This window comes from Odocoileus virginianus, chromosome 4 (genome assembly GCF_023699985.2).
Source record: "Odocoileus virginianus isolate 20LAN1187 ecotype Illinois chromosome 4, Ovbor_1.2, whole genome shotgun sequence".
In the NCBI taxonomy this organism is placed as follows: domain Eukaryota; kingdom Metazoa; phylum Chordata; class Mammalia; order Artiodactyla; family Cervidae; genus Odocoileus; species Odocoileus virginianus.
In genome coordinates, this window is record NC_069677.1 from 38,260,034 (window position 1) to 38,332,122 (window position 72,089).

A 72,089-nucleotide genomic window follows, 5' to 3' on the forward strand; every position below is an offset into this window, starting at 1 on the left:
AGGTGTCCGTGGGACTTAAGCCCAGAGTGGGAATCAAGGGTGGTGCAGAACTTTTAGAATCACATTTGGAAACAAAAATATAAATGTAATCTCCTGAGGGAGAGTATATAATGAGTAAGGATCAAAGAAGGAATTTTGGAAGCCCCAACATTGGAGAGACAACTGGAGGAGTGGCCAGAAGAAGAGATGAACCAAGCAAAAGCCACATCCTGGATGCTGAGAGAAGAGGAAAGTTTAAGAAGCAGGAAGGTAGAGGACTGGTGGCAGATGGTTATGAATGACCCAGACATAAAGTGCAATGACTGCTTAAAAGAAGTTATTTGACTTAGCAGTTGGGAGAGGTTGTTCTTATTCAAATAGCTTACTATGTTGGGAACTCTACCTATCACTAAAAAAGCTGATAAGGGTAAACAGTTCTCCTCCTTGATCCCTAGGTGAGAGGCTAGACCCCTGACTCAAGGTCAGCCAGAAGGATGCTCTCACCCAGGACCTTGACCCTTAAAAGAGTACTGCAAAGAGCTGGGGCAGCCAGGTCAGTCAAGGAGAGGTGTGATAGGAGGATTCAATGACATGGAGATCTGAGTAGCCCGATCTGGTGGCAGGGTTCTAGGATGCCAGATATTTCTTGGTTCCTTCCTGTTTTCTAAATGTACTTTTCCAGTTTTCTCCTTAATCTTGGGTACTATTCAGTATCCTTCCCTGTAAACCCCATTTCTCCTTCCTCAAGCCAGCGTTGGTTCAGTTCTTTACAACCAAGACCTCCGAGACATATAGAGTTCTCAGTAGTAGCAATTTTGGAAAAGTGTTGGGTAAAGAGACCAACTGCCAGTGGGTTAAACTTCAGTGGAGAATAAAACTCTTAAAAAGGACAAGGAGTGAAGGGAAGAATAAAGGTACTTAGGAGGGAAAAGTGGACAGAAGTTGTTGGAAAAGGGAGGGACTTCCCTGGTGGTCAAGTGGTTGAGAATCTGCTTGCCAGTGCAGGGGATGTGGGTTTGATACCCGGGAAGATCCCACATGCCTCAGGGCAACTAAATCCATATGCCACAACTACTGAAGGCTGAGTGCTCTAGAGCCCATGGTCCCCAACAAGAGAGGCCACCACAATGAGAAGGCTGTGCACCGTAATGAAGGGTAGCCCCAGCTTGCCATGCACAGCAACAGACACCTAGCACAGCAAAAATACATAAGAAAGTAGGAAAGAAAGGAAGAAAAGGGAGGTCTGAGTCCATTTGTAGGCTAAAGGGCAGAAGCCAGTGGGGAAAAGCCACTGGAATAAATTCCTTCCTTTTCTTGACATCTAAGGTCTCCTGCAAAATGATTTCTATCTGGCTTTCAAGGAAATTTCCAACAAGGCCTTACTGTATATTATCAGTTCAGTTCAGTTCGGTAGCTCAGTCATGTCCAACTCTGCAACCTGATGGACTGCAGCATGCCAGGCTTTCCTGTCCATCACCAACACCTAGAGCTTGCTCAAACTCATGTCCATTGAGTTGGTGATGCTATCCAATCATCTCATCCTCTGTCGTCCCCTTCTCCTCCTGCCTTCAACCTTCCCCAGCAACAGGGTCTTTTCCAATGAGTCAGTTCTTCACATCAGGTGGCCAAGTATTGGAGTTTCAACTTCAGCATCAGTCCTTCCAATGAATATTCAGGACTCATTTCCTTTTGGATGGACTGGTTGGATCTCCTTGCAGTCCAAGGGACTCTCAAGAGTCTTCTCCAATACCACAGTTCAAAAGCATCAATTCTTTGGTGCTCAGCTTTCTTTATAGTCCACCTCTCACATCCACACATGACCATTGGAAAAACCATAGCTTTGACTAGATGGACCTTTGTTGGCAAAGTAATGTCTCTGCTTTTTAATATGCTGTCTAGGTTGGTCATCGCTTTTCTTCCAAGGAGCAAGTGTCTTTTAATTTCATGGCTGCAGTCACCATTTGCAGTGATTTTGGAGCCCAAAAACATAAAGTCTGTCACTGCTTCCATTGTTTCCCCATCTACTTGCCATGAAGTGATGGGACCGGATGCCATGATCTTAGTTTTCTGAATGTTGAGTTTTAAGCCAACTTTTTCACTCTCCTCTTTCACTTTCATCAAGAGGCTCTTTAGTTCTTTGCTTTCTGCCATAAGGGTGCTGTCATCTGCATATCTGAGGTTATTTATATTTCTCCTGGCAATCTTGATTCCAGCTTCTGATTCATTCAGCCTTGCATTTCACATGATGTACTCTGCATATAAGTTAAATAAGCAGGGTAACAATATACAGCCTTGGCGTACTCCTTTCCCAATTTGGAACCGTCTGTTGTTCCATGTCTGGTTCTAACTGTTGCTTCTTGACCTGCATACAGATTTCTCAGAAGGCAGGTCAGGTGGTCTGGTATTCCCATCTCTTGAAGAACTTTTCATAGTTTGTTGTGATCCACACAGTCAAAGACTTTAGTGTAGTCAATAATGCAGATGTTTTTCTGGAACTCTCTTGCTTTTTTGGTGATCTAACAGATGTTGGCAATTTGATCTCTGGTTCCTCCAGCTTTTCTAAAACCAGCTTGAACATCTGGAAGTTCACAGTTTATGTACTGTTGAAGCCTAGCTGGGAGGATTTTGAGCATTACTTTGCCAGCGTGTGAGATGAGTGCAATTGTGCAGTAGTTGGAACATTCTTTGGCATTGCCTTTCTTAGGGATTGGAATGGAAACTGACCTTTTCTAGTCCTGTGGCCACTGCTGAGTTTTCCAAATTTGCTGGCATATTGAGTGCAGCACTTTAACAGCATTATCTTTTAGGAATGAAATAGCTCAGCTGGAATTCCATCACCTCCACTAGCTTTGTTTATAGTGATGCTTCCTAAGGCCCACTTGACTTCACACTTCAGGATGTCTGGCTCTAGGTGAGTGATCACACCATTGTGATTATCTGGGTCGAGAAGATCATTTTCATATAGTTCCGTGTATTCTTGCCACCTCTTCTTAGTATCTTCTTCTTCTGTTAGGTCCATTCCATCTCTTCCTTTATTGTGTTCATCTTTGCATGAAATGTTCCCTTGGTATATCTAATTTTCTTGAAGAGATCTGTAGTCTTTCCCATTCTATTGTTTTCCTCTATTTCTTTGCACTGATCACTGAAGAAGGCTTTCTTATCTCTCCTTGCTATTCTTTGGAACTCTGCATTTAAATGGGTATATCTTTCCTTTTCTCCTTTGCCTTTTGCTTCTCTTCTTTTCTCAGATATTCGTAAGGCCTCCTCAGACAACCATTTTGCCTTTTAGTATAGTATAGAGAACTATATTCAGTATACTCTAATAAACCATAATGGAAAAGAATATTAAAAAAAAAAAGAATGTATATATATGTGTGTGTGTATAACTGAATCATTTTGCTGTAGAACAGTAATTAATACAACACTGTAAACCAATTATACTTTAAAAAAATTCTTAATATTCCCTAAGATTAAGTCAATTGAGTCATTTACTATTCTGCACAAAGTATCTCTTATCTGTCTTTGTTTTTACTCAACATGTAACCTAATGATCCCACTGGACCCCAAGACTTATGCAGTCTTTTTCTATTCCCTGAGTATGATTTCCTCTGACTGCAAAACTCCAACCTACTTTGTATTCTCTTATCACTTCTAATCAGATTGAGCCCTTGAACAATGGTTGTTTTTGTCCTCATCTCATTGCTCCTTCTTGGGAATGTGATTCCTGCAGCACTCACACAGCACAGTGATTCACACATTGGAGGTGCTCAGTAAGTACTAGTTGAATTTACAAGAAAGGCAACAGAAGGCTTCTTAAGAGGGATTGAGGTTTAGCGGTCAGAGAGTCTCAGGGAATTCTGTCCACCATGGTGGATGCTGGTGCGTCCGTTCATCCAGCATTAGGTCAGCGAGCCAAGGCAATGGTGCAGCACTCGGAGTCCTAGTCTGAGGGAAACCTCCACCTGTCTGTGTGGTTCTCTCTCCCATCCAGGATATGATTAATCATCTGTGCAAAGACAGTGAAGGAACTGTTGCTACACACAATATGGATTCCCTCAATATTGAAAAGTTCAGCATAAAAGAGTACGTAAGCTAGTCCCATTTTACAGGACGTTGCAAACAGGCAGAAGTGAGCATGGTGGGGAGGGAGGAGTCAGGCGGCTGGGTGGGCACTGGAGGCTTCTGGGTGCTGTTCTACTTCTAGGTCTGGCTGATGTCACATGGGTGTGTTCACTTTGTGACAATTCACCAAGCCACACACTCATGATGTGTATATTTTTCTTTAGGTGTATCACACTTTATTCCAAAATTTTATTTAAAAATATTTCCTGTGTGTGTGCTCATTTAATTATCCAACGAAGCTGTTCTAGCAACAGAACATTAAAAGGCAACAGGAAGTCTGTCACACACATTAAAGCAAACCCCCTTCTCTAAATGTACTGTTCTTGGCTGCCTTGCTCTGCAGGAGGATCTTATGTTGCTGCAGGAGAGACTGAATTTTATAATACACATCTGCTTGAAAAAAATTTCCATGATTACATGCTATAACAAGAAAAATAAAATCAGCCAACAGGAAGGAAATGGAATTGTTCTCAGCAGCAAAGAACAATGTCCTGGGTTGCTTCCTCTTTGTAGTGTAGCACAGAGTAAACAAAATGAGCATCCTGATGGATTTTATTTTAGGCAGCTTTAACTTTGACTATAATAAGCATGAGATAATTAAGAAATAAGTAGAATGTTTATTTGACATTGTCTCAGATGTTAAGGCTCTGTACTGGAAGTCTCTCTCACAGAGGATCAGGGAGTTATTCTTTTGATCCTTTCTTTTCTATTTCAACAGTTAGTGGTTATTTTTCACTTGGATTTGTAAATTCCTAGAGGGAAATATTCTCAATTTTGGAAAGCATCTGTTGAAAGTAAAAAGGCAATGAGTGATTGCAGTGGTAAAACCCTTGCTTGTTGCATGAGGGCTACCCCATTCATCTTCCTTTTTTGCCTCCCCAGTCTCTCTTTCATGATCTAAGTAAGCCCCACAGCATCAGCGTTTTGCCTCTATGGCACACAGGGTGCAACTTTGCAGTTGCCTAAATGGCAACCCACTCCAGTATTCTTGCCTGGAGAATTCCATGGACAGAGAGAGGAGCCTGGTGAGCTACAGTGTATGGGGTCGCAAGAAGTTAGACAAGACTGAATGACTAACACTTTCACTTATCTTCCCCCACAAGGCTGGAAACTTCCAGGTGGCAGAGATCATGCTCCTAGGGTAGAAGATGGATCTTCTGCACTGTTTGCTCTTGTATGGGCAGAGGCTGGTGGCTTGCTACTTAACCTGGGCTGTGAGCTGCTAGGAGGCAGGGAGCAGGTTCCTCGTGTTGTATTTCCCTTGTTTGGTACATTGTAGGGGCTCAGTAAGTGTTGACTGAACAAAGCAAAAAAGGAAGTTGGATCAGTTCTCCCAGTTTCAAGGTTCTGCAGTTGCCTGACCTCCTGAGTGCTGCAGAAAACTGTAATTGCTTCGTGGAAAGCATTCTATGGTCTATATTGGAAGTGTAAATGGCATTCCTTCTGTCCCTACTGGTCACCACATCCCTGTGTATAGTCTGGAATAAAGAATGTGAGTTGGGAAAATTCCCTGGTGGCCCAGTGGTTAGGACTCAGTGCATACTGCTGTGGCCTGGGTTCAACCCCTGGTCGGGGAACTAAGATTTCACAAGCCAAGCAACAAGGTCAGGGAAAGAAAGAAAAAGAATGTGAGTAGGCAATGGGGCTGAAAGCTCACGCTTCAGTTCAGTTGCTCAGTCATGTCCAACTCTTTGAGACCCCATGGACTGCAGTATGCCAGGCTTCCCTGTCCATCACCAACTCCCAGAGCTTGCTCAAACTCATCCATCAAGTCAGTGATACCATCTAACCATCTCATCCTCTGTCGTCCCCTTCTCTTCCTGCCTTCAATCTTTCCCAGCATCAGGGTCTTTTCCAATGAGTTGGCTGTTCACATCAGATGGCCAAAGTACTGGAGCTTTAGCTTCAGCATCACACATTCCAATGACTATTCAGGGTTGATTTAAGATTGACTAGTTCGATCTCCTTGCTTTCCAAGAGACTCAAGTCTTCTCCAGCATCAGTTTGAAAGCATCAGTTCTTCGGTGCTCTGCCTTCTTTATTGTCCAGCTCTCACATCCATACATGACTACTGGAAAGACATAGCCTTGACTATATGGATCTTTGTTGGCAAAGTGATGTCTTTGCTTTTTAACACATTGTCTAGGTTTGTCATAGCTTTCCTGAAAAGAATCAATCGTCTCCTAATTTCATGGCTGTAGTCACCATCTGAAGTGATTTTAGAGCCCAAGAAGAGGAAATCCGCCACTGCTTCCACCTTTCCCCTTCAATTTGCCATGAAGGGATGGAAATGGATGCCATGATCTTTTTAATACTGAGTTTTAAGCCAGCTTTTTCACTTTCTGTCTTCACCCTCATCAAGAGGTTCTTTAGTTCCTCTTTGCTTTTTGCCATTAGAGTGGTATCATCTGCATATCTGAGGTAGCTGATATTTCTCCTGGTAGTCTTGATTCCAGCTTGTAACTCATCCAGCCCAGCATTTCATATAATGTGCTCTGCATGTAAGTTAATTAAACAGGGTGACAATAAAAAGCCTTGCCGTACTCCTTCCTCAATCTGGAATCAGTCTGTTGTTCTAACTATTGCTTCTTGACCCACATACAGGTTTCTCAGGAGAGAGGTAAGATTGTCTGGTATTCCCATCTGTTTGAGAGTTTTCCACAGTTTATGATCCACATTGTCAAAGGCTTTAGTGTAGTCACTGAAACAGAGGTAGATGTTTTTCTGGAATTCCCTTGCTTTCTCTGTGATCCAGCAAATGTTGGCAAGCTGATCTCTGGTTCCTCTGCCTTTTCTAAATCCAGCTTGAACATCTGGAAGGTCTCAGTTCACATACTACTGAAGTCTAGATTGAAAGATTTTGAGCATAACCTTATCAGCATGGAAGATGAGTGCAACTGTCCGGTGGTTTGAACATTCTTTAGTACTGCCCTTCTTGGGAACTGGTGTGAGGATTGGCCTTTTCCAGTTCTGTGGCTACTGCTGGGTTTTCCAAATTTGCTGACATATTGAGTGCAGTACTTTAACCTTTTAGGATTTTAAATTAGGATTTTAAATATCTCTGCTGGAATTCCATCCTCTCCACTAGCTTTACCACTCCGTGCTCCCCTCCAACACTATTTAATAAGCCACTTTGGTTGGCGACTACGGGAATCACTAGACATCTTCAAAGTCTTTGCATATGCCATTTTTAAGAAATACAATTTGCAATCTGACTTTTGCAAAGAGATTAAGCTGGGGGCAGGCTGGAAGGTAAGACAGAAGCAAATGCATAGGAATTTGAGAAGTGGAGAACCCTGAGATTTCTTTTATTAAACAGTGAGAATAAAGTTATTAAGAATTAGAGTTTCAATCTTGTAAACCTTGTAGAGTACATGCAACTAGAGAGCAGGGATGAAAAAGGGCTCTGTCTTGTGTAGCATCTAATTGCTCTTTCCAGTTGTGAAGTCAGACAGATATTCAGTTTCTACATACTCACTGCTCTTTTCCTCAGTTTCAGATTAATTTGTTAGTAAAACTTTTTCTTTGCAGTACAAAGTGCTATAATTGTGAGAGGTGAAAATTTGGTTATATTAATCACTAAATCTTTCTCTTCCAATCCCCTCTTGTGTCGATCATCAAACACACTGTAATGTGAAATCTTTGTAACATGCATTTGATACATACTAAGTCTCAAGTTAACATTAAGTTCACATTTTGAAACTTGAAGTTGGTAAACAGAAATACAATTTAAAATCATAAGCTGGTTAATTTTTCCTCTGGAAAAAATATTAAGTCTGTAGTTTCACACAAGTTCTTTTTCCAGATCAGCAATTTTTGCATACTTTAAGTGCAAGGTTCTTGAATTCATTTAATACATTTTCCCACCTCAGTGAACACAGCTATACTCCTAAGAGTTTGGAAATATAAATATATGTTTTAACAATAGTTGTTTCTGGAGGGTAGATTTGGGGGTTTTCTTTTTGCTTTTATGTATTTTCTGACTTTTCTGTACTAAGACAATAATTTCTAATTATTTTAAAGCAAGAGGGAAGTTGTGGTTAGAACATGTAAATTTAAGAACTCTTAAGAAATATTCATATGGTCACTCCAATAGCCACATCTTCTATCTAGACTTGCTTGTCATCAGTCCATTTCCATGTGGTTAGTATAGCCTAAGATGCAAATGTGACTGTGACACTTTCCTTTGAATCAATTCCCTCCAAAGGTACTTCAGTATCACTGTTCATACTTACTATCCTGCATCAGTCAGTCATGTTTCAGTTCCAAGTGACAGAAGCCTCACAAAATAGCTTAAGCAAAAATGAGAAATTTGCTTGCTCATGAAAAATCCAGGGTGAGCTTTAGACAAGGCTAGATCTAGGAGTTCCATGATGGCATTATGTCTTTTCTTCCTTGGTTCTGCTGCTTTCATGTTGGTTTTATTTCTAGGCAGGCACAGTCCACCTGGAGGAAACAGTCATTGGCATCTCCAGGTACACTTCGTCCTTAGAACTCTATTATAGACGATGAAGAGAGGACTTGGTCTGCATTGGGTCATGTGCTCTTCCATGGGGTCAGTCACCCTAGAATGGAATGAGGAGGCTACAGAAGGAGGAGTGGTCCCCAAAGGAAGAGATTCCAAGCAAACCATCATTCCTCCAGGGGCGCATAGTTGAGCAGCTTCTTGGTTAGGTCCACTTGGGCCAGTGCTGCAGCAGTGCTTCTGGGCCAGCATCCAGGGTATCCTTTGGGTGTACTCAGCCTGCAGCAGCCCCAGGCAGGCCTCCCACTTGTTGCCAACAATCTTGCTACAGGTGAAGCAGTGCACAGATATTATCATGGCAGCAGCATGCCAGCTGGCTGGTCCTCCAGGCTGTCCCAACTTGGAACTTGCTAAGTATGTGTTACTGAAGTAGATGTGAGCTTGAATTACATTAACTACTAAATTATGCTAAATTAAGTATCACTGACCTTTGAATATAATGTTATAGTTCTACTTGATATTGGTGTTATCTGATTATCTAGGTAAAGGGTTTTTAACCTGGAGTCCACAGAACTCTAAGGGGATTTGTCTGAATTTGGGAGATATGTGAACTTGCTTAGGAAAAAAAAAATTTTTTTTCACTAGGCTATAACTGAAATTTAGTATTCCCTTTGATTATAGATGCATATAATCCTGAGATGTTTTAGGCAGTAATGCGACTTTGTCGTTAATAGGATTCAGGTCTTTTCATATCACATTGTAGTTGCAGAGATCTCAATATATTGTTCATGCTGCCTCAATGTCATAGCAGTTATCAAGCTCTCTACTACATCTGATTATTAAATGAACACATACATTACTCTATCACACATATATTTTGATAATTTACACCTCAACATAACTGGTTTTATCTGTAATGCTATGCATTTTACTTCTGCACTTAAAAACAACATTCTGAGACAGGATCCACAGCACAAAAATGTTGAAGTGATCTAGCATTCATTGGAAACAAGATGAGACCAAAGTGTGATGATCTGACTCCAGAAAACCTCTAAGGCGGAGCTGAAATAAGAGATTATGAGCCTTTTCAGTTTAGTTCAGTTCAGTTGCTCAGTCATATCCGACTCTGCGACCCCATGAACCACAGCACGCCAGGCCTCCCTGTCCATCACCATCTCCCGGGGTTTACCCAAACTCAAGTCCATTGAGTCGGCGATGCCATCCAACTGTCTCATCCTCTGTCGTCCCCTTTTCCTCCTGCCCTCAATCTTTCCCAGCATCAGGGTCTTTTCAAATGAGTCAGCTCTCCACATCAGGTGGCCAAAGTACTGGAGTTTCAGCTTCACCATCAGTCCTTCCAACAAACACCCAGGACTGATCTCTTTTAGGATGGACTGGTTGGATCTCTTTGCAGTCCAAGGGACTCTCAAGAGTCTTCTCCAACACCACAGTTCAAAAGCATCAATTCTTCTGTACTCAGCTTTCTTTATATCCCAACTCTCTCATCCATACATGACTACTGGAAAAACCATAGCCTTGACTAGATGGACCTTTGTTGACAAAGTAATGTCTCTGCTTTTTAATATACTGTCTAGTTTGGTCATAACTTTCCTGTTATGACCAGGAGTAAACATATTTTAATTTCATGGCTGCAATCACCATCTGCAGTGATTTTGGAGCCCCCAAAAATAAACTCAGCCACTGTTTCCTCATCTACTTGCCATGAAGTGATGGGACTGATGCCACGCTCTTAGTCTTCTGAATGTTGAGCTTTAAACCAACTTTTTCACTTCTCTTTCACTTTCATCAAGAGGCCCTTTAGTTCTTCTTCACTTTCTGCCATAAGGGTGGTGTCATTTGCATATCTGAGGTTATTGATATTTCTCCCGGCAATCTTGATTCCAGCTTCTGCTTCATCCAGCCCAGTGCTTCTCATGATGTACTCTGCATATAAGTTAAATAAGCAGGGTGACAATATATGGCTGTGACGTACTCCTTTTCCTATTTGGAACCAGTCTGCTGTTCCATGTCCAGTTCTAACTGTTGCTTTCTGACCTGCATACAGGTTTCCCAAGAGGTAGGTCAGGTGGTCTGGCATCCCCATCTCTTTCAGAATTTTTGACAGTTTATCGTGATCCACACAGTCAAAGGCTTTGGCATAGTCAATAAAGCAGAAATAGATGTTTTTCTGGAACTCTCTTGCTTTTTCGATGATCCAGCAGATGTTGGCAATTTGATCTCTGGTTCTTCTGCCTTTTCTGAAACCAGCTTGAACATCTGGAAGTTCACAGTTCACGTTTGAAGCCTGGCTTGGAGAATTTTGAGCATTACTTTGCTCACCTGTGAGATGACTGCAATTGTGTGGTAGTTTGAGCATTCTTTGGCGTTGCCTTTCTTTGGGATTGGAATGAAAACTGACCTTTTCCAGTCCTGTGGCCACTGCTGAGTTTCCCAAATTTGCTGACATATTGAGTGCAGCACTTTCACAGCATCATCTTTTAGGATTTGAAATAGATCAACTGGAATTCCATCACCTACACTAGCTTTGTTTATACTGATGCTTCCTAAGGCCTACTTGACTTCACATTCCAGAATGTCTGGCTTTACGTATTTGGATCTACTAAAAAACACATTAACTAAATGCCACAGACATTGGCTTAAGAGCTTGCTAAAGACAAATTCACTTCTTTGTGTGGTTATCTGCATAGGTATTCACTAGAACAGGATTTCAGTTATCCAAACTGTTAGGGCATGCTCTGTAAGGTTGTGAGATACTTTCTAACAATGTTTGTTGATAAGGACCTATGAGAGGTGAACTCCTCAGAACTGTTCTCTAGGAACTTCTCTTTGGTTTACTGATCTTGGTTCCCAACAGGAAGCAGATAGTTCTTAAATGATGACACTTGAGGAGATACTAACCAAGGTGTGGGGTGTAGGGGACTTCACAAGAGGAAACACAATAGCTTCAACAACTCCTGGCTAGTAGCAGATCTGGCATCACCCCTTGGCCAGAAGGGAAGAGAACAAGGAGTGGCAAATCTAAATAAATAAGCAAAGTTTAGAGGAAGTGGTTACCTTTGAGTATTGAGGTAGCTCATTGTGGGAGAGCCAAGACCATCCCTGACCATCCTCATATCTCAAGCCATGACATTCCTTAGCCAATCCTACCCAGAAGCCAGGAGGCGAAGGGGCCCACTATTGTGGCCCACTCATCAGCCTTTTGGGGACAGAGAGCAGAGTGGAACTGGAAGAGGTAGAGATATCCAGCACACTTGGCAAATTTCTACCACAGCAATTTCCAAACTAGTTGATGGTCTAAGAGGGCAGAAATTAAAAAAAAAAAAAAAACCCACAGCTACCACTAAAATTCCCGCAAGTTAACTGTTCGGTATTACTGAATGAATGGACGAAGAACTTAAATATTACTGAAACATAGAGTAAAAGGAAACTGCAGTTAGGAACTACGTATTTACTTTCAGTCAGAACGGATACTTAAAATGTTATGGAAATATTGGAGCATGGATCAGCAATAAATTCTACTCTGTAGATCAGACAGATATGTCACAGTTTTATAATGCAGTTAAGTACAGTTCATCCTCCTTATTTGTGGATTCTTATTTGTAAATTTGCCTGTGGTTTAAAACTTTCATGGTGCTTTCACAGTCATGCACAGAGTGGTGAAAAATTTGACCTTGTCCAATGCATATGCTCCCAGTTGAGGGTGACAAGATGACATGCTGTGTTCTTGGTTCAGTTCATATATTTCAAACAAGCATCCTTTGCTCTATTTAGCACACTGTTTTTTGCATTTTTGTTTTCAGATTTTTTAATTGGTGGTTTTACTGTTTAAAACGGCCCCTGAAATAGCCCCCAAATGAAGTGCTGAAATGCTGTGTAGTGTCTAAGTACGAGACGGCAGTCGTAGACCTTACGGAGGAAGTGCATGTATTAGATAAACTTGGCTTGGGCATGAAGTTATGGTGCTGTTGACCCCTGAATTCAACATTAGTTAACAAAGCAGAAAGACACCTGAAACAAGTTCACATGTTGATTAGTTGGTAAACACGTGGCCAGGGACTCACAGAATAACCCCAATATTCCCCCTAGGAGCAACGGTTCCGTAGTTGCTAATTCTGTGTTGGTGGGTACCTTTATGGGCTTCCCAGGTGGTGCTAGTGGTAAAGAACCTGCCTGCCAATGCAGGATGATGTAAGAGATGTGGGTTTGATCCCTGAGTCAGAAAGATCCCCTAGAGAAGGACACGGCAACCCACTCTAGTACTCACGGTTGCAAAGAATTGGACATGACTGAAGCGACTGAGCAAGCATGCAACACCGTGATTTTACAGAACCTAATTACCATGAATGATGATGATACGTGCTGTTTTCTAGTCCCTAATAAAGATTCAAAATAGAAAATTCAATTTACAAAAGACACCGAAGATTTTTCTATATTAGCAACTAATTGGCATTCAAAACGCAAAACCAGGAAGGGGGAAAACATTAAAACCTGCACATAATTTTAATATGGTATATTAAAATTTATTACTTTTTGATAGTATTAAGCTAAATCCAAATTATTTCAATTAAAGTTGTCTAGAAGGCCATATAGCTTGAAAATTAAAGAAATCAGTGGGAGGGAAAAGCAAAAACAATCTACTTAATACATTGACTTTACAATCACAAATGCATTATTATCTGGACTCAGTTGGTTAATTCAATCCTGCTTATTAGTTAGGCCAATTTATACCCACTACACAAGAAACCCTACATTATCCAAAGGCGTTATGCTTCTATTTACAGTAGCATAGCAAATCTGAAGTCTTTTTTTAAAAAAAAATCACCATTCCATTGACTAATGTAACCAATTTCCCATGCTCTGGCATAAGAATATTTGATGTTAGTCAACAAAGACAGCCATCTATTATTCTTGAGAAATATAACAGTGGCAGTCTTTTGATTTTTTGTTTAAAGTAAATAACTTTGAATAGTAGAAGAGCTGAAATTTCTAACTTGCTTCCTAGCCACAGTAAGAATGACATTTTCCCCCAGGGACCTTCAAATATTTAAAAAATTTGGACTAACATTCTCTAAGAATCCATACATATCAATAAGAAGCTGACTTTCTTGCCAGGCTTCAAATGCCCTAAAGATGAGACATAGTACATACATTATGAAGAGCTTATGGATGAACGTTGAGTGCCTGGGCATTGTTACAACAGTAAAGGTTAAATCACTTTTATTTCTGAAAGACACTTTTGGTACCATTATCATATCCCAAAATAGGTATTAATGCTACTGATGATTAAGAAGCTCAGAAGTTATAATTATGCCTCCCTTATTGTGGAAATAAAGTAGGAGAGCTCTGAAATGTGAGGGAAAAACACCCAGGCACTTAAATCAATGAATATTTGCTAGGAGGAAACTTAAACTGATTGCAGCCTTCAGAGAGCTGTATTAACACCAAATAGCCACATTTCTGTCCACTATAAGGAATACTATAAAGAAGCAAACAAGCCATGTTTAACAAAATGTGTTAGCATAAAGTGTAGTTTTTCACACTTAGAAAAATTTAAATCTTTAGTCTAACACTTAGATGGGCAACAGCCTAAAGAAAAATGAAGAACTATACACACCAGCTATTTCAACTACAAAATGCTCTGTGACTGAAGGAAAATAATTCAATATTCACTATCATTTTGTAAGAGTATAACTTCAAGGAATGATTATGCTCATAAGTAAACACACGATATTCCTAAAGATTTGCAACTAAGGTTTGCAAGACATGAAATCAGACTGCAAAACTAGTTGAAAGCAATTAGAGTCCAATAGCTCTCTTATGTTTTCTTTTATGCTCTTTATTTTAAATTGATATTTTAGAACAGTAAATTATCTTTCATAGCAGTTCTCCTGGTCTGATAATATAGTACCCCATTTTTGAATGTAGAGACTTAAGATAAATCAAAATGAACATTAAGGCGTACAAACAGCTACTTTTAAGTCTGCTCTTATTTAATAAAGATCGTTTCAACTCATATTCAAATACATGGAATGTTGGCACAAAACTGAAGCTGCTGTAGAAAGATCACAGATGCTCTGTGGGTTATTGAAACTTCCATCTCTCTAAAAACATACCCTTAAATGGTCTTAATTGTACAAATTTAAGTGTTGAGAAAATGTCTAAATAATAAGTAACAATTAAAATAAAATGTTTATTTGTAAATTATGTACAGAATACATTTTACTTTACGACAAGGAAATGGGAAGAACCATCACCTTCCAGCCAATTCTGCTTGCTCCCTCTGTTGGAGATGACCATCTTACTCTGAATCAGGTGTACAAATCAGTTTGGATTTCCTAAGTTGGAAAAGGAGAATTTGTAGCTAAACTAAAAGTGTTGCTGCATTATTACTAGTTGGCTTGTTCCACAAAATGTTTTTGAACCCTGCTAAGTTAGAATCTTAGAAGTTTTCTGGTATAATTTAATAATCAACAAAAGCTAAACTAATAAGAACAATAAGTTTAAGCATTTCACCTCAAAGAAACTGTGAAATGGCTACAAAACTATGCTTAATCTGAAATATTGGTGTTTATTTTTATCCCTTTTATTCTGATTAGCCTAACAGTAAAAAGCCATACAACTATCAAAAATGCCATTAATCTAAATGTCACTGTGGAAAGTGCATCTTTGATAATTGTCAAAATAAATGAGACCTATTTACTGTAAAATTATCAAATAGATAAAATTTATAAATGGCTTTAGACTGTACCAATAATAGTATTATATGAAATGAAGGACTGAATATAACTGCTTAGATGTCAAATCCATTTCAGTAAATGGATTTAAACAATGCTACAAATGTCATGTGTACATTATGATGATCAGCCAACATAGAAAATCCAACCTCTTGCACATATTTAGTCCCCAAATTAGTCAGATTATGATTTTTCATGTGAAGATTTAGTTGTTTCTCCATCATTGTCTTCCTCCTCCTCCTCTTCACAATCCCCATCTGTTTGCTGTTCCAGTTCCTCTTTTGTGATCATTTCAAAATCATTCCCATTTCCACTACTGTGTTGGGATCGGTCATCTTCCCTCCTGTCACTGTCTGTGTCTGAATGCCGCTCTCCACCTGAGCCTTCTGTTCCATGATTTCCTGGTCCTACTTTCCCCTCCTCATCTTCCTTTTTCTCACTGTCTGACTTTTCCTCACTGTCGGACTTCTGTTGCTTTTTGGTTTCAGATTTCTCATCTTTCTTTAAGTCTGCTTTTGGTCCTTTGTATTCATGTGTGTACAGAGGTCTGAAGGAGTCAATGAAGCCCACGTCAGCAGTCAGATTTGGCAAGAACCAAAAGTGGTGCCTTCCTCCAGTTATGAGCCAAATGATGAGAAACAGAATGCAACGAGCTGTGGGAGAAAAATTTCTCTAATTGAATAATTCAAGCATTGACTCAGACAGCAGGGAATATTTGTTAATGAAAAAGAGGGAAAACATTCAGTCTTCCTATTTGCATATTACATGCACCTTAAATATAAACAGTTAAATCTTAGTTTAGCAGCTATCAAGAGTATTCTGGGCACACAGCATTCTGCTCTGAACTTGAGGGCACAATGCTACAATGCCATTCAAAAAAGTGTTTTTATGTTTTTTTAATCTGGGCACTGTTCCTTGGATATACTTATAATTTATGTACTTTGCTATGTTACAGTTCAATAAGCACAGCTGCCAGTTGGACCCTGAAGTATGCGTGAAATCATTGTAGAAGAAAAAAGGAAATAAAAGCAAGTAAGAGATGAATGATATCTTAAGAAGCCTTAGAAAGGAGAAAGCAGGGCTGCACTATGACTTCCCTAGATACTTTTGCTTTTGTAAGGCAATTCCGCCATTAAAAAATATAAAAAATTATGCTTTTTACAGCCATTCTGGTATAAACATAAATATAACCCTGCACAGGTTCACTATTAACAGAAGTGTATATATTGTTACTTTTGATTTTAGAAGAAATGAAAATGAAATTATTTCCACGGGTCCCTAAATGTATCATGAGTTCAAGGCACGTGCTAACCCTACCTAAAGGATAAGTCTTCTAAGTAAAAATACTTTTGAACAGTAAGAGAACATTTTCCTAAGCACAATTTCTTTTTATTTAAGGACAACATTTTCCCAATATTAAGTAACATACAATGCAAATGAAATCCAGATTGGTTTAACAAATAGGTTTGAAGTTACTCTTTTAGAGCACTATGATAACTATGGGCTTCCCTGGTGGCTCAAATGGTAAATAATCTGCTTGCAATGCAGGAGACATGGTTTGATCCCTGGGTCGGGAAGATTTCCTGGAGAAGGGAATTGCTACCCACTAAAGTATTCTTGCCTGGAGAATTCCATGGACAGAGGAGCCTGGAAGGCTACAGTCCATGGGATCAACAATGGTTAGATAATGGAAGAAATAGAGAATTTTAAAGTTTATAGTATTGAACTATGATAAACCTCAGTATTTCATATAGCTTTCTTTTAATTTATCAAATATATAGAGCTGAGTGATTTGTCTGGATTTTACTTTTGTAAGGGTCATGATTATGTGAATGTTATGAGCTAATTAATTATGACAGGTTTCTTGGGTTTCATTTTAGTTTTTGTTTTCTTTACAGATAATCCTATCACTGTTTTCTAATAAGGTCTGAGAAAAGCTCATCTATGTTTCTTCCATTATTTAGCTTCAGACAGGTAAAATAGTTATAGCTGCCTTGACTTTTATGAAGCAGTAACTTCTGTTTTCACACAAGAACATAAATATTCTGAAAGGCTGTATACACACCAGTTATCTTTTGTGTGTACAAACAGGAAAGGCAAATATGCCTGAAATTATGAAATAAATCAGTGAATAAACCCCACTGATAAAAAGAAATAATGAACATCTCTTAAGGAGGCTGCATATTTTTTCTCCAAATAGAATTATGATGTTACAATAGGTTCTGAAGGGTTATAAAACAGTTCATAATATGAAATCTTGCCTGAAATCCAAGAAAAAGCAACATTAAAGTGGCAAATAAAATCGTATCCCTTTGGGTGTAGCAGAATTCTTTTTTTTTCAATAGTTTTTCTCTATATGGCAGTATATTATTAGGGGCAAAAAGAGAAGAATCATGAGGAAAAACTACTGATATAAGTACTGTCGTACCATTTCTATGGCCTGGTGTGCTGCAGTCCATGGGGTCGCAAAGATATTGGACACGACTGAGTGATTAAACTGACTGAACTGAATCACTTCTGTACTAAAAGTGACATATTCAGAAAATTGCCAAAGGCCTTATTTTAAACGGCAATACTAAATATACATGTTCAAAACAACACCAAATTTAGTTTGACCAATAAATAATACTTCATGAGATAATATAATAAAATCTCCAATTTATAAGTAGGATACAGATCAAACCATTTAAAAGTATATTTGGAATTGTCTAAGAGAAACAACATTTTCCAAGAGAAGTAACAAAAATGTAGGATTTATTTTCTGATTTGATTGACAAGGCTGTTTAACATACATTGCTACTTAAACTCCCAGTATATTTAAAATGAAAAATTATAGAAAGAATTACTAAAGAAACAATACTTTAAAGAGCCAAACAAGATAATAACCATAAATTATTGTGATTATCAGTTTAAAGATAAGCAAGTGGGTTAACTCTATTCACTGGAAATTAACCTTTGCTGAAAAATTTCAAAAAGCTTTTAAATTTTCAGGGATCTGGGAATCAGAAGACATCAACTTGACTAGTGTATCTAATGGCAGATAAAATTTTATTGCTTCTCATTCTTGGTGCAGGTAGTATATTACCACTAGTTACCTGCTTCATGCTCTTAGACATTTATTTTTTGGCCTGCAAATGTGCTGTTACATGCAGAAGCTTCAGGGGCTATATTTAAGGTGAATAGGCTAGAGGAAGGAAAAACTGTAAGGTGGATGTATTCATAAGGTTTCACACAGAGTCAGAAATTCCCCCTATAAATGGAGGCCAATAAACATGATGAATCGAATAAAAATACTTGATGAATCCCTGGGTCCATGGATGGTAGCACCAAATCAGGACCCCTCGATGTCCAGGGTGGAGGGAAATTGCTTAAGGCTATTGGTTACGGCTAGAGCAGTAATGCTTTATAAACATAATAGCTTTATAAACATAATAATCTACTATATTACATATCATAGAATCTCAGAATAACACACATCTCATTCAGACAATCCTGGTCAAATTCTGTCCTCTAAAAACAGATATTAAATCAGTATTCCAGTTGTTTAAAAAATTTTTATAAAGAAGTACTCCTATATGTTCTGGTAGAAAAGCTGATTTATTATTTGAAGAAAATAATCAGAACTTAGTTACTATATAGCAACATAAGCTCTCAATGAGTCAAAGAATTAAATATGATAGGAAAAAAAATCAGTAAACAGCTTAAAAAAGCAGAAAAACACTGCTATTTCCCAAATGAAAAACTAAATTAGACCAGTTCATCCTATACAGGAAAAAATCTTCAAAGACTAGAATTTTAAGCAAAATAATACTTGTTTTTTCCCTCATATTAAATAACATGGTCATTGTAAAAAATGCAGACAAGTGTAAATAAGAATCCTAAAATCACTCATAACTACCACCACCATTTATTTATATTTAGGTATATATTTAGGTGTATTTCCTTTTAGTCAAATCCTTCTTGGCATTGAGTATTTTCATTTCAAAAAAAATCTTCCTAATTATATAAGCCAAAAAGACTTCATTTTCTTAATTATTTGACACCTAGTGATAAGCAATTTTCATATATTTATTAATCATTTGTTTTTAATTTCCTCTTTTGAATTTAATTGGATTATTTTTATAATGCTTTATTTTTAGCTATGAAAGCCCCAATCATTCAGAAAAGTAAAATAACATTATTTGTATTTTATTTTTTTTTTAATTTGTATTTTCTTATTGATTTTCAAAAAGGATTTTAAAACTTGTTAATGCATCAAGAACTTATTTTGGTCCATGGTACAAACTGATTTTTCCTAAAAATGGCAAATCAATTGTTTATAATCATTTACTATATAAAATGCAAATGTTTAATATAAGTTTCATTTAAGTAAAAAAAAGTTTACTGAAAGTATTATGTTTATTAAATGACAAATCACTGTAAAAATATTAAAGTCCTTATGGCAGCCAAATTTTAAGCATATCTATTTGCAGACTCTTGTTTAGTTGCTAAGTTGTGTCTGACTATTTTTACAAGCCCAGGGACTATATAGCCTGCCAGGCTGTCCATGGGATTTTCCAGGCAGGGATTTCCTGGAGTGAGTTGCTGTTTTCTTCTCCTGGGGATCTTCCCGACCCAGGGATAGAACCTGCGTCTCCTGCATTGGCACCAGGGAAGCCCATTTGCAGATTAAGACATATTAAAGCCTTTCGTCACAACAGAGTAAATCTAATTAAACACATATACTGCTTGAAGCCTGAGTCAATTTTAGGATATGACCAAAAAAGTAGGCCCATATACTTCTTAATTCACCTATGTTAATTTTGCTATTTAGTTTTAATAAAGCTACAGATTACAGTCCAAACTGCTCAACAGCTACCTCTTACTGAGGTCAGTCTTGCTAGTAACAATACTTACCAACAGCAAGGAGAAGAATGCTGGCTACAAAACAGCCTGCACCCACACTGAGGTAATAAACACCTACTCTCATTTCTGCTGGCCAAAGAGGGAAGAGGGTGGCTGCTATCACTGCAATCACTGGAACAAGAAATGAAAAGTTACACATAGAAACCTTAGGTTAAAATTTTAAATGGCTCAGTTGCCAAGACAGTGAATATGCATACCCCTAGGGGAAGAATAAAACATAAACTTACTGAAACATATAAAATGCTCACTTATCAATCACTGCATAGTTCAACCTAACATTTTAACTACTATTCTCATATTAGGTCAAGATTTCTCTAGTATAAATTATATATAATTAGAAAAGTGCTGTCTAAAAACGCGAAATTGTTAGCTCCTTAAATGATCAACTGCTGCTGTTTTCAACTTCATTTTTAACTATAAGATATCCGTCTACCAAAAAGGGATGCTTAAAGAAACAACCAACCAACGAAACTAACCAAAAATGATTACAAAGATCTTTCCCTGGAGATTGGTTCTGGGGTGAAACACTGACATCTACTGAATGAAAAGCTCACCAGATGATTCTGATACAGATAATGTTTGGTGATAGGGAAACCGTATACAAGCATCTCCAGTTTTTTTCCCCTAAGTACAATAGGACCACATGGAATAACCAAAAGAATGACTGGAATTTAGGTGTTTAGAGCAAGAGAAACCAGGATTCAAATTCTAGCTATTTCATTTACAAGCTAAGGGTTGGATTTATTATTTTGAATGGGATCCTATGATAACATATTGATCACATTTGTTCAACTGCTATTTTTTTCTACTTGTTAAATCATTCTCTACCCCTACCCCCAACCAAATTCACAGGAATAACACACACCTATGGTAATAAATAAAACAATACAGTAAAAAACAATTAAAAATAAACCAAAAAGTATAATGTGAAGTCTTTACCCAATTCTTGGTCCACTCCCCAGAGGTTAACTACTATTGTTTCTTATTTGTATGCCCAGAAACTGCCTGTATACAATTAAAACTAGTCACACAGATTTCCCCACCCCTCCAAAAACGAGTTTACAATAGTCTCTTTCAGAATTTTCATTTAATATATTCTAGATATCTTTCTGCAAGTACACCCTATCTAATTCTTTCAAAGCTGCATGATATTCTGGCATGTATTTGTACTATAATTTATTCACCATCCTCCTATTGAGGGACTTGATTGTTTCTAGCCTTATCCTATTATTGACAAGAGTGCAACAATTACCAATGCCCATGTGTGCAATTGATTAAGGTACAGGATAAATTCCTTGAAGTTTAACTATTAGGTCACACAGTAAGGCATTTAAAACTTGAAAGATACTTGCTAATTATCCTTCTAACTACAGTCTGAAGGATTTGGATTAGAATTAAATGTCAATGCATATTTCTGAACAGACACTTTATGCAACTGTATTACTATGAACAGCCATGGGATAAATTCCTAGAAACAGAACACTTGGGTCAGTGTGTATACATTTAAAATTTGAAAGATATAATCAAACTTCCCTCCATAAAAAATAAAAACAGTGAACATACCAACAGCTACTGGAGCATAGTAGTGGTTTTTCTTAAGTGTTGGACCTTCATTAATAATAGGTACTATTCCACTTTATAGTCCTCTTGATAACTGCTATTGTTTTCATTTGTATTTAACATGAGGGTGATAAAGTATTACTCACAATTATTGGTCACTGTATTTCTTTATCTGTGAGCTACCTTAACCATTTTTCTAGCAGGCTGTTAATTTCTTAAAGATCTTTGCTTTAAAGTAATGCAAATATTTTCCTCAGTTTATCATTTATATTCTGGCTTTATTTAAAATGTACTTTTAAAAAATAGCTATTTTATGTTAAACATTTTCTGACTTCTGTATTGTTTACTTTCCTTTCTAAATTTTAGAGAGTGTACTTACCAAGAATTAATCCCATGACAAATGTTTTAAAGTGAACTGGGTCATAGATCCACACAAATACCTAGAAGAATCAAGAAACTCCAGTGCTTAAAGTTCTAAGATCACATCAGATCAACAATTAGTTCCCACCTATTAACACATAAGAACTACTTAAAAATTAAACAAATTTCAAAGACTTTTTCTTTGGTAGCAGTGGTTTCCTGGGTATATATTCAGTTAGAAAATTATTTTTAAAACTATAAATCAAATGCAGTTAAGTACACTTCCATGTACTTGCATGTTTTTAACAATTTACTCCTGGGTGCAGACCATTACTTAACCATTACTTATTCAACTTAAAGACAAGCAATTGTACAGCCTTCTGTCCCTATGGTAATGATGTATATAGGCATGAGCAGAGTAGACTCAATCAAAGAGCACAGTTAAGACAGATTGCAGTCAGGCCCTATGACAGATCCATCAGCTCTCAATCCCACCCTGTTCTCTCCAACTGATGAGACACAAAGGACCATTATTAAAGATTATGCTCAGTGAACATAAAAGATTCTATGACTCTCTGCAATATTATTGCCAGCTCCCCACAGAGGATCTGCAGCCCCAAAGCTGGGAACCACTGCTTTAAAGCTTACTTTATACAACAGAAATTTCATTTAGAATAGTTAAATTCTGTTCATCAACCATAAAACTCTTAGTTTTATTCTCTTGGTTTTTATAAATAACAGCACTCTTCCATTTCCTGGTTCTATTTTGACCAAAGCTCTTTGCTACTGTCTTTTTGATCTAGTTCCAACAATCCTCTTTTTTAACTCTGCATGTTTATTCCGGAAATCAGATCTACAGATATCACTTCTGCCACTTAGCACTCTAAAGAAACAAATTTTAAAAGACATTTCCCATCTTTAAAAGTGTGATTCCTTCAGCTCCATTCTTTCTCAAGACTGCTTTGGCTATTCAGGGTCTTTTGTGTTTCCCTGTGAATTGTGAAATTTTTTCTTCTAGTTCTGTGAAAAATGCCATGTTAATTTGATAGGGATAGCATTGAATCTGTAGACTGCATCTGGTAGTAGAGTCACACAATATTGATTCTTCCTACCCAGGTACATGGAATATCTCTTCATATATTTATGTCATCTTTGATTTCTTTCAACAGTGTCTTATAATTTTCTGTATATATTTCTTTTGTTTCCCTTAGGTAGGTTTATTCCTGGATATTTTATTCCTTTTGTTGCAATGGTGAATGGGATTGATTCCTTAATTTCTCTTTCTGATTTTTCATTGTTAGCATATAGGAATGCAAGTGATTTTTGTGTATTGTTTTTGTATCCTGCAACTTTGCTAAATTCACTGATTAGCTCTAGTAATTTTCGAATAGCCAAAGCAGTCTTGAGAAAGAAGAATGGAGCTGGAAGAATCCACTTTCCTGACTTCAGACTATACTACAAAGCTATAGTCATCAAGACAGTATGGCACTGGCACAAAAACAGAAATATAGATGAATGGAACAAGACAGAAAGCCCAGAAATAAACCCATGTACCTGTGGGTACCTTATTTTGACAAAGGAGGCAAGGATACACAATGGGGCAAAGACAGCCTCTTCAATAAGTGGTGCTGGGAAAACTGGACAGCTACATGTAAAAGAATGAAATTAGAACACTTCCTAACACCATACACAAAGATAAACTCAAAATGGATTAAAGACCTAAGTGTAAGACCAGAAACATAAAACTCTTAAGAGGAAAACACAGGCAGAACACTCGATGACACAAATCAAAGCAAGATCCTCTATGACCCACCTCCTAGAATAATGGAAATAAAAACAAAAGTAAACAAGTAGGACCTGATTAAACTTAAAAGCTTTCGCAAAGCAAAGGAAACTATAAGCAAGGTGAAAAGACAACCCTCAGAATGGGAGAAAATAACAGCAAATGAAACAACTGACAAAGGATTAATCTCCAAAACATACAAGCAGCTTATACAACTCAATATCAGAAAAACAAACAACCCAATCAAAAAGTGGGAAGAAGAGCTAGACATTTCTCCAAAGAAGACAAACAGATGGCTAACACATGCTCAATATTGCTCATTATTAGAGAAATGCAAATCAAAACTACAGTGAGGTATCACTTCACACCAGTCAGAATGGCCATAATCAAAAAGTCTACAAAAAACATGCTGGAGAGGGTGTGATGAAAAGGGAACCCTTGTGCACTATTGGTGGGAATGTAAATTGGTACAGACACTATGGAAGACAGTATAGAGATTCCTTAAAAAACTAGGAATAAAACCACCATATGACCCAGCAATCCCATTCCTAGCCATATACCCTGAGGAAACCAAAACTGATAAAGACATATGTACCCCTATATTTGTTGCCGCACTATTTACAATAGCTACAACATGGAAGCAACCTAGATGTCCATCGATAGATGAGTGTATAAAGAAGTTGTGGTGCATACACACAATGGAGTATTACTCAGCCATAAAAAGGAATGCATTTGAGTCTATTCTAATAAAGTGGATGAACCTAGAGCCTATTATACAGAGTGAAGTCAGTCAGAAAGAGAAAGATAAATATTGTATACTAATGCATATATACGGAATCTAGAAAGATGGTACCGAAGAATTTATTTGCAGGGCAGCAATGGAGAAACAGAACTAGAGAACAGACTTACCGACATGAGGAGAGGGGAAAAGAAGGTGAGACGTATGGGGAGAGTAACATGGAAACTTACATCACCATATGTAAAATAGATAGCTAACGGGAATTTGCTGTTATGTCTCGGGAAGCTCAAAGAGGGGCTCTGCATCAACCTAGAGGAGTGGGATGGGGAGGGAGATGGGAGGGAAGTTCAAAAGGGAGGGGATATATGTATACCTGTGGCTGATTCATGTTGGTTTTGACAGAAAACAACAAAATTCTGTAAAGCAATTATCCTTCAACTAAAAAATAGATAAAATTTTTTAAAAAGTTTGAAAGCATACTTCTTTGTACAGAATAAAACCTTAGCCTTTTTGGGCATGCAAGCACCCAAGCTTTTGCTCAGGCTGCTTCCTTTGTTTAATAGGCTTCTAACTCCTTTGCAGTGTACCTGGCAATCTGCCAGTCATCCTTCACGGCTCAGCCCTAAGTGGTGTCCAGGATCTCCAGACCATCCTTAAACCTCTTTTGATTAGATTAACCATCCCTGATTGGTATTCTCCCATCATAATACTATCCATGTCATAATACAGTACAGGCATACTTCAGATATTGCAAGATTAGCTCCAATAATACCGCAATAATACAATTTTTTATTTTTTGGTTTTCCCAGTGTATATGAAAGGTACATTTACATTATACTATAGTCAATATTAAGTGTACAATAGTACCATGTCTTAGAAAGCAATGTACATACCCTAAGTAAAAAATACTTTATTGCTAAAAAACGCTAACCTTCATCAGAGCCTTCAGAGAGTCATATTTTTTTTTGCTGGAAGAGGATTTGAAATATTGTGAGAAACACCAAAATGTGACCCATACAAAGTGAGCAAATGTTGTTACGAAGATGAGTCAATAGACTGCATCGATAGACTGCAATGTAGGGCTGCTGTAAATCTTCAACTTGTGAAACAAACAAACAAACAAACACCAAAACAAAACCCCCTCCCAAAACACTTTATCTCTGAAGCACAACAAAATGAAGTATGTCTGGTTTGTATGCTTGCTAGACTAAAAGAAAAGAGTTTTCAAGAAGAGAATTTTGTTTTTATCATGCTATTCCCAGCACCTGTTAAAATGACTTGGCATAGCGTTAACCTGATGTTTAGCTGAAGGCATTTGAGCTTTCACATTAAGAAAGACCTGTGGTCTTCTATTACATTGGTTTTTAAACAGGGCTTCACATCAGAATCACCCAGGGAAATGTAATACAAAACACACACACATACACACTCTAGATTCCATCCTAGAGATCCTCATGCAAACTGGAATGAGCCTAATGTACATGTTTTCTGAAAAGTCTTACCAGAATTTCAAGCTCACAGCTATAAGAACCACTACTTTTAAAATTTATACTACCTTTGTATTAAGCATAGCAAGAAATTCACAACTCAATGGCTAGTATATAACTAAATGTTTTTGTAATGGTTAAATGACTAAATTAAGTAGTCTTCATGGAAGACTACCACCACACAAACATTCTATTAAATACATTGTAATGATTTTGAGTAAAGCATCAGGTAATGTTGAAAATTTTAGACACTTATAGTAATGTGTCTAATTGTGAGAGGTAGAAACCAGTATGTGTTCCTCATTAACCATTCTGCTTCTTTTCCTTTTGATTGTAACGGAAACCCTATATTTTAATGGGCAAAGGATCACCCAGTATAAAAATCATGTTTCTAAGGCTTTACTGCAGGAAGGTATGAGCATGAGTAGGTTCTGACCAACGGAATCCATGCAGAAATGAAAGTGCCAGTTTTCTGGATAGTATCCTTAAAAAAGAAGCATGTCTCTCACTTTCCTTCCCTCCTTTGGATGCATATATAAGGCTGGCAGTCATTTTGGACCATGAGATAATCTTTACTAACTGCCTCACATAGGCAGAAAACTTCAGATCCACCATGGAGCTGCTGTATCTGCTTACAAGCAGGTTTCATTAATGACAGAGAAGTAAGTATCCATCTTAAGTCACTGTTATTTCATGTTTTCTACCTATCATAGACAACTGAATATACTTCTGACTGATTTAATAAATTTTTTATAAATTTAAATTCAGAGAAATTCATTTTTAAAAAGGATAGATTTTATATTTACATGGTTAAATTTATCTGAATTACTTCTTTTCTTAGTGAAGGCATCAAAGATAATTCTAAAAACTCCTATGGAAAATTGGATTTCTACTTATAAAGTAGATACTCTCACCTCATTTCCATCCAGAAAAACTTGATCATCATGGGGCTCAAGCTTGAATTTTTTCTTGGTTTCCTTCTTTTTGGGAGTTCCAGGAGTTTCCTCCTATTAAAAAACAAGTTGAATAGAAGAAAAAGTGTTTACAAACAAGCAAAAAGGAATATGACATTCATATACTCCAAGTTTTACTATATGAGACACAGAAATAAAAATTCTCAATCACGGTATTTATAAAAACTCTAATATGGTTTAAGTGGCTGCTGCATGAGATTTTAAAGGTCTTGATATGCCAGTAGTGATAATGTGCATGTAATAACTTTTTTATTTTTACTAAATTCTAGTTGAAATCACCTTTTTGGATTCTTCCTTTTCACCATCTTTTTTTTTTTCTTTTTCCTTTTTTGTCTTCTCATCCTTTAGATTTTCTTTCTTGCTCTTTTTATCTTCTTCTTTTCCACTTTCAGCTTTTCCTTTCTCTTTTTCTTTTTTTATGTCTTTCTCATACTTCATTTTCATTACTTTTAGTGCCCGATGAAAAAACTGCTTCTTTAAAAGCCTTTAAAAAAAAGGTATGACATTATATTCCCTATTCATTATGTAGATGTAGACAGAAAAGCAAAAATATCAAAACCTGAATAAAGTGAACAAAGAAAGACATACATTGGCAATTCACAAGAAAAATTACAACTTGGAAGTTACAACATGGAAAAACAGTCTATTCGAAAACTTATGCAGTCAACTTGATTATATGAAATCTAATTTTCAACTATATAATTTAATGAGATTCCTTAAGTTTTTCTTTAGGTTCATAAGGAGTAATCAAAATTAAAGTTAAGTCTCAAATTCAAGAGTGGACATAAGTGGAATATAAATATATGGGGAAAATAAATAAAACAGTTAAATGTTAACAGATTAAAGATGTGCCCATGATCTGTTAAGTCAAATTGTGTTTTCAGATGTCTTTCTTGATGTTATTTTCTTCTCTCCACGTACCTAACTATTCAGCCTACCACTATAATGAAGTATCTTCAATTAAATAATGAATAATTAAATATGCTGAGATTTCTGAAAACAATTCTTCATAGTATCACGATAAAAACTGTACAAAATATTTGGTAAGACAGCACTGTGTGTTTCTCTCAACAAATTCTGTTATCCTATCCACAGCATTTTTTTCTTCTAATACAATTCATGTTATATTTGTTATAAACTTAAGAGTGAGAGGCTTGCTTTGTTCTGTTTTGTTGTTGTTCTTTTGTTGTTGCTGTTGTTCATTTTCTTATCTGATGAGTTTAGAAGCTCAGCTGAGGCCAAATTAAGTCAACCTTGGTTGACTCAATCTTTTCTAATCCTACTCAAGCAACTGGTTACACTTATTTTTATCATCTAAAAGAAAACCTTTTCAAATCTTATGTTCCAGTTTCAGAGTTCTTCATTTGTTCCTTCATTACTGTCTTGGTAAAGGATAACTATCAAAACACAACCTAGAAGCTAGGTCTCACTGCCATCAGCTGGGCCTGTTAATGGTAACTATCCACCTTTCTACCTCTACTGGTGCCCGCTCCAACACATCATATCACTTGCTAACTAGACGCTTCCTTCCTGGCCAAATATCACTTATTTCTGATCCTTATGTTGTGCCTACCTGTGTTTTGACCTGCTTGGCTGGGTTTCTTTCTGCTGCCCAATTAAGACCATCCCATGAACACTGTCAAAAAGCTCATTTCTAGGTCTCCTCATTTGTACTTCTTCTTGTTAAGAGCTATATAGCATATAATTGTGCAACTGTCTGAAATGTCCCCAAAGAATCTAGCATTAATATCTACTACACATACATATATGAATATCTGTTTATATATACACATATATGTAAACAAGTAAAAATCTGAAATGAGACCCTTAATATTTAACTACTTATGAGTAGAAAGTGAGATTTAAGAGTAGTGGTGAGTATCTGAATGAGGGGGGGAAACTTTAATTTTCATTCTACTTCAGACTTTCTTACAAAAATTTATAATGAAAATATTCTAATTTCTTTATTTTTCACTTATATAATTTCCAGATTTTCTATCAGCTTCATTCATTACAATTTAGTATGAAATGAAAATATATCTTACTCACTGTATGTTAATTGAAGAGCAGCATTTCATACTACAGTTCATATTATAGCTCTCCATATATTAAGAGTACATGTGTATACATATAGATACTTGAATATATAGTCTCAAATGGTAATGTAATTATTCCTTAGGCAACATCATTAGTAATTTGGATTTTCTTCTGCATCATTTTCAGTTTTCTCAAATTTCTTTGCTTTCTCAAAGTTTTCTTTGCTTTAGTGAAAAAAATTTTCTTAATCAATAAATAAATAATTTTAAAAATAAACCACAGAACTTTAGCAGAAAAAACAATTCTTCCCTCGACAAGCAGTTACAGAAGAGGACAGAATCAGCAGGAGCATCTACTTCTGTTACTGCTCCTGCACAGCTGCTCCGCCCCATGAAGAAAAGTAAGATTATTAACCAATCAAATTGGTAATGAGAAATTCACATTCAGGTAGATGGGTTCAAATATCGCCTCTACCACTTAATCAGCTATGCAGTACTGGGTTAAGTTACTTAATTTTAGTATATTTCTAGAATGGGGTATCTATTTCATAGGGGTTTCTAGAACTAAATGAGACGCATACAGATTTTTACCATGGTGCCTGGAATGCATGTTCTCAATGTTAGCCATCACTAGTGCTGTAGTGAAATCATTAATTTCATTTAATAGAGAAAACACATTTGGTTTATAAATCATTACATTATACCCTCATTCCATTCATTAATAAGTAGAATCATTGACTTAGTCCTTGATAGAGAATGTCTACTTCAAATCACCATATGCCTCAAAAAATGAGATGACACTTACCATTGTAATACAATCAGTGCCTCAATTTATTTAGCTTTAAACACACCGTACAGAACAAATCATGTACATAAACTGACATTTTTCACAGACTACTCATACTTTCCTAACTCAGGATGTTCTATGCCCTCTGCCAGGATCAAATGTCCACTACCCTATTGTTTGCTGGGTAATCATCTATTTTATGTTTCAAAATTTTATTAAAACATTTTCTCTGTGAGGCTATTAAAGTTTCCTCCTTTCTTTCTTACAGAACACACTGTATTGTAATTAGTCACAAATCTTCTCTAACAGACTACAATATGTGCTTTGGAGGCAAGAACCAAGTCACAGTTATCTTTGTATTCCTGAGGCCTGGCCTATAATAGATACCTGATAAGTATTTATAGAATAAATAAATGGATTAAAAGCAGCCTGCAAAATGTCACTAAATTGCTTATTACTTTTCTTCACCTCTTAATTTTTTTCCAGGTTTAATAAATGTTTACTAAATGCCAGACATGTGTTTAGGACTTTAACTTATCTAACAAGGGTGAGGTTTTATTAAATGCCCACATTGAGCTAACTGCTGTGGAGTTACAGTCAAGTATAAAACAGTCCTCCAACTGCCTTCAGATTTAGTAGGCAAGAAATAAAAAAAAAACCCGCACATGTAACAAATCTATTTAAACAGTTAAGGACCAAACTGCATGATACTACCTTTAAAAATTCTGTAGAATATTAGATTAATGTAAGCTAGAGGACCTGGGGAATACTAAATGGTAGAGATGGAATGTGGGGGACTTATCGGCAGGCAGGATAGAACCATGTGGGGAAAGTGGTAGTTATTACCAAAAAAAGACCAGAAAAGAGAATGAGCGTGGTAATGAATGAGAGTGAAAAGGACATTAGTGGACTGGGGGGTTGGAGATGCACGGTCACAGGAAGGTGAGGATGGCACTAGATAAAAGATGTAAGAGTCTGTACTTGCACCAGGCCATGAAGAGGCATGGACCACACTAGAGAAGACCGTTCTGTGCATCACACTGCAGTCTCCTGTTCCCTTGTTTCCTCAGCCCCTCAAGCACACCTCAGGATGAGGCGGGACCAGCGCCTCTCTGCGCTCTTGCCGGTAGTCCAGTCAGGAGCCCGCGGGGGCTGGCCATCCGGAGGTCTCTACGGTTATTATTGGAAGCGGCTTTGAAAAATTTATGCTTCTCTATCTTAGTGCGAAAAGGACACAGAAAGCTTGATACGAATGGGAATAACATATACGACAAAATGTGAGTGTATTGCTAGAACCATCTCCGTACTCAAGTTTTTTTTTGCTTTTCATATAACAAAGTATCAAGTCTCCCAAAAGGCCAAGAGAAACGTATTAATACTGGCTGCTTATCTCAGAGAGTTGGGCTCAGATTTTATATTAAATTTTAGCGTTATGTGCTGCCAAAGCAAGCACTAATATTCAAATAATACTGACAGGTTAATCCTTCATCTTAATTTTTGCTTCATTAAATGGATCATTATTTTGGAGGAGATAGTATAGGGCAGTGGTTAAGAACATGGACTATACTACAAAGCCAAATGGCTGGATTTAGACTTTTGGCTTGCCACTTACTAGCTTTGTGACTTTGGTAAGTGATTTAACTTCTCTGTTTGTGCATTTACAGCATCTTCTAGTTTTTATACTATGTATAAAAAATAAGTCTGTTTTGAGGCAGGTGGGGAAATTTGCACTTTGGAGTTCTAATACACAGATGGCTACAAAGGAAAATAGTGACTGCATGCTGTTAGCTAATCCCTGTCCCAACAATGAAACTTTATTTCTGAAAGGTCCATTAATGACTCCAGTTTTTGGGCAGCTAAGAATTTTTTTTGGCTGTGTAGCACAGCTTGTGGGATCTCAGTTCCCAATCAGGGATCGAACCCCAGGCCCATGGCAGTGAAAGTAAGAGTCTTAACCATGGAACCACCAGGGAATTCCTGGCAGGTAAGAATTTTTTTTTTTTTTTTTCGGCAGGTAAGAATTTTAAGAAACATTTAACAATTCTTCAACTTTACAGCTTTAGAAGACAGACTGAAATTTTTTTTCTCACTGTTTTTTAAGAGGGTTCTCATGCGGCTGCTGCTTCCCAGGTGGCTCAATGGTAAAGAACCTGCCTGCCAATGCAGGATACTCAAGTTTGATCCCTTGGTCAGGAAGGTTCCCTGGAGAAGGAAATAGCAACTCACTTCACTATTCTTCCCTGGAAAATTCCACGAACAGAAGGAACCTGACAGGCTACAGTCCTTGGGGTCACAAAGACTAAGACACAACTCAGTGACTGAGGACTTAAAATGTGGCTGCCACTTTAAATGCCATTAATCAATATATTAGTAAGTGCTGTGTGTATCTCCCCACTAAATATATAAGATAATCTAAAATGTCAAATTCCCACCAATTATAAAATTCACTGTCACAGAAACAATCTGATTTACCAACATCTTAATAAATATGTTTAAGTAGTAAATAAACCAAGGGGAAAAAGTGTGTGGGGGGGGGACAAAACCAGCATACTTCTTTCCAAGAGAAAAGTGATTTTTTTTGGGGGGGGGGCCCATATCATATGGCATGAGGGGTCTTAGATTCCTCACCAGGGACCGAACCTGTGGCTCCTGCAGTGGAAACACAGAGTCCTAACCACTGGACTCCCAGAAAACGGATTTTTTTTTACACCATTCACCATGAAAAGTTTTTCCCAAAGAAGAAGTACCTATAAAAAACATGGCATGTTACTAAATTGTCTATACTTCATCTCGGAATCAAGAAAAGATAGATGTCACAGCTGCTTTGATTTCATAAGGAATACAATAGCAATCACAAACAAAATAGAAGAGTGTACCTAGCTAATGGCTCAGTGGGTAGACACACAAACAACAGGGACAACAGGTCAATTAGGAATCCCTGACAAAGTTTTGGAAAAGACTCCCCACCTGTTTTCTCTAGAAAAGAAAGAACTTTTATGTTCCCAATAGGCACTGGTGTATGATTTGTGTATGATTTTTTTATTGCTGATCCCTCAGTTCAGTCAGCCTGCAAGTGTACAAATTTAACAGAACACAAATAAAAACTATAAAAATATAATGGTTTAATTCCAAATAAACACAGTTCCTGAAGTACTGAAGATATCCAAGTTACACTTAAAAGTCATGCTTGAGCTCTGTTGTAACAGAACTAAATGATGAAAACAGAGAAGGAGCTTTAGGACCATGGAGACCATTTTTAAATTACTATTCACATTATCCTTCACTAAGAAAGAAACAGTACCTGTTGCAGTAGTCAACCACAGACTCCCTTGTTGTAAATAAAGCTTCCTCTCCTTTCTTGGCCTTTGCCCACTTTGAATCCAAGAGGCAATCCACTGCTTTTGAAGCTAAAGAAGAGATTAATTGTTTTAAATTTAGTATACAGCAGAACTTCAGTCTATCTAAATAATATTCTATAAGGCAAATTTCAACATTCTGGCATTCGAAAATAAAACCAAGTTCAACAGAAAATTTAAGTCTGACACAATCATGACAAATAGCTCAATTTGTGAAACATACTGATAAGCAGCTTTTTAAAGTAATGCTGTGAAATAAATGATAAATCAAAAATATTAACTCAAGCAATAATAAATTAACGAGAAAATGTTCTTTAAAAAGTTCAAAATAATGTAAATATCACTTTTATCAAACAATCAAAATATAGGACAAACCAAAAATCATCCTCTACCACAGTGAAAGAAATTCTGTCTCTAAGCTTTACCCACCAAGGAATAAGTTCTGTGAACAATCTACTGTCACTAGAAAAAGCTAAATAGATGAGATCTGAAAAGAACAGCACGTCTATTTTTCAAACCTTTAACGACTAGCAAAATCATTAATCATAGCACTAAAGAAAACATAAAGGAATCTCTTCTTGATAATGGCAATTCAATCTTAATTGATCAGACAGGCAAACTCAACAACTATTGACTTATAAGTTATGGGGCAATATTACAGATGATATTAGCTTATAATGAAGTTGTTCAGATTATATGAAGAACAAAAGCAGCTCCCAACTTGGTTCCAACAGACTGGTTTCACACTGAATTCTATGCTGGAGTTTTTTTAAAAAGTTATCATTAAGTACATGTACTATCTGATTAAAAATTAATACTGAAAATAAAACTTCTTCTATTTAAAAATATCTCAAATGTCATTAAAAAGTACTTTTACCATTGACATTTTTAATCATGAAAGGAAAGAACAGGATAAGCACATGCCATATGCCCCTCACCTAGCTTCATCAATCATTCTTGCAAAGCACTTTTAAAACATCTGCCTATTCCCAAATTAGATATCTTTATAAAATATGTACACTAACATAATTTAAAATATGAAATCCTACCAATAAAATAATCAACCCGGTGACCCATCATATTGGTGGACTTTGTTGGACAGTTGAATCGAAGAAACTTGGCTACAGCCTTCTCTTCTTTAGATGGTTCACCAACTTCCTGCAAAGTAACAATATTAAATTTAATGTAATCATTTACTTGAGACATTCATACACTGAAGAATAAATTAAAGATCTTTTCTGAAAATCTTTTAAAGTGTACTACAGGCCTTTCTTTCAAGCTTTTTCTAGATCAGACCTGGTAATCTATACAAAAGACAGAATGGAGATTTTAAAAATTACACATCTTTCAAATACAAGTTGACAGGGCCCAAAGTTGCCTGTCTCTTGGCCTCAGCTACAAGGCATTTATTTTGAGTTGTTTTTCCAGCATGGTAACCACTTTGTACCAGTTCATCTTTACCCTTGCCTGGTCTCTTTTTACAAGCTACAAGACAATAATTCAAAACATTAAGAGGTTGTCAATAGTGAGTGCCCAAATGTCAAAGTAAGTAGAAACAGGTGCCAAAAATAAATGTTAAATAACAGCCAAAGTTACGTACCCTAAACAAAAGACTAGAGATTGCAGGAGGAGTTCTCAAATTAACCAAAGATGGCTGTCCCACTGTGGTCCCAGATACAAGACACTACTTGAGATGCTGAAGATTTGTATTCCCTTTCCCTTTAGGGTTACAAATTCTAGATACTGTCGGGGAATCCTTTCTCACCTTGCCTTTCTTCTTCCTTTCTGAACAGAGGTAAAGCAAAAATAAAAATGCAATAGACAAGTAAATTATAATCTCATTTAAAACTAACTGGGCTTCCCTGGTGGCTCAGCTGGTAAAGAATCCACCTGCAATGTAAAAGACCTAGGTTAGATCCCTGGGTTGGGAAGATCCCCTGGAGAAGACAATGGCTAGCCACATCAGTATTCTGACCTGGAGAATTCCACGGACTGTATAGTCCAGGAGTCGCAAAGAGTCGGACATGGCTGAGTGACTTTCACTTTAAGAACTAATTAACAGAAGTGAACAAAGAGTTTTGAAAGGGCTGCTTTAATCCTTCCTTGTTTTCTAAAATTTTCCCATTCCTTCTTCCGAATTTTCTACCACTTCATTGTTTATCATTTCCCATCTTGTTTTTATTTCCTTACCTCCTGAACTACTTTCGAGTAGTTAAAAGCAGTGTACTTATTCTCCCCACTCATATACTGAAGAAAATGAGAACTTACATTTGTATATATATCTCATTTTTTTTACCTTTAGAAGTTGTCTTACTGCTGTAAGTTACTAGTATCAAAATAAAAGCATTGTCTTCACACTTTTAAGCACAATACATACAGAACTCAAGCAATATTTCTAGCAATGTGTAATTTAAATGTGAATGATTTCATGAAGGTCTATTTCTTGAAATGAATAAAGTGCCAAATAATAGTGAAGAATGAACTGCCAAGAATCTAGACTGCTGAGAACAAATAATGCTGAAGACATTTATCTTTTAGGCAAGACATTCTAATAATACAAAACAGGAAAAATAAACTATGTAAATCATCTGTATTTACGTCAGTTTTTCCACAAATTTCAAATAAGTCTGAATTCAGTTATGTTTGTGGAAAATAAGGGACAACTAACAAAGTCTCAGCTTTAACTTTACCCTGAAGAAGAGTAATTTGTGAGATGAAGTGAAAATCTGTACCCTGCTGTTGGGTCACCAGGCAGCTACTTCTCGGATTTCTTCCTTTGCATTTCCCAACTTCTCTGCTTCAAACAGTGCATGATTTTTATACTCTCATACTACCTCATTTGTGGGTTACTATCTGTGACAATAATAATTAAAAGCCCACACACTGTAAATCAACTATACTCCAATATAAAATAAAAATTAAAAAAAAAAGAAAAACTAAAAACCCCAAACATTCAATCCAAATGAAGACTATAATAAAAACCAAATAAGAATAAAAGACCTTTAGTTTTATATGTAAAAACAAGTATCGCAGAAAAACAGAATCTTAAAAAACTGTAAATTCAAACTTTAACACTACCAAGTTTACTACCATCTACAGTGTTCATAATTATTTAATCTGGGGTCCAGTCCACTCCAGTATCCTGGCCTGGAAAATTTCATGGACTATACAGCTCATGGGGTCGCAAAGAGCTGGACAAGACTGAGCAACTTTCACTTTCACAAAATAGTTCTCACAAGCTAAAAAGTATTCTATATTTTGGTTTTTGAAATCACACTAAAATACATTAGTATATGTAAAATGATAGTATTTAATTATGCCTGAGTAACACACTGAATTTCTAGAAGCCTCATCTATTAGTAAACAATATCCTGTATGTTCATTTACAGCCAAAAAAGTCACACTATATAAATAGTTGGAAATAATAAGATAGTATAATTGGCTTTATAGAGACCAATTCTACTTTATAATCATACCCATATATGTTTAATTTTTCCCTCAGTTAATACATCTGTTGTCAATCTAAAGATTTATCCAGTTGACTGATAAGTTGTTACTTATAAGGATATGCTTGATTAAAAATGATATGTGGGGGAGAAGTCGTGATAAACGTAAATTGTTCAAACATACACTTACTGAGTTGTTTACCCTAAAATACCACTGGGTGCTACAGTTAATACTAAAAATTTGCTAAGGCACAATACCTACATTATGTTATAACTATCCAAAACAACAACTGTTATTTTTCAAAATGAGTGGCAGAAAAAATATTTTAGGAGTACAAAATGGGAGCTATAAAAGATGTCCTGGAAGAGGGACCTAGATTCTGAAAGATGAACAAATTTAGGATAAGCTGAATTAATAGTATAAAAAAACTGTGGCTGAAAATGAGCATAAAATTTGGTTTCAGGGATGGGGAATACATGTAACTCCATGGCTGATTCATGTCAATGTATGACAAAACCCACTGCAATGTTGTGAAGTAATTAGCCTCCAACAAATAAAAATAAATGAAAAAAAATTTTTGGTTTCATTGGAGACAAGTTAGAAAGCATTGTGAGGCTAAGTTGATGTTAAGTACAATAGGGCTAAATTACTATTTATTCAAAGCATTCTGAGACATTTCAAATTTACCCTGTAAGTCACAGAAAGTTTTTGACTAGGAGGACATAATGAGAAAAAAAATGACTGAGATTCTATTTTGGAGCCTACATGTAGAATGAACTGGAGAATAAATGCATAAGGCAGGGAAACTAGTTAGTATTCAAGTAAGATGTGATATGATACTCTGGACTAAGAAGGATTTTGATATTTGAAACATTTCAAATGTAGAACAGACAGGAAGGACTCAAAGATAAAGGATGAATGAAATTACTTAGTAAAAGATGTCAAATTTCTAGTCTGATCAACTAAAAGGACAGTTTTTCAACAACAGAATTTCAGGATGAAGGTTATTCTGGGGAGGAAACAATCACATCAACCTTAGGCATGACAAGTCTACACTCATACTAACACTCAAACCATTAACTAAACATGGTACCAATCTACTGACTGCTGATACAGGCATCACATGTAAAATATGTTATAAGGATACAAAAGAAACTGAAAAGTTCACTCTATTATTATACAGTAGGGAATCTGATTCTACATGAATCCACAACAGTTTAAAAACCTCATTTTAACAATTAACTTCAAGTTCACCAGGCTCTTTTCCACAACTGCAAAAACATCCTCAAGCATTCTATCTTCCTTTTCTTCCCATCCTTGGTAAAGGCACTACTAAGCATGAATAGGATTGGGGCAGGAGAAGGGGACGACAGAGGATGAGATGGCTGGATAGCATCACCCACTCGATGGACATGAGTTTGGGTAAACTCCAGGAGTCGGTGATGGACAGAGAGGCCTACTGCGCTGAGATTCATGGGGTCGCAAAGAGTCGGACACGACTGAGCGACTGAACTGAACTGAAGCATGAATAAACAGAAAAGGCCCAGAAAACATGGACTTGGATAATCTCTCTCAACTAGCCACAGAGTTTCTTATTCACTGATACTTGCTTAAAGTATCAGTAACTTCCCTAAAACATCTGACTAGCATTCTTAACAAGATATTTGTACAACAGAACTGATATCTTCCTTGTTCCTCCAAGTTCAAATCCTTAAAAAACTATTATCTCCTGTGAAATATGACATGTTCATTATACCACATATAACTTATACATATTGTAGGCTGCCTCTGAGATTTTAGGATTTGTGCCATCTGCTGGGGCTTTGAAGCCAGAAAGATTGTTACTGAAGCACACCAGGATTACCTGACTTGGGAAGCTAGTAACACAGAAAAGTCCCCCATGGAATCATTCTCACTGCTCCCCTGCTGCAGGCTGAAACAGTCTTAGCCTCTTCCTGTCTACATATACATTAGACTATAGTAACTCCCCTTTGTTCCCTTTGGATGGGAATAAGTCTTCAGAATATTTTCCTAACTTTTCTAGAAATCTAATGACAAAATTGAAGGCTGTTTGGGAACAGCATCACCCACTAAAAAAGAGAAACCAGTTTATTAACCCTCAAATGAAGAGAACTCTGTAGCTCAATGAATGAGCCCAAGTATCTTAGAATGAGCAAGCAAAGAACCAATACATTTTGAGGGTGGACTGCCAACCCAAACACCAAGATGCCAGTGGTTGCAACTCACAGTCCAAAATTACAAAAATGGAAAGTTAGGGCAGAACTTTCTTTTTAAATTATTTAACAAATACTATTTTTATTTCAGAATATATCAACATTAAAAAATATAACAATGAAACTGGGGTTACCATTTCTAGCTATATATTATTTTAGCTGGTACTTAAGGTAAACTTTTTGAGAAAAAAAAAATTAGATCAAGAGTCAGTAAGCCATGGGCTTCAATCTTACAGAATTTTTGACTTAGAATTTCTGCCCCCTCATTCTCCTACCCTCAAAATGATGAAAAATTTTTAAAATCGATTTATTCAACAGAAATAATCTTAGGTAAAAAATAAGCTTGTTGAATAAATTGAGCAAAAGAAATAGATTAGGGCACCAACTGTCAATTTGTATTTTTATACAAGCAGTATTGTCTCAGATGATAAAGAATTGGCCTGCTATGTGGGAGACCAGGGTTCCATCCCTGGATCAGCAAGATCCCTTGGAGAAGGGAATGGCTACCCACTCCAGTATTTCTGTCTGGAGAATCCCATGGACAGAGGAACCTGGTGGGCTACAGCCCATGGGGTCACAGTCAGACACGACTAAGCGACGAACACTTTCACAAGCAGTGTAAAGTATTTGTGAAAATGCAAATAGGTTTCAACTTAAAATCTGAAAGCTGGAGATCTTGAATAAATCATTTGCTTAGAGTTACACAGTAGCTTAAAGGATGAGGGATAATGGTAGTATAGTAGTGGCTACTGAGGTTTCCAAAAAACCCAGTTTGAAATTCCTTTTCAACTCTAAAATTTGATGGTACCAGGATTTTAAACTAACCTTTCTAGTAAACAGCACTTTGTTAATCTATAAGCACTTATTGTATGTTCTTGAACTTACATGATTGCATATCTTAGAAAATTAACAATTTGTTTTCAAATATTTTATTAATTTGAATTGAGATTACTCTCTCGGGAATCTCAAACAAGAAAACTTCCCAATGTAATGTCAATGAACACATAGCTCACTTTTGGTTTTCAGTGGCCAGTAAAGTGAGTCCAAGAAGGAAATGTGACAAAATAGTCCTCTTGCTTCTAACTTTGATAGAATACCAGAAATCTAAAATTAGGCTATCCCAGAAAAAGCATACAAATTAACTACTTTTTAAAACCCTTAACTTACATGTAGCAATCCTTTCCCCCAACATACAAATTACAATTTAAGGTCACTAATTCTGTTATAGGTAAAAATCTTTTGTAAACATGAAACATCAAGTAACAAACAACAGGAAATGGAGTTGATATTACAGAACTTTTTGTCCAAAAGTCTTAGGATTTGGAGGATTTGAGAAGTGTCATTTATTTTCACTTAGCAGTATAACAACTTGATTTTTAACAATCAGATCCTTACATACTTAGCTAATCCACAATTAAACAATAGTAAGTAAAAATTTTTTATAGCACTCACAACTCAAAGGTTTATTTACTGAATACCTAACTGTTAATCTTTCTTCAGCAGTGCCTAGCAAAAACCAAAAAAAAATTATCCTAAACCCTTCATCCTCCGGGAGGTGGAAAAAGGAGTTATGTGCCAAATACTATTTTCATAGCTTTTATAACCTTTAATAACAAGTCATCCACTCACCTATTTTTTTCAACCACAACCCAAAGAGGATCACTTTTCAAGGTAAATATTCCTTCCTATGGATTTGGAAAGTTACACAGCTAATAATTACTGACACTGGGGTACAAACTGGCACAGTATGGCTCAAGTTTTAGCTTCCAGTCACTACCACTGCTATACCAGTTTTTAATCTATCTTTTTGCTTAATATGAGATCACAATTGAAATAGAGCAGCTATTTAAAGTAAATTAGGATCACCTTTGTGACCACAGTAAAGAACAGTTGAAATTAAAAAAAAAAAAAAATGTTTATTTAGGGCCATAAAATGTACCATATGTGTAAATATAAGAAATTCAGTAAGTACTAATTTGACAACTTCAATACAAATTCTAATGAAAATATTATGTATCCAGAACTGACCAATAACATTAAATTTTGAAAGACTAGGAATAGTATAATTATAAACTTCTTTCACAATAAACTTAAGCTTTGGTTTTATGGCCCGTCTGAACTTGGGGGAGGGGGCAGGATTTTTCTCTTTCTGGTCCCGTTCTGTACTCTATTTGAAACTACTCTCTTATTTCTGCCCAATTACAAAATTCCAGTTTTACGGATCACTGGCATCTTTTTTCCCCTAGTACTTCAGACTTTTAAGGATAATTTTAACTTGCATACCTAAATCACCCGTGGTGTAAGTTAAGTGATAAACTTTTTTTTAATGGGGAAATAAAACATCAGACGGAAAGTCATTCTAAGCAATGAAATAGTAAGGAACAGAAAGAAACTGAGTGTAACAATTTGTGATTAGCATATTAACAATTTACAACATGCCCAATTTATGATGAGATATGAAGGTTTCTAGGCACATAAACTAACAAAGAGAGACACATCGTGAGTCGAAGATGTTCCACATGTTTAATCCTCTCAGCAGAGAGCATGAACAACAGGGGAAAATTGTAGGGAAGAAATACACAGATGACAGGCCTGTGGAATGAGGGAGGGATGCTATGTAGGTTATGAGGATGACACGCTGCCATGTCAAAGGTTCCTGGGCGCGACCCGCTCGTTGCCGTACCCAGAGTTTTGTTTATTTACATTGTGTCGCTGAAAGCCACAAAGCTTCAGCTGGACGCTTACGTTAATAAAAAGAGGAAAGAAGGGTACAAGCAAACGAACACCTGGATACGCAGTTCGCCGCCTGGGCCTCGGGGCAGCTGACCAAACCCCGCTCACTCCCACCTCCTACGGTCCTTCTATCCGCGCACAAAGAACGGGCAGCTTTAGATCACTCCTCCGCCTTCTTCTACCCTAGTTACCGTGGCCTCAATTTCGGGACAGCTAAGGCGAAAGGATGGGGTGGAGAAGGGAGGGGAGGAGCTCGGGAGGGTCGATGTCTGCGCTCGGAGGGCGCTGACCTCCCAGCACAGGCCCAGGCCGGCGCCTCCACCGGAACCTTGAACTGACGGCCGCGCCTCCACGGCCGATTCCGAGCGCAGCGCCTTCTGCCTTCCGCCGCAGCCCGAGCACCTCCGCCTGTCTCCGCCGTCTCCAACGCCGCCCTTCCTCAGGCCCCTCACAACGACGCAGCCCACAACCTGCGGCCTCGCGGTGGAACCCCACCCCACCTCGTCCTCGATTTCGCTCGCCCTTCCCGGGAGCTTTCCCAGCATCTTCCACTTCCGAGCGCCCTAAAGCTCCCGACCCCAGGGTTTGGCTTTGCTACCTGAATCCGCTTCTTGTGTCGCCTGCGTTCCGCCATGTTGGCCGCTCCGCCCGGTTCCCTCTGACGTGGAGCGAGGCGGGGGCGGTGGAAACCTCGCGAGAGCGCGCCCCGGGATCCGTTATGTAACCTGGCGGCTGGCGCCAGGGAAGGAGGGAAGCTGGCAAGTGATCGGTATCTGCCACTCCGACCCTGGATATGCTTTTTCTCCCCTCTATCCTCGGCTCCTTTTTTTTTTTTTTTTTGCGGGAACTGGAAATCGCTGGGACCAGAAGGAAGTTAATAAGTGGATCAAAGAGCTGGAGGACTGGAAAGAGTCCTCTTGACTAGACATCTGACTCACTTGGCAAGCTGTTAAAATACAGGTTCCGGGGTCCCACCCCCTCGGAGTCAGTAGGTTTGGGGTGGAGCTTTCCCCCTAGGATTTAATGGGACCTGTGGAATTCTAGACAGTCTTTGACTGTGATACTTCCTTTCTTGCCAGTGAGCCCTGCCCTATCCATTCCCCATTTGTAAATCCTACTAATCCCATTTTGAAGGAGGGAAAACTGAGACAGCGGAGGTGCAGCGATATGAACTGGTTTATCTAAGGCTCTTCAGTTAGTAGATGGCACATCCTAGATTGAAGACCAATTATCTTTCCCCATGCAAAGTAGGGAGTAGTTGGGCTCATCTGACACAAACTTTGGATTCCGCATTCCATTTTCCACGTTGGTTCTTTCAAAACGCACTTTTAGAATCCAAGCGTCAGAACCCAGGGAGGTACGAGGAACTAATAAGATAAATAGAGAACATCTAAGAAGTTGAAATTAAGAAGACCGCAGGGTCCTTGGACACTAGTTATAACTATTGTTATTTTGAGTGAGTCAGTTCAGTCGCTCAGTCGTGTCTGACTCTTTGCGACCCCATGGACTGCAGCAGGCCAGGCTTCCCTGTTCCTCACCCACTCCCAGAGCTTACTCAAACTCAGGTCCATCCAGTCGGTGATGCCTTCAAACCATTTCATCCTCTGTCGTCCCCTTCTCCTCCTGCCTTCAATCTTTCCCAGCATCAGGGTCTTTTCCAGTGAGTCAGTTCTTCGCATCAGGTGGCCAAAGTATTGGAGTTTCAGCTTCAGCATCCAGTCCTTCCAATGAATATTCAGGACTGATTTCCTTTAGGTGGACTGGTTTGATCTCCTTGCAGTCCAAGGCACTCTCTAGAGTCTTCTCCAACACCACAGTACAAAAGCATCAATTCTTTGGCCCTTAGCTTTCTTTGTAGTCCAACTCTCACATCCATACATGACTACTAGAAAAACCATAGCTTTGACTAGATGGACCTTTGTAGGTCAAGTAATGTCTCTGCTTTCTAATATGCTGACTAGGTTGGTCAGAGCTTTTCTTCCAAGGAGCAAGCATCTTTTAATTTCATGGCTGCAGTCACCATCTTCAGTGATTTTGGAGCCCCCCCAAAATAAAGTCTGTCACTGTTTCCATTGTTTCCCCTTACTGTTTGCCATGAAGTGACGGGACCGGATGCTATGACCTTAGTTTTCTGAATGCTGAGTTTTAAGTTAGCTTTTTCACCTTCATCCAGAGGCTCTTTATTTCTTCTTCATTTTCTTCCCTAAGGGTGGTGTCATCATTGTTATTTTAGAGTTGCCCAGATAAAGATAATGGGCTTAAATTGCTAGTAAGTGGTTCTAGGTAGAAATTCTCATGACTTTAATGGAAGTTTTAAATATTTTAAATAGTAGAAAATTGGAAAAATGTAGAAAAGCAAGATGAAATAAAAATCCCTAATGCTACCACTCAAAGATCTGTTATCATTTTAGTTTATTTTCTTTTTTTTTCTAGTATTTATTTATACTTTGTGTGTATTTATATTTATATATTTCTCCCTTTCCTCCAATTGAGATCATATTGCATAACATGCCTTTTCCTCTTAATGTTATGTTGAACATATATCATTAAAAAATTCTGTTTACCATAGTATGTATGTAATCTAATAGCAATTGAATAGGCAATTAAGGCAAATAATGGCATTTTGATGCCTATTCTTTTATAAAATAAGATAGCTGAAGTTCATTTTTGAACTATGAAATTCTGCCCTCCAGGAACAGGATCAGCAAGTCCTTTGGTTCCTTTTCCACCTAGAATCTAGAATCAAGGTATGTGTAGTCAGAGAGGGGTGAAGGAAAAAGTGATTCTTACCGATTAACCCAAGAAAACACAATATGAAACTTCTTTATTTCCTTCAGGCCTCCCCATCCAGAATGAGGGTAGATCTGTTTTGTACTGTTGTATTTGGAGAATGGGCTTCCCAGGTGGCTCAGTGATAAAGAATCCACCTGCCAATGCAGGAGACACCAGAGACTCAGGTTTGATTCCTGGGTTGGGAAGATTCCCTGGAGTAGGAAATGACAACCCACTCCAGTACTTTTGCCTTGAAAATTTCATGGAGCCTGGTGGGCTGCAATCCATGGGGGTTACCCAAGAGTCAACATGCACATATGCATGCATGAGCTTGCATGCATGCATTTGGAGAATACTGGCTCCTTTTCTAGGAAATCTGGTTCATAAATAAAAATATTACTGCATTTAACAAATGTTCAGTGCATATAGGAGGCAAAATACTAGGTTAGGACTATGATGGGGAATGAAAACCCTTTGTGGAAAATGACTTCCTCTCTAGCTACTGCTCTATCACCTTTTTGTACAGAAGAGATTTAATTTACTGTCCCCATAGTCTCAGTGATATTCATCCTTAGACCACAACACTTTGGTTTCTACCTCCACCATCCATTAATATTCACGTCAAGTTCAATAGCTTCTTTTGTAGCATCATGTTAAGGATTTGACAATATTGACCATGCACTTAATTTATGCTCCTTCTTTGGCATTTGTGATATTGGGTTCTTCCTTCTTGTTTCTCTTTTGACTCCTCTTTCTTTACCTAGCTTGTCAATGTTCATGGTCACCATGCTTCCATGTTCATCTTCTTCTCTTTTCTCTATACATTCTGGAGATTCTTATTCATGTTAATAGCTTAATTCCAAAATATTGCATAAATGTCTATTTCTAACTGTCTTCTATATATCTCCAATTAACGGCCAACTAGAAATCACCATTTCCCCGGCAAAATCTGTCCCTTTTACTGTTTTTTTAAACTCATAACTACATCACTGTTTACTTAATCACTCATGCTAGAAACCTTGGAGGTATCCCAACTGGTCAGTCAAGAATCCTGTTGAGTCTACAGCTGAGGTGTTTGGAATCTTCTCTTCCTCATCTTTCCTACTGCCATTGCTTTGATCAAGTCTTTATCACTTCCTGCCTGAACTGTTGTTGCAAAAGCCTCCTAAATCATTCCCCCCACTTCCACCCTGTCTATATTCTGTAGACTATCTTCCGCTCCTTGTTAACCACCTGCTGCCCATTCTCCCCAGCTGTGTATAGCATTAAGAATGACTAAGTTTACAATTATGACCCAAATGTCACATTCTGGGTCTTCCATCCGTGTAATATCTATATAAAAATAGCTCAAGCATTCTTCTCATCACCCCATTTATATCTTTGATGGTGGTAGTGGTGAGTTTTCTCCTGTTGCTCTGATTTCCTTTTGAGTTTGCAATCTCATTCCTGTCACTTGGCTTTTATTTCTTTCTCAAATGAAGGATATTGCCTCTTTCCCTTTCTTTTGTCAAAGCAAAACTGCTCTTTAGCCCTTGACCCTGTCACTTCTCCCCAGGGCTGCCTCTGAAACTCAGAATTTTGCTATATGGAGTAGAGAATTTGATGTTTTTACTCTTTATAAGATTCCTTTGGATACATAAATATAAAAACTCATTACTATGCTCTGCTAAGCAAAGAGTTCTGTGATTTGATACCCTCACTGGAGGACTGATGAATAGGTGGGGACTTGAAGAGTTCAGTTTCCTGGGAGCTACCATCCCAGGAAGTGGAAAGGAATAGTATGTAAATGTATATTCCCATTGATCAGAGGTATGCAAACTGTACACTGATACATTTAGGTTTTTGTTTTAAATAACACTTCCTCTGGGTCCATTTGGTATGTTAAGTATATATGTATGACTAAAGTGAAAAGAAAAAAATTGTAGGGAAGCATAGAAAATAATGGCCAGGCCTTCTGGGACACTGTTTTTATAAAAGCACTTTAAAATATGTTAATTGATAATGTCAGTTACTTAATGCTGTTATCACAAAGAAAAAATTTAATGTAAATATGTTTAAATAAAAATAAACCTAATTTTATTTAAAATTTCATTTAATATTTTTAAATTGATTCTTTTTAGAATTTTAGAATTGATTCTTTAGACTTCCACTCAGCAAACAGTATAAATAGGACAATGAGTATGTATTATTAAAAAATAAGCAGATATTTTGTTTTGCAAAGTATAATACAGGAATTTTCAGCATGCTAATATTAGACTAAGAAAAAATTTTAAAGTCACTTTGAGTTTTTAACTGAAATGGTAATTGCTTCATCATTCCCCTAATTAAATCATTGTTAATGTATACAGAGTTTCTCTTTTTTTGCACTTAACCCCAACTAATAGAGCAAAGATAAGGAAATCATGTGTACTCTGTATATGAATGAAAATTGTATTATTAATGTTGTTGTTTGTAAGGACTTACTTAGAGAAATTAGTTGCTTCCAAAACCATTGAAAGTTTGCAAGAGCAGGATCAAGACTGGGCCTGTTTGAATAACTGTCAGACCCTGCAGAACTAACCAGTCGTGGGGATCTCTACCTTGAAGGAGGGTGGAATCCACAATAGCAACACTGAGTTCAAGAAACTACCAGCTAGCTGTGATCAGCCTGTCAGGAAGCCAGGATCAGAAGTTGTTGTCAATACTGCAATAACTGCCTCTTAGCTCCCACGGTCAAGACTGAACACTGGAGCTGTAGAAAAATCCTGTGTCTCCATGACTTTGCTTGTCAGCAGAGTGAAAGTCAGAAGCAGCAGAAAGAAAGATGGCCTCCTCATCACTTTTGTCCTTATGGTAGCCAACCAGTACACTGAATTAGAACCAGACTTTAGTTTCAAGAGAGTCTGAGAAATGAAGACTTTAGCTTTCTATCCCCTGCAGTGTGTCAGTTGACCATATCCAACCATCATCTTCTTCCTTAGAATCAGCTGATTTGCTCCTTTTGTGCTTCATCTTTAGACTGTGAGAACACACTTCTCCTAGTTCCCCATCCTGCTAAATACCCTTCCATACCCGCATGTTTTTTTTTTTCCTCCCCCACTTTGCACTTGACAGAGCCTTCAAAGGTCAGGAAACCTTGTCACCGCCACAGTGAAATCTTCCGTGAATTCTTTCTTCAGTAGACAACTATTTCTGTTTCTGGGCTTCTACAATATTTCGTACAATCTGTGCTATAGTATGTATGATTTGAAAGTGAAAGTGTTAGTCACTCAGTCGTGTCCAACTCTTTGTGACCCCGGGGACTGTAGCCTGCCAGGCTCCTCTACCAGGGGACTCTCTAGGCAAGAATACTGGAGTGGGTTGCCGTGTGCTCTTCCAGGGGATCTTCCCAACCCCGGGAGCAAACCCACATCTCTTATGTCTCCTGCATCGGGAGGCCGGTTCTTTACCACTAGTGCCACCTGGGAAGCTCATGTATGATTTAGCATAGTGTAAACATATTTCTATATAAATTGTATATTTAAAAATATATAATATAATTAAACAACAAATAGTATAATTTGCTGTTTTTCTTTCTACCAGGCTGTAAACCATTTAAAGGCAGGCACTGTGCCTTATCCTTCTGCTCTGTGTCTAGTCCAGTGCCTGGCTCAGAGTGAATGCGTGTCAATAAAGTGAATAATGACTGATGACAACGACAGAGTCCTTGCCCCCTGCAGCTTCTGTAAATGAGAGAAACATGTTTACAAGACAAAGTGATGTTAAGAAGTCTTCATTATATCCGCAGCCTCTATTATCTGTATAGTCCTCTATGAAATCAGAAGAAACTGGTTTAATAAGAAGCTTCCTTGATTTGATGGAGGAAGCACTTCCTGTGCAAGACAAGAGCTGCTTACAATCACTGTGCTCAAGTTCCTGTAATTGTAGTCTTACTTGAGAACAGAGACATGTAAGGATCTACCTTCTCAAGCCACCTCCAACCCAGCAATTTGAGAGAAAATACTGGGTTTGACAAAGCAAAAATCCCCCACATTAAAATCTTTTGGACAAAGAAAGAAAGCTAAACTTCATAGGTTATTTACATGCCTAGAACTTATTTTCTGTTCAAAACCAATGTCTATGAAGATGGGAAGAGGGGAGGGGGGTGGCAAGGGTGAGAACAGCAGTTCAATTGCCTCAGAATTCATGGAACCTGAAGTCAGGAGGTCCAGGAAAACCAGGGCTTCTAGGCCTGGACCACACATGCAGAGTGGGAGGAAAATCCTCACATTCTTTCTTCTCATTGATAAAATAAAATTCATATTTTATGGCAAGACAAGAAACATTTAAACATAAATTTCTTTTGCCTGTTTGGGCCTCCTTCCTTCCCTTTAGCATGTATTGTGGATCCGTTTTAACCAGACCTCTGTAAGAAATAACATTTCTTCATGATCTTGTAAAGAGTTAGCGTGACCCACTACTTGCTTTGTTCATGTAGATCTGGATTATGTAAACTGTTGGTAGTCACTTGACATATAACTCTTTGTCTCAAAATGTATATAACTGTGCTTTGAGCGCCAACAAGCAGAAGTCGCCTCAGAGATTTCTAGAAGACTATCAGTTTGGCTCAAAATTTTCCATTTCTTAGCCTATTGATTTTTTCATCAATGTTATATTGGCCTCAGAAAATTTTCAGACAGCCCCTATGCTCAAGAATTGGTTCAGTAATGCTGATTTCTCTGAAATTAAAAGAGCAAAATGCTAGTAAGTCTTATGGAGTAGATATTTAAATTTATAGGTAATTATCTAAATAATTGGTGGAGGTTGTGATAATTATGAGCTAACCTCCAGTAGTTATTCAATTTTTTGTGTATATAGATATAAGAAACTAGGGCTTCCCAGGCGGTTCAGCGGTAAAGAATCCATCTGCCAATACAGGAAACACAAGAGACACGGGTTCAAACCCTGGGTTGGGAAGATCCCCTGCAGGAGGAAATGACTACCCACTCCAGTATTCTTGCTTGGAAAATTCCATGGACAGAGGAGCCTGGTGGGCTACAGTTGTGAGGTTGCAAAGACTTGGACTCAACTAATAGGCTGAACACAAACGACCACACATGTAAGACGCTACTAAAATATAACATTTTATATTCCTATGTAATATGTAAAATCTTTTGTTTCCCATGGCTCCGGTTGCTTTTTTTCCCCCTGCATGTCACTTCTAAGTTATGCATGGTCACCACTACCCCCACTGGAAATGAAAGTACTGCATTTAAAGTGCTATATTTCAGAGCAAACAGCAAGAAAGTACTAGGCTCATTACTAAGGACAGATATTTGGGGGTCTTGATCTTTCATCTGCCAAATAGAAAACTTTCTTCTTCTGAACACTTTCCACCTAAGAATTGCTGGCCTGAGGACTAGCGAATTGAGCTGCTTGGTTGTCGTAATGAAACAGTTCCAACAGAGGTCTATTGATATTGTGGCAAGGACAGACCAGGATTACCTAAGTACTTTTACATACAAGTTGCTAGTCTGAACTTCAATTTTGGTAATAAAATACACGTTGAGATTGTGATTACATTGTGATCACATACATAGAGTGTGATTTTAAGAAATGCCTGAAAATCCTGTTGTCGTTGTTTAGTTGCTCAGTCATGTTCAACTCTTTGAAACTCCATGGACTGCAGCCCGCCAGGCTCCTCTGTCCGAGGGATTTCCCAGGAAAGAATACTGGGGTGGGTTGCCATTTCCTTCTCCAGGACATCTTCCCGTCCCAGGGATCAAACCCCATCCTGCATTGCAGGTGGATTCTTCACCACTGAGCCACCTGGAAAATTCGAATAATCCTACATATGACTAATCAAAGAAAAAGTTTGCTTGTCTAGTCTTACATTCAAGAGTGAAGATAATTATTTTAATTAATATGTATTTTTTTCATTCTGTCCACAAACGATATTGCGATAAGTAAATTTTCCTCGACCATGGTTTTTAAATTTTATTTTATTATTTTATATCTATGTACACTTATGAGACTTATGAGAAAGCTGAAAGCAAATAGCATGAAGAATCCCCATATACGCTTCACTCAGCTTCTCCAAATGTTAACATCTTATGTAACCACTGTACCATTTTCAAAATAGGAAATTGACAAAATTCTATTAACTAATCTGCAGACCTAATTCAAATTTCGTCCTGTTCTACTACTTTTTCTGCTCAGGATCCAATCCCAGACTATAGATTGAATTTAGTTTTCATGCATTGTTAGTCTTTAATCTGGGCCAATCCTCAGTTTTTCTTTACCTTTCATGACAGTGAAACAGTGTCTCTCTTTGACTCTTAGAAGAGTATTGGCCAATTCTTTTGTGAAATGTTACTTATTTAGGTTTGTCTGGTATTTCCTCATAACTACATTAAGGTTATGCATTTTTGGCAAGACTATCACAGAAGTGACTGTGCCCTGCTCAGCATGTTCTGTTAGGAGGAACGAAGTTGATGTGTTCCATCACTGGTGATACTAACCTTGACCACTTAGTTATAATTCTTCCCTGTAATTAGTTAGCATCTAAGGGGGCTTACTTTGAAACCATGTAAATATTCTGCTTTCCAGCATACTTTTGACCACTCATTTATCACTCATTAATTATCTTTGCCTGAAATAATTATTGCTGTTGTGTTTGCCAAATGCTGATGGTTTATTGTTATCATTCCTTCCACATATATTAATTGGAATAATATTGTAAGAAATAGTTTATTTATTTATTAATTTACTCTTACAATTATCTATTTGGCTTGACTCTCTAGAGGCCATCAGTTAGGAATTGTGAATGAGAATTAATGTGACAACCTCCATCCCCACCCCTAAGAAGAATTGTTTCCTTTTGTGGTATCTGTGGAGCTGCTTTTTTTTTTTTTTTTTAAGTGGGGGCTGATCTGGAAAAGAACTTGTGTGATTTTGTAGAGAGGACCATAAAGATTTCTCTCTCACTGTGAATCTGTTTTTATTCATGGATCTGCACTGGGGCTGGGCATCTTTCCAAGAAAAAGACCTTGAACTCTGTGAAGGCATATACAACATGTGTGATAGACATGGGGGCGGGAGGGCGGTCAGAGTTTTGGAAAGAGCAATGTGGGGCATGAGAACAACAGGAGCTCCCTATAAGAGAAAAAGAAGCCTCATCTGGTAAGTCAGACCCAAACAGAACGTTAGCTTCAGAGGAGGTGTAGATTTAGACCACTGAGGTAGAACTTACCTCTGATGTAGAGCACAGACCTCTGGCAGAGTATGACCCTTGGTAAAAGTTGCTTAGTGTATTAATGAAAAGGACTGTGTGTGAGAGAGGGATAAATTAGGAATTTGGGATTAAAATATGCATACTATTATAAATAAAATAGATAACCAACAAGGACTATAAAATAGATAACCAGCCAATATATATATATATTATATATATATATAAAATAGATAACCAACAAGAGAACTACACTCATTATCCTGTAATAACCTATAATGGAAAAGAATCTAAAAAAGAATATATATATGAAACTGAATCACTTTTCTGTGCACTTGAAACTAGCAAGTCATTGCAAATCAGCTATATTTTGGTTTGGTTCTCAACGTTTGCATCTCTATTCCTGCCCTGCAAATAGGTTCATCTGTATCATTTTTTTCTGGATTTCTAATGAAAGTAAAAGTCACTCAGTCATGTCTGACTCATTGTGACCCCATGGACTATACAGTCCTTGGAATTCTCTAGGCCAGAATACTCCAGTATTCTGTTCCTTTCTCCATGGGATCTTCCCAACCCAGGGATTGAACCCAGGTCTCCTACATTGCAGGTGGATTTTTTTTTTTACCAGCTGAGCCACAAGGGAAGCCCAAGAATTCTGGAGTAGGTAGCCTATCCCTTCTTCAGGGGATCGTCCCAACCCAGGAATCGAACCAGGGTCTCCTGCATTGCAGGCGGATTCTTTACCAATTGAGCTATCAGGGAAGCCCCATGTATCTGCATTAATAATGATATTTATTTTTCTCTTCCTGACTTTACTCTGTATGATAGATTCTAGGTCCATCCACATCACTACAAATGACCCAGGTTTGTTCCATGTTATATATATACCCTATTGTGTGTGTGTGTGTGTGTGTGTGTGTGTGTGTGTATCTATATCTACATCTATCTATCTCACGTCTTCTTTAGCCATTCATCTGTTGATGGACTTAAGTTGCTTCCATGTCCTGGCTATTGTAAATTGTGCTGCAGTGAACACTGCAGTACATGTGTCTTTCTGAATTATGGGGTTTTAAAATGGCTCCGAGCTTGACAGGAAGGAATGGGTAGGTGTTGAAAAGTTCATAATCCCTTTCCACCCAGACACTTGAGTTACTAATCATTTTCCTGTCTCAACCCGTTTTAATGTTAGGATTTCTTTTGCTTCAGTTGTCAAGTTCTCTTACCAAACAGAACTCATTGTTCACAGATCAGTGAAGAACGATTCTCTGCTTGTAAGCTTGGAAATGCGGGGAGGGAGTATTCTGAAAATGATACAGCAGAGTGTAAAAGAGTTATGAAACAAGAAAGGGAGCTTTAGAGAGAACACCACGATCATCTGACTGAGAATTAATAAAAGCTACATGTAGAGAGATGCTTTCATTATTTTTCTTTTTTGGTTTTCATGCTTTTGATTTTCCCAACTCAGCCACAGGAAGTGTTGGTGGACATGAAAACGTGTTGGCTAGATTCCCTCTAAGGCTTTCAATTTTTAGAAAACAAGCAACACCACCAGATTTTGTCATAGCACCTCAAAGCCTAGCACTTGGCTCCTTTCTTCACTGAAAAAATTCTAAATATATACACACACACGTATGCAAGTTTGGTTGGATGGATGGATAGACAGACAGACACATAAAGATATAGAATATTGACTATTCAGGATCCTATTTAGGTCATAGGTCATAGGTCAGTGCCTTCACTTTACAGATTAGAAGGTGGAGGCTTAAAGAAGTCAAATGAGAAATAAAATGACCCAGTTGTAGTTCAAACCTGAATCTCCTAGCTCCAAGTTAAGGATTTCCTCACTTGTGAAGCACTCCTTTTAAGAAGGGGTTTTCTGGTGGAGTTAGCAAATACTGCGATTTCTTAGTGGTTTCAGATGAGTCCCAATACCTGGTATTCCTTTGGCAGGCACATGGCAACAGAGAGATACAGCAAGTTACTCTATTACCTCTAGCAGCGTGTGAAAAAAGGAGCAGATTTGAACATTCAGCCATTCATCCTTTTATTGAAAACTTCCTCATGTGGGACTGTGTTTGGTTCTCTGAGGAATAAAAGATGAATAAAATGAATGGTGTATAAAGATATTCAAAAGGCTATTTATATAGTGAAATCCCAGAGAGGGAGACAAGGAGTGAGTGAGCTTAGACTATACACCAAAATGTTAACCCTGGTCCTTTCTAAGAGGGGAAATTAAAGGCTACTCTCACCCACTTTCTTCTCTTTTTGGTTAATCTTAAATGTTTGCATTCTGCATAATAAACATGCATTGCTTTTGGAATATGGGAAAAAGTTATTTTTAATGAAAAAAATTAGCCAAGACATGCGGTGTGAGTTCTTCAGAGAACCAAGTGGGCTGTGGTTGAAGTGTCCTTGGTGATCTTGAGCCTCCCCCAAAGCTCTGGCTTCTGGGAAACCCTGGTTGGGTGGGGCGAGGAGGGGATCGTGCCTGTATTCCGTTGGCCCTATCTTACCCCATCTACCGCCTTTTGGGTGTATTCAGTCGCTTCAGTTGTGTCCTACTCTTTGTGACCCCATGGACTGTAGCCTGCCAGGCACCTCTGTCCATGGGATTTTCCCAGCAAGAATACTGGAGTGGGTTGCCATTACCTTCTCCAGGGGATCTTCCTGACCCAGGGATCAAACCCGTATCTCCTTCGTCTTCTGCATTGGCAGGTGGGTTCTTCACTCTGAACCACCAGGGAAGCCCACCTCTTGGGCAGCGAGTGCTTCGCATTAATTCTCATGGTCATATTACTCTCTTGATTGTTATGCTTGTACATGCCAAATAGGGGACAAACTGTTGTCAATGGCATAACATGGAACAATAGAGATACATTCTTTGGTTACCTAAAATAAAGAATCAAAAACATTTAAATAATCTTTTTCTAGCTTAGACGTGTAGATGAATTTTTTTGAGTGAGAAGGTCAGCTGTGTTAAATCTCATACAAGCATTTCAGTTTAATGGGGCAATTGTCTGTGTTCACAAGGAAAAACAAAGTGCTTGAAACAATGGGAAAGTTTTGAGCATGCTTTAGGCTATCTTGTTACCTTTCAAGTTGTGTTGTTACTGGAAATAATGTGTACCAAGTGAAAGTCTTTTTATTTGAAGAAGTTAAAACTGGTGTATGTTTTGCTGTCTTTGGTTATACGGTAAGTCATTTACTAGCAGCGCCCTTGGTCTTCTCTGGTCTCTCCATTATATGAAATCAGCAGGAATAGCCAATAAGTGCTTGGGAACAGAGGTACATAGTATAGTTGCTATATCTGTGCTAAGTCGCTTCAGCTGTGTCTGACTCTTTGCAACCCTGTGGACTGTAGCCCACCAGACTCCTCTGTCTGTGGGATTCTCCAGGCAAGAATATTGGAGTGGGTTGTCATGCCCTTCTTCAGGGGATCTTCCCGACCCAGGAATTGAACCCATGTCTGTCAGGTCTCTTGCATTGGCTGATGGGTTCTTTATCACTAGCACCACCTGGAAAGTTGCCATACTATCTTCAGAATCACATGAGAGAAAAGAACTAGTTGCTTTTCCATCATTCTTCAGTTTACTGAACCTACCCTCTAAGAACTGTGTTAGACACTACGAATAAAAGAATTGATGATGTACAAAAATAGAAATGATGAAACAATTATTTTTCCTTTAGGTTCCATATATTTCTGTGGAGTTATTTTTGCTTTTGGCCTCTGAAAGTTCTCATTTATTTATCTCAAATGTTTACTGAGTGCTAAAATAGGATTCTGAAACAATTGGATCAGTAAACTATTTTCCTTATTCCTCTTATCCCTCCTGCACACAGATTATATTGTAATCAAGATAACATATTTAATAAAATTTCTTCCAGTTCTAATTGATTTGATGCCATCATTTGAGCCACTGCATTGACTTGAAGCAAGATGTTTGTATTTTTTAGCCATATGATTCAGTAAATTCCATTGATGGTTTAAACCAATTTGAGTTTGATTTTCTAATTGTGTGTGTGTGTGTGTGTGTGTGTGAGTGTGAGTGAGTCAGGATCCTAGTAGGACACAAATGGCACATTTAAACAAGATAATGGAAGGGAGTTTAATGAAGGACCATTTACACAGGTGTGAATGGAATTAAGGGAAACCAATGCGAACTAGTCATAGCAGGACAGCTTTTCATCCCTGAGCCTGAAATGAACATGAGGAGGGGCTGGTTTTCCAGAATCCAGAACTTGGGAAGGGTGGTAGCTGTTGTTCCTTGAATGGGCTGCCTGGAAAGAGCTGTGGCCTTCATGAAGGAAGCAGTCTTGAAGAAAAGGAACTCAAGGACTAAATAAATACTATAACTTCTCTTTCTTCCTACTCCCATTGGAGAACATTCATCATCCTATAACTCTATCATAATTTTTATAAAGTACTTTGGGATACTAGAGACAGTTCATAAACAAAAGAATGATCATTATTATCATCACAACATATCAATCTAGTTTGTTGAGCATTCATTGTCATGGGTGCTTTGAAATGTGCAAGAAATTTAGAATCCATAGTTGCTGCTTTCATGAGGCTAATACCCAAAAGAGTGAGATGAGATAATAGAAATGAAAAACAAAATAAGGAGCTAAAATATACGTACAAATCCAGGCTTTCAGGGTGAGCCAATTAGTGTATCCAGTTCATAGGTATTGGGCAGAGGAGCCAAAGGAATCAGTGAGACTGACTGACTCCCAGTCACTCCTATTAGAAGAGACAAGTCTTCTTACTTTCTATCCTTTGATTTGAGAATATTAGGTCTTGACTGCTACAAGCATTTTACTACCAGGAGAAGAGGCCCTGGGACCACTTCTATAGAACCTAACAGTGGAGTTAAAGGAAGGCAGCTCAAAGAGAAACTGGATACTTGGTGACATCATTTTAACAACTGCATAAGCCTTGCCTGAATTCAGACATCTAGACTTTCTAGTTACAAGATCCAACAAGCTCCTTCTTGTAGGTTAAGCCAGTTTGAATTGGGTTTTCTGCCATTTGCATCGTAGGGTATCCAATTGCAACTCCAGCTGCAACTGAAGTTTTGAAAATATCAGGGAACAACTGTTTTCCACTGTTATTTACTAAATAATGCCAATGCTTTTCATAAACACTTGTAATACCTGTTTTGAAAGTGAAAAAAAAAACCTGCAACAAAGTTCTGTTATCAAGGCAAAACACAGCACTGCATTTGATGTAACTCCAACAAATACCATGCTTCTTTCACAGAACTGGTTGAATTAGTCCCACAAATGTCAAAAAAAACCAAGTTGACAGTTCAGCACATTATCTGCTTGACCCATATGGAAAGCACTGAAATTTCTAGCTTCCACAGAACACTTTGCAGTGTTCAAGGAGCAGTTGAATGGCATTTTCTAGTCTGTGATTCAAGTGGCCCAGTCTACCTTAAGAGGGAAACATCCTTTTTGAAGTGAAATTGGCTCCTCTCTATATAGAAATGCAAATTTTACAATTTTTACTTTTCTTTTACAGAAAAGTCCAGAAACTTGCTATTTCTCCTACCCTCAAAAATCACAGAATGACATCTGAGATTGCTGAATAACTTTTAGACAACAAAGAACCCAAGAATGTTGAGAGAAGACTAACAGAAAATGGGTTCTAAGGTGATATAGACTGAATATTTGTGTTCTTCCAAAATTCATATTGAATCATAACCCTAAGTGTGATGGTATGAGGAAGTAGGTATGGTCTTTGGGAAGTGATGAAGTCATGAAGGTCAAACCCTCAAGAATGGCATTAATGCCCTTCTAAGAAGGGACATAAGAATTTGCTCCAACTTTCTGAGTTCTGCCATTTGAGGATACAGTAAGCGATCAGTCTGCAACCCGGAAGAGGACCCTCACTAGAACTTGAGCTTGCTGGCACACTGATCTAAGATTTCCGGTTTCCAGAACTATGAGAAATATATTTCTGTTGTTTACAAAGCACCTAGTCTATACTATTTTATTATAGCGGCCTGAACTAAGACAAAAGTAAACTTGTTTATAGCAACAAGGTATTAGAGATTCTTGTTTTTGTTTTATTTGATGAGAATAACTTCTTAGCAAAATGAAAAAAATACTGATTGAATTCAATTAAACAATCAGCTAGGCTTCAACAGTATGTGAACCACCGAGAACTTCCAAATGCACAAGCTGGATTTAGAAAGGGCAGAGAAACCAGCGATCAAATTGCCAACATCTGTTGGTTCATAGAAAAAGCAAGAGAATTCCAGAAAAACATCTACTTCTGCTTTCTTGACAATGCTAAAGCCTTTGACTGTGTAGATCACAACAAACTGTGGAAAATTCTCAGATATGGGAATACCAGGCAGCCTTACCCGCTTCCTGTGCAACCTGTACGCAGGTCAAGAAGCAACAGTTAGAATCAGACATGGAACAATGGACTGGTTCAAATTGGGAAGGAGTATGTCAAGGCTGCATATTGTCACTCTGCTTACTTAACTTATATGCAGACTACCTCATTAGAAATGCTGGGCTGGATGAAGCACAAACTGGAATCAAGATTGCCAGGAAAAATATCAATAACCTCAGAAATGCAGATGACACTATCCTTGTGGCAGAAAGTGAAGAGGAACTAAAGAGCCTCTTGATGAAAGTGAAAGAGGAGAGTGAAAAAGCTGGCTTCAAACTCAACATTCAAAAAACAAAGATCAAGGCATCTGGTCCCATCACTACATGGCAAATAGATGGGGAAACAATGGAAACGGTGACAAACTTTATTTTCTTGGGCTCTAAAATCACTGTGAATGGTGACTGCAGCCATGAAATTAAAAGATGCTTGCTCCTTGGAAGAAAAAGAATGACAAATCTAGATAGCATATTAAAAGGCAGAGACATTACTTAGCTACAAAAGGTCCATAGAGTCAGAGGTATGGTTTTTCCAGTAGTCATGTATGGATGTGAGAGCTGGACAATAAAAACGGCCGAGTGCTGAAGAATCGATGCTTTTGAACTGTGGTGCTGGAAAACCCTTGAGAGTCCCTTGGACTGCAAGGAGATCAAATCAGTCAATTCTAAAGGAAATCAAGCTTGAATATTCATTGGAAGGACTGGTGTGGAAGCTGAAGCTCCAATACTTTGGCCACCTGATGAGAAGAACTGACTCAATAGAAAAGACCCTGATGCTGTGGAAAATTGAAGGCAGGAGAAGAAGGGGACGATAGAGGATGAGATGGTTGGATGGCATCATTGACTCAATGGACTTGAGTTTGATTAAACTCCAGGAGTTGACAATGGACAGGGAAGCCTGGCATGCTGCAGTCCATGGGGTCACAAAGAGTTGGATATGAATGAGCAACTGAACAACAAATAATCAGTAAACTTGTTGCCACTCTAGCTAGCAAAATAAAATCACTCCTTAGGGAGTGAGCCAAAGAGGTGATGGTGGTGAAATACATTAGAAATATAGTTTAAAAAAATATGCAGCAGCTTCCCTGGTGGTCAGTGGTAAAGAATCCACCTGCCAATGTAGGAGACATGAGTACGATCTGGGTGGAGAAGATCCCACATGCCAAGGAGCAACTAAGCCTGTGCACCATGACTATTGAGCCTGCACTCTAGAGCCTGTGCTCTACGAGAGAAGCCGCTGCAGTGAGAAGTCCATGCACTGTCACAAAGAGGAGCCCCCACTCACCACAAGAGAAAAGCCCGTGCAGCAAGAAAGACCCGGGAGAGCTCAAAATAAATAATAAAAATTTAACAACATATACACAGCCTAAAAGCATTCACATTTTTTCGAAATGGCACCCAATGATTTTTAGGAGAACTATTACCTTTCCTGGGGAGATTATCTTTTCACTGCACAATGACATCTCAAGATTCTTAGCAGATACATTAAAGACTTTGCACCTCATGTTGTTGTCTTATATGAGGAGAGATTTATTTGGCAAAGGTCAAGATGGAAAAATACTGTAAATTGATCATAAGTCTCCATAAAACAGACATTTCATATATTTGTAAGAAAACAACAATGCATTTGTTTACCATAATGAGGTATGACATTTGCTTGAAGTATATTCTTAGTATTATTAGGCCGAACAAAATATTTCATAAATTTAAAATAGCAAATATATATTTTTCCATATTCTATTTAAAAATACTGGAATCCATACATATTGTATAAGACAATTATTTGGTAAACTTATTTCAAAAAAATTTTATTGTGAAAAATTTCAAACATATACAAAGGAACAGTGAATAGTGTGTGTGTGTGTGTGTGTGTGTGGTAGTCATGCTCAGTCATGTCCGACTGTTTGCGACTCCATGGACTGTACCCTCCAGTCTCTTCTGTCCATGGAATTTTCCAGGCAAGAATACTGGAGTGGGCTGCCATTTCCTCCTCCAAGTGAATAGTATAGTGAACCTTAAGAACTCACATATACTCACAAGCCAGCTTCAACAAGTGTCGACTCATAGCCAGACTTGTTTCACTATACTCCCACTGACTTACCAAGCCATTTTTTCTCAACAGATTTTTTTGAAGCAAATTCATGGGCCTCTTATGTTCTTACTGTTCTTGCTGGGTAGATGAAGATGGCAAGGTCCTGACTTTTTTTACCAGGTCCATTTCTCAAAGTGGGTTATGTACTCAGGAACCTTAAGAAATGAAGTAACATCTCCTCCCCACCCCTCCACACACCACTTCAGCCCTGGACAAGGAGTAGGTTTTTGCTCTTGCTCTTACTGCTTGCTATAAAACTAGTGAGTTTCCCAAGATCAGTTTTCCATAGCTGTGAAGCAATGCAGTGCATGTGCGGGCATCCCCTGGACCCATCTGTGCTACCCCAGTGGCACCCGAGAGCAAGATGCCGATGTTTGTGCTGGTTATTATGTCATGAGTAATAAAGACCTTTGTCTCTGACCCAAGGCCTTGAGTATTCTCTCAGGCTCCACAAAAAATAAACCATTGTAGGTTAGGTAAAATCAATCTCAGATCCAACATGTATCATTTTATCTGTACATATTTTAGCATACAGCTCTAAGATATAAGAACTCAAAAAAAAAAAAAAAAAACCCAGGTAAGACGACTAAATTCTACAGATCTGCTACATGACATTGTTCCTTAAGAACATTGTATTATGCACTTCAAAATTTGTTAAGAGGAAAGATTTCATATTAAATGTTCTTACCACAATAGAAAAATCACTATTATTGCATATAAAAAACAGACAATAATTCTTTAATAGCATTGAATATCCCCAATCATGTTAAATTCCCCCACTTATTTTTCTCTCTCTCTTTTTTAGTGTATTCAGTTGGCATACAAATAATTGTATTGAATTATATGAACTTTTAAAAATTTACTATGATAAATATATACATATATAACATAAAATTTGTACAGTTTTTTTTAAAGTGTACAGTTCAGTGGCATTAATGAGTCACCATGTACCACCATCACCACCTGTTTCTAAAACATCTACATCTCAGTGATTTGAATCCTTAGTATCTTTTAATCTATTTGTTTTCCTTTCCCATTGTGTTTTTCCTTGAAATTTATTTATTGAATAAAACTAAGTTATTTATACTACACACTTTCCCGAAGTTTGGATTTTGCTGTTTTCATAACTGTTTCATAAGCCTCCATGAAGAGGCATATCATATCTGTTTCCCTTTTTATGGTGTTAAAAGTCATTTGTGAACTTCCCAGGTGGCACAGTGGATAAGTTGGTCTGCCAGTGCAGGGGACACAGGTTTGATCCCTGGTCCAGGAAGATGCCACATGCCGTGGAGCAACTAAGCCCGTGTACCCCAACTACTGAGCCCACGCTCTAGAGCCCAGGAGCCACAACTACTGATCCCACATGATGCAAGTACTGCAGCCCGCAAGCCTAGAGCCTGTGCTCCACAACAAGAGATGCCACGGCAATGAGAAGCCTGCACATCACAACAAAGAGTGGCCTCTGCTCCCTGGAGCTAAAGAAAGCCCTCTCACAGCAACGAAGACCAGCTCAGTCAAATGAATAAAAGAATAAGTAAAGTAGCACTCTAAAAAAAGGGTCGTTTATGACCATTGTTTAGATCCTTTAGTTTTTAGGTGTGCAAAACGGTGATACTTAAATTCTATCACTGCTTTTTAATGGGTATAATACATCCAGAGAGGAGCAGTTGCATAGTACTCCATTGTATGGATATGTATTGCACCTGTTTAAACAGAATGTTTCGCGAGTCAGAAGATCCTATTTAGCAAACACATTTTTATTGTGATTGGTTTTCAAACACGAGAGAGAATTTTGTTGTTGTTTTTGCTGTTTTTTGTTTTAGTCTCACAAAAGGTACAGAATGTACTCAAGACTGAAGTTGCATTTGCAGAAAAGTTAAAAACTACTTCTGTATGTTAATATGAGTAAAATTTTCACCCTTCAAAATAATTTTTATCATTAAAATGGGTCTTTTATTAAAAGGTACCCTAGAGTCATGAATCCGGAAAGAAACAATCTTAGTATGGACAAGCAATTTCAGTCTCCTTTTCTTCCAAAGAGTGCTGAGAGCTGGGGAGAGCCTCCTTTACATGTTTCCTTTTTTATGCGTGGTTCTAAAATTAAGCACAGTGCTTTTTTTGGTGATAGTACATGCCAGGATGGCATATCAGAACATTTTCATTAGATCAACACTGAGACACATCTGTTCAAGTGAATCATTCATCCCTCCTGTAGCAGGGATAAGAAATTAAAAAACTATCATACGGATTGAATCACATGATCCCTATCCTTTTGCCACTTAAAGTATTAATTAAGCTTTCACTTTATCCCTTACCATAACACCTGTTAACTCACATTTGGTATTTGCTGAAACTTCTATGTGCTGGGAATTACAGTAGGTGAAAGGTCATGTGACAAAATAGTTCTTAAAATTTTGAAATTTGCAAGAATTATTTCTTTCTCTGAGTCTCTCTCTCCACTCAAAGGGACCAACAGTCCCCTTTTGGTCCACATGCATATTTGATAATACAGTATAATTTTATGTCAAAAACCCTGTTGTTTTCATGTTAAAAATGAAAGAAAGCAAAGATCAACTAGATTAGCATGACCTGTGGGGAAGTGAATTCAAAAGCCTACCTTCTAAATCAAAAAGTGAATATGGGAAGCCTGCTATATATGTTTATCAGTGCAACTTAAATTTTTGTTTTAGAAAAATATTGCTATGAAACAAATGATTCCATTGATGGCTGGAAACACATACTTATCACCCCACAGTTTCTGTGGGTCAGGAATCTGGGCTTAGCTGGGGGCCTCTGGCTCAGGGTCACCCACGAGACTGCCATCAAGCTGTGGGCAGGAGCTGGATAGTCATCTCAAGGCTTGACATGGGGAAAAGCCACCTTCAAGTTCCCCCATGGGGCTGTTTTGCATGCCTCAGAAGATCCATTTCCAAGTTCAGTCACACTGGCCTCTCCACAGACAGCCCAGAGACATAGAGAAGATGGTTGCCTCCAGAGTGAGCAATCCAGAGAGCGAGAGAGAGTACCTGAGACAGAGGCCACAGAGTGACAGCCCGTCACATCTTCCATATTCTACCCCTTAGAAAGGAGTCCTATGTGCAGCCCAAAGGGAAGGGGATCGCACAAGGTATGAACACCAGGAAACAGCGGTCAGGGGTGGCCATCTTAGAGGCTGCCTACTTCAGTTTGTTTATTTTAAATATAAATTCTAAAAACAGAAACTACGTTCTCATAGTTAAAATTTTTAAATATACCAGAGGGTATGTAGTAAGACGTCTCCCTCACCTCCCTGTCACTCAGTCCCCTCATTGAGCAAACACTCATCAGTTTCCTGTGGCTCTTCTCACAGGCTTTCTGTTAAATGGGAAGTTGAAAGAGTGGGGCTCCCTGGGTATGAACAGAAGCCGCCGTCATCGCCTCTCCTCCATCTTGCCAGTTCAGTCCTGCTTTGCGGAGATAACTCTCCCCCACCTCTTGGGTGCACTGTGAGGTGGTTACTATGCCTTTTCCTCTCCCTATCAGATAATAAGCAGTCCTCCAGATATTTTTAGTCATAACATGGCTTCATATCAGAAGGAAATGTTGAGTAACAGTTGAACTGACTGGACTTTAAAGTTCAAGCTTCTGCCCTGTCCTCTCTCTGGCCTCCTTCAGGCTGGATGCCTGCCGTGAGGAAAGGTGGGAGTCTGTGGTCAGCTCCTCTCTTTCTCTATTTTGTACTTCTACACCTGCTCTTCTGCCTCCTTCTGGCTCCATTGGGTTGCCTTTGTCTCTCTCTGGGTTAGGGGATGGGAAACCAAGAAAGGAGCTCTTTTTTTTTCAGTCAGTTCTTCTGGCTGTTGCACAGATTTCCTTCTGGAAACACTCAACTGTAACTTTCCTGATGTTTCCAAAGTCTCTCCTTCATTTCGAAAGCAGCTTCCTGTCAGTGAGTCTCACTGGAGAGTGTTGCTGCAGGACATGTTAACTATGTTGCAGAACGTTTACACGTGTCTAGATTCTGAAGCTTGCTATGAGGTAACTTGATAGATTTTAGTATTTCCTTTTAATTTTTAAATTTTGGTTGTTAGATTTTGTTGATTGAACACAAAGATGATGACTGGAAGCTTCACTCTAATTAACAGGAATGAATTGTTGACTGATAGTTGGTAATGGAGTAGTGCTTCAGAGTTTGAGCACTTTCATATCACGTTTCTGTCTTCTTTGTTCTTTGCCACACATTTATTTAGTGGGTTAATTCTCAGCTGGAAAACTCCAACTTGTACGTCAAGTACAAGCCTCTCTTCCATAGTTTTGGTGGTCACCAAAAACGAATTCATCATAGTCAGGCTTCCCTTGTAGCTCAGATGGTAAAGAATCTGCCTGCAGTGCAGGAGACCTGGGTTCGATCCCTGGGTTGGGAAGATCCCCTGGAGAAGGAAATGGCAACCCACTCCAGTATCCCTGCTTGGAAAATCCCATGGACAGAGGAGCTTGGTGGGCTGCAGTCCATGCAAAGAGCTGGGCACGACTGAGCGACTAACACACACCAGCTACTTTGTGCTGAGGGCTTCCCAGGTGGGTGGTGCTAGTGGTAAAAAAAACCCACCTGCCAATGCAAGAGACATGAGATGTGGGTTCAGTCCTTGGGTTGGGAAGATTCTCTGGAGGAGGGCATGGCAACCCACTCCAGTATTCCTGCCTCGAGAATCCCCATGGACCAAGGAGCCTGGTGGATACAGTCCATAAGGTCACAAAGAGTTGAAAGCAACTTAACATGCACACGTGCAAACACTTTGAAGCTGAGGTCACTCCTTGAAGCCTGGGCAAGGACCCCTCTGGGACAGCTCAGGTGGATAGGCTTCCTCTCTCTCTCAGCCTCCATCTGGTCCTGGAAAACTCTTACACACCTTTCAGAATATCCTAGAGTGTTTTGAGAAACAATTAAGACTGTTCTTGCTCCAGGAGGGTTTTAATTTCTCATATTATCTCGCTCAGTTCCTTTAGGAATGATCATATCCTGGGAACAAGGAATGTCCAATGTATCACTCCAGGAGTTAAAATCCAAAAGCGGGTTTGTATCTGTTGGTTGATCGAATGCTTGTTTCGTGTGGGTAGGAAGTGAAAGACTTTTCTTGTAGAACATACTTTCCACATGCTGAGATACCTTTGAAGACAAAATATAGTAATTAAATCTATGAATCCTTTCAATAACACAGCATATTCTTCAAAGATACAGGTGGCAGGGAGGCTGAGGTAATTCCAGGCATAGGGCATCTGCACAACTGTGGAGGACACAATTCTAGGATGTGGTGGGCTTTTTATTCCAGAATTACAGTGTTTGCGATGTAAAACTGGGTATAGAGATGGTAGGAACTTACCAATTCCTGTTCTTGGTCCTGCTATGGTTCATCAAGGCACATGATTATTTCACTCAGCATTCCCTCAGCTTTTCCTTTTCCAAGGGTCCCACAAGAGTTCCCACAGACACCAGACTCCACCATCACAGCACCCAGCCCATCCTTCTCTGGCTGAGGCTGAAACTGTTTAGAACCTCAGCACACAGCTGGCCTCCAGTGGGCTTTGTTTTGAGACATAAATAAGGTGGCTCTGGGACTTGGTACATACTCACTTGCTCAGTTGTGTCTGACTCTTTTGAGACCCCATGGACTGAAGCCAGCCAGACTCTTCTGTCCATAGGATTCTTTAGGCAAGAATATCGGAGTGGGCTGCCATTTCCTTCTGCAGGGGATCTTCCTGACCCAGGGATCAAACCCGATTCTCCTGCATTTGCAGGCAGATATTTTATCACCGAGTCACCAGGGAAGCCCGGGCGACTTGGGGGCCAGAACTAACCTGCATGCTCGTGCACAAACCTGACCCTGAGGGGGACCCAGGAGGTTTCTGTATTGTTCACATTGCTGCAGCTCAAACACCAAGCTCCCTCCATTCTCATAATATCTGAGTTCTCAAATTCCAGTGTTTTCTTCTCCTACCCCCCTCCTTTTGTGCCCAGTCCAGGTCTATCTCCTAGGTTTCTGTTCTGAAGCGTGGGTTTCCTCCTTCTTAGCAGTTCTTGCTGTAATGGAATTTTGCCCTTGATTCCCATTTTGGAGATGGAGATGCACTCCTGCTTGCTCACCTTCTGGGACGTTCAGATGTTGCTCAGAAACTTTCACTTTTCCTGCTTCAGTTGGACCCCTGGGCAATCCCAATCCCAAGGACTCTGTAAATGTTCTATTTGGTTGCCAGCATCAGTGGGATCTCCCCCCAACCCTTTCCCCTTTTCCCACAGCTTCTGTGGAAGCCCTGCCTTGTTATGCTGGCAGATGGAGCCTGGGATGTAATAGCTCAGTTGGGCTGCATGGAGGTATTTACATATATCAGGAGCAGAAGAAATGACTACAGCCTCATGAAAATGATATAGAGGGGTAATGTTAATAGCAAGTGAGGAGAAGATTAAGAATGACTTGCAGTTGGCCACATTATAAAGACAAAAAAACCCCAAAACAAAAACACAACCAAAGTGATAAATCAAAGCAAAAAAAATCTGATTTGAGGAAAAAGAACCATGCAGTATTATTGTAAGTATTCCAAGAGATATAGTATCCTCACTAAAGAAAAACAAATCATGTAAAAGTGAATATCATATTGTACCAATGTTAATTCCTTAGCTTTGACAAATATGCTTTCCCAGTTAACACTGGGAAAAACTAGATGAACTCTCTGCACTCTATTCATAACTTTTCTGTATCTAAAGTTATTCTAGAATAAGAAGTTGAAAAAAAACACCACCAATGGAAACCTTGAAGTATTTGCATTAGAAATAAAGAACTTCTTTACCCTAAAAAGTTTAGATAAATAAAAATGGTTTTTGAAGGACATTTTAGAAACTCAGTACCTGGCCTGAATATATTGTAAATAGGTAGAGTACTATATAAATTCTGAAAGAATTAGTTGAGGCCTCTTGGTTTTGATTTTAGGAAGCTCATTCTTTCAACAAATAATTATTGACCTATTATGGGTTTTGCACATTCTGAGATTATTCAGTCAACAAAACAGATAAAGATCCCTGCTCTAATTGAGCTTATATTCTAGTGGGGTCAGAGAGAAATAAAAAATAAATATAAAGGTAATAAATGAGTAAACTATATTGTATGATTGAAGGTGATAGGTGCTATGGGGGAGAAGAGAAGAGCAGAAAAAGGGATGGCAGGAGGATGTATGGGGATTGGGCTGTGTGCAATTTTAAGTAGCATGAACCACACAAACCTCATTGAGATGGGAGAGCAGAGCAAAGATGAAGGGAGCAAAGCATGAGGATGTCTGGGGGGCGGGGTGGGGGGAGCACCACAGCCAGAGAGAGATGCACTAAGGTGGAGCCTGCCTAGATGTTCAAACAGCATCCAGAGGTGAATGGGCAAAAGCAGTAACTTATGGAGAGAGATGTCAAGATGAGGTCAGGAAGGCAAGGGTGGTGATGGGTGGGGAGGAGTGCAAATAATATATGACTTTGAAAGAGATGGGAAGCTACTGCAGATTTTGAGCAGAAGAGTACCACGATCTGTCATGTATTAGAAGAATCATTCTTTATTATTGTGTGAATAGTCTCTGGGTAGGCAGGGGCAGAGCAGGAAGAAGAGTTAGAAGGCTAATTCAGTGATCCAATGAGAGACAGTGTTGCCTTAGACCAGAATGAAGCAGTGGAGGTAGTGGTGAGAAAAGATGCTATGGCTTATTTCAGCTCTTGAGACCAACTGTTAACCTTATAAGAAGTTTGCAAGCAAATTGTTAAAAATATCATAATTACACATTCATTGGCTGTTCTGGTCTTTGTGGCTGCTCTCTAGCTGCGGTGCACAGGCTTCTCATTGCGATGGTTTCTCTTACTGTGGAGCACGGGCTCTAGGCCCACAGGCTTCAATAATTGCAGCCTAAGGACTCAGAAGTTGTGGTTCCTGGGCTGTAGAGTGCAAGCTCAATAGTTGTGGCCTAGTTGCTTCACAGCTCGTAGGATCTGCCAGGATCAGGGATCGAACCCACGTTTCCTGCATCGGCAGGTGAATTCCTAACCTCTGAGCCACCGGGGAAGCCCTAAAAATGCCAGTATTAAAAACTAAATGATATAAAGTTACAGTTAGATATATAGAAAGCTAAAGTATTAATATTAAATAGGCTTCCTAGGGGGCTCAGTGGTAAAGAATCTGCCTGCAAAGCAGGAGATGTGGGTTCAATCCCTAGGTTGGGAAGATTCCCTGGAGAAGGAAATGGCAACCCACTGCAGTAATATTGCCTGCGAAATCTCATGGATAGAGGATCCTGGCAGACTACGTTACAGTCCATGGGGTCGCACCCAAAGACTCAGACATGATTTAGCAACTAAAGAACAACAAAATGTTAAATGTTCCAAACTACCACTTAATTATTTTATCTACTTATTTTACTATAATTGTTTATTATCATCACTGTTTTTGAGGTTGTTTACACCTGTGCTATCCATATGGTGAAGGGAGTCTAAAATAGAGTGCTGTTGTGCATCTCTTCCCAATCCTGTATTCAGTTCCATCTGGAGTTTGTCAGCCAGTTTGGTGGGAATATTTTACACTACAGAAATTGACAAATACTGTGAATCAGGGTTCATTTTTAAAGAGAGCAGATCGTTAAACACAGACCAATACACCATTGCTTGGTGCCTTTCCAACTGAACCTAGGGACATGTACCATGCCCCGTCTGATGTTTTCATGTTCCTTTATTCTATCATGCCCATACCCATAGAGGGCAAAAGTTTAGTAAAGAGGTTAGACAGGTATTGTTAATATTACCACCAAGAAAATAACATATTTCTCTTAAGCTTCATAACATTAATGCACGTTTAGTTATGAAAAATCACCTACCTGTGACTGAATCTTCAGTGCTGGTCCCAACTTTAATCCCATAGCACTTCGAAGATGTTCCTCTGTGAGTAATGGCAAAGTCTCTCCATCAATTGCATGATCTTTAAATACCTTATTAAACATAAAAGATGTCAACTTTGTTTAAATGTCTTTTAAAAAAAATCTTGTTTCACATATAGATTTTCAGCTTTGGGAGAAACATTAGGACTGCTTGAGGATGACACAAAAATTGTAACATTTCTTATTTTCAGTTACTCTCTTTTCTGTGCTTCAGTGGCCTGTTGTTTGTGTTCTTTAACAATCCTTGGAGTACATTGCAGTTCTCTCTATGAAAGTGAAAGGTATGAAAGTGTTAGTGACTCAGTCGTGTCTGACTCCTTGTGACCTCACGGACTGTAGCCCACCAGGCTCCTCTGTCCGTGGGATTTCCCAGGCAAGAATATGGGAGTGGGTTATCATTTTCTTCTTCAGGGGATCTTTCTGACCCAGGAATCGAACCTGGATCTCCTGCATTGCATGCAGATTCTTCACTGTATAAGCCACCCAATTCTCTCAATATAGAACTCAATTTCAACATGGAATAGTTTTTATTTGAGGGCAGGCCTATGTTTTGCTCACTGATGTATCTGTAATGCAGTGCCTGGTACAAAACAGATGTGTAGTCGTCTTTGCTGGACAAATCAATGAATGAACAAACAGTCTGAGTGAAGGGATATGGGTAAAAACCATTTCAGGCAAATTTCAAACTCTCACATTTACACAGGGCCTCTGTGCCCTGCCTTAGATGAGCAGTGAAGGGAGGAGAGGAAAACGCAGGCAGAGCTGTTGATAACACCAGCAATTGCTGGGAGGGGAACCGACTTTAGTGAGGAAACAAGAGCAGGACTTGATCCTAAACACATTTGAGAAACACCTAGAAATAATTGTGCCACTCCTAGGGGTGGGGAAGGAAGCTCTGGCATCCTGTTGGTAAGAGATAATGAATCAGTAAAGTTTGAGGTCTTTGAGTTTATGTGGCTTCTTGGTACCCACAAGGAGACATTTGGGATTATAAAGTATGAAATGCATGTAATATTATTTATTACAAGAGTGGTTATTATAAACTGGATTTTTGTGACTGTGAATCACTTACTGATTAAAAATAGCGAGTTCAAACAGATTCAGTCCATCAGAAGTCAGCAACGAAACATTCATTCTACATGGGATTTCATGTTTTTGGCTATCAGAATTTTGTAACTCCATTGAACCAGTGGTTGATGTGGCACTTGATAAGTGGCACAGATAAATTTAAAAAGTGACTTACTTACAGTTAATGACTAGTAATAAAATAATAAGGTTATACTCCTTGAGTTAGGAAAAAATAGAACAAACATTTTTAGCAGGTATGCAAAAACATAAAGTAAGTGACTTGAAAATACAACTTGCCTCATAAGTAACTTGAGATTCTGCTTTCTCTAGAAGCCTCAGATATAATGATGAAATTAGAATATATTGAGTACTTACAAGGTGCCAGGCACTCATTAATACAATGGTCCTTTGAGAAAGTATTATACTATTATCCCCATTTACAGATAAAAAACTGAGACACCAAGGAGAGAGGCAACTTGTCCTAGGTCACATGTCCAGAGAGTGGAAAAGCCGGGATTTGAACTTGTACTTTCATAAGCCATACTCTTAATTACTACTCTGTGACTTTTCCATTGGTCCCATGAAAAGAACAAAGGGAGAAAGAAAGAGGAAAGAAAAGAAAAGAAGAATTTAACAGCATTACACTGAAGGAAAATACCACAAAATAAGATCTGAAAACAATTATCTCTAACATCAATTAATTATGATGTAGTTAAATCATAATGTCCTTTTCTTGCTTTCTTTTCCTTTAATATATAAACCAAAGCTAATGATGTCAGATTTAGTTGGTATATTGTTGCTTGGAATTGTGTTATTAAAATCACTTGAAAAAGTAAACTATATACTTGAAAATGTAACATTGACATAAACCTCAAAAACTTGCCAGCCCACTATTTTTATCTCTGGTTTTCCCATTTTTATCACTGATAAGTGACACTGGTTTTACTTTCCAACTATCCTAGCAGTTCATTATAATTTAAAAAATAGTATTTATCTATCAGATTGAATTATATGTGTAGACATTTTAACACATTGCTCTAGCACAAAAAAGGAATTTTAAAATAATTAATTTCCTACTTTTCAAATGTATTTCCTTCTTGTCCTTTTTAGAATAAAGTACATATTTCTGTTATTATGACTAGTAGCCTAAAACTTCTGATACAGAAGTACATACCTCCAAAATGTTTGCTAAATGGATGAATTGGGACTATAGTAGATAGCTCTCATTCTTCTTGGGTGTTTGACCTTTGAACCTCCTAATTTGGGGAGAATCCCTACATCTCAGAGGAGATGAAACTAAATGAGGAGATGAGGAGACTGAAACTAAAGCCAGACACTGGCTTTCCTAGCTTCCCCTGAAGCTGGGGTGTGGGCACATGACTCAAGCTCCATCAGTTGGAGGCTTCTGTTCCAGGGGAGCCAATGACATAAAAACGAAGAGATCATTAGGAGTGCTCTTTGGGGTCAAAATCAAGTTAGATAGAACTTGTTATGAAGGAAGTATATTTCAAAATGTCTTATTTTTTTTAAAAGTCACTTTACTTAAAAAAAAAATATTTAAATGTTACATCACCTGAGCATAGTCTGAACAACCAGGAAGGCCACTAATGAAGTTGTACACATCATTCACGGTCCATTTCTGAATATCTTCATTCAAAGATAGATTTTCCTTGATTGTAAGCAGGACGTGTGTTCCTTTAAAATGGAAAGGAAAGTATTCTGTGGGAAAGGGTGAAGCTAAGAGTACAGTTTTATATATAGTTATATTAATTGCCTCATATTCTACTACCACAGAGCAGCTCCTTGGTGTAGATCTATATGTAACTCCCTTAAAAGCTATTGAGTTATGGAGAGATGATTTCTAAAGAAGCTTAGCTGTCTCCTTTCTTTTCTTCCTCTAAAGGATCTTT

At 38.2% G+C, this 72,089-nt stretch overlaps 2 protein-coding genes and 1 pseudogene across 2 annotated transcripts in view; all 3 read right to left on the bottom strand.

The window, feature by feature from the left end:
• Positions 1–7,985: 7,985 nt before the first annotated feature.
• Positions 7,986–9,169, bottom strand: LOC139034660 (DNA-directed RNA polymerases I, II, and III subunit RPABC5-like; annotated as a pseudogene).
• A 5,233-nt stretch (positions 9,170–14,402) lies between these two features.
• Positions 14,403–42,425, bottom strand: SEC62 (SEC62 homolog, preprotein translocation factor). Its single transcript, XM_020882111.2, has 8 exons — positions 42,321–42,425; positions 34,358–34,466; positions 33,254–33,359; positions 27,409–27,613; positions 27,070–27,162; positions 22,166–22,226; positions 20,218–20,337; positions 14,403–15,974 (listed from the first exon to the last, which is right to left on the bottom strand). Exons 1-8 carry the CDS (start codon positions 42,354–42,356, stop codon positions 15,505–15,507), a joined length of 1,200 nt encoding a protein of 399 aa, XP_020737770.1. The 5' UTR covers positions 42,357–42,425; the 3' UTR covers positions 14,403–15,504.
• Positions 42,426–65,128: 22,703 nt separating this feature from the next.
• The window catches only part of SAMD7 (sterile alpha motif domain containing 7), a 14,620-nt gene continuing 7,659 nt past the window's right edge, over positions 65,129–72,089 (bottom strand). Inside the window, exons 5-7 of the mRNA XM_020882116.2 lie at positions 71,753–71,874; positions 69,052–69,162; positions 65,129–65,323 (exon numbers count right to left, since the gene is read on the bottom strand). Coding sequence (XP_020737775.2) covers positions 65,129–65,323; positions 69,052–69,162; positions 71,753–71,874 — 428 coding nt within the window. The remainder of the gene's footprint in view (positions 65,324–69,051; positions 69,163–71,752; positions 71,875–72,089) is intronic.

Excerpts from the sequence above, each read along its gene's own strand:
- SEC62 (XM_020882111.2), bottom strand. The coding sequence starts at position 42,356 with ATGGCGGAACGCAGGCGACACAAGAAGCGGATTCAG. Across the intron at positions 33,360-34,357 it reads CCGGGTTGATTATTTTATTG|CTTCAAAAGCAGTGGATTGC; the intron begins GTAGGATTTCAT and ends TCTCTTCTTTAG. Across the intron at positions 15,975-20,217 it reads CATTCTTCTCCTTGCTGTTG|CTCGTTGCATTCTGTTTCTC; the intron begins GTAAGTATTGTT and ends TTTCTCCCACAG.